Source organism: Balearica regulorum, chromosome 2 (assembly GCF_011004875.1).
Source record: "Balearica regulorum gibbericeps isolate bBalReg1 chromosome 2, bBalReg1.pri, whole genome shotgun sequence".
Classification (NCBI taxonomy): Eukaryota; Metazoa; Chordata; class Aves; order Gruiformes; family Gruidae; genus Balearica; species Balearica regulorum.
In genome coordinates this window covers 126402306-126474045 of record NC_046185.1, presented here as the reverse complement: position 1 = coordinate 126474045, position 71740 = coordinate 126402306, and the positions used below count along the sequence as shown (strand labels likewise).

The following is a 71740-nucleotide window of genomic DNA, read 5'->3' as shown; positions in this document are numbered from 1 at the left end:
ATTTGCTAAGCAAATGAAGCAAATCATCTGGAGGTTCCTATTATTATCTGTGATAAATAGTTAATACTAAGCCCCATCCAAAGACCATTGGAATTAAAGGGAGCCTCCACAGAGTTTTCCCAGTGGAAGTTTTATCAGGGTCACTGACATTCAGACAGTCATTATGCAGTTTTCTGGTATCCACATCCAGTTAGTAGAATAGACTTCAGCTGCAGTGGCACAGATCTGGATGCACACCTGGCGAGTCCATCTGCATTGGTTCAAACTTTACACTCTGTAGGCTGGGGTTTTTTATAACCCAGCTAAAAGCTTCTTAAAATGACATCTATGATTCTGTTACCCATTTCTGGAGCAAATTATGTTTTGCCAAGATTCAGGTTATTCTGTAGATATAATATCTTTCCCACAACTAGGAGACTATTGACTTCCATCATAAGGTTCATTTTCACAATAACAGTACCAAATAATTTGGTTTTTGAACTTCCCTGTTTCCCCCAAAAGCAAGAGACAATATTCTAGAAGACCTGAAGGGAATTCATCCCAATAGTTTTGATTTAGCTCCTACAATAAAACTACCCTTTTCTGAAATGTTCATTTTTGTCTGTCATACCTGCCTCTTTGTTTCATCAAACCTCCTTGAAAATTTGGCCTTTAGGTGTACTTGAAAAAAGTGTGTTTAAACAAAGATCTTGGATGTAGAAGGTTAGAGCTGGGTCTACTTCTGCTGATTTCACTAGGAAGTCTAAGTCACATTTTCTCACTATTAATAAAAGGATTTTTTAAAATGTAAGTAGCAGCAATATTGAATATTATACATTAAATGAGTTAGAAAACATATAGCAAGGGCCCTATTCTTCAGCAGTTGTTTTCTATTACCTGACGGTTTTTATTCTAACGTTCTTGCCTATAGCTGATGTGTAAAAAAATGTCTCTACTGTTCTGTGTACATTACTCCAGCACAGTGCTGGTCCATACTCACCTCTCCTAGCCAGCACAGCATTATTATTATTATTATTATTATTATTATTATTATTATTATTATTAAAGATAATCACATTAATAATACTTTATATGCTGCTCAGTCAGAAGAATACATACCAGTGACACATGTATGAAGATGAAGAAAGGATTTACCTAACAGGAGGTTAACCTGGTGACAAGAGAAGAGAATAGGATCGGAACAGGTGGATCCAAGGTACTTGGAGACTGTATATTATAATAACGTCTCTAGATAAAAATGTTTTATATATTTAACTGGTTTATGAAATTATACATACCTATATATAAGTTTAATACACATGGAAACTTTGCCCATTCAGAATGCACGACACATTTTATTCTGCAATTAAGAAAACCCTGTAACTTTGCCATGTTCAAGTCCATTCTAAGTAGACCAGCTGTGCTTTTGTTCTCTCTCTCTCTCTCTCTCAAAAAAAAAAAAAAAAAAAAAAAAAAAGACCTGTAGAAATGCATCACTGATGCACTAATTCCTACTGGGAATATTTTCTCAGCTGGGAATGACAATCTCTCAGTAGAGAGTAGATACTTTGGGGGAGTAGAAAGGAAGGAGAGTCTGCAAAGTGGGAAGCTCATCATGAATTAGAAAACCTGCGATGAGTTCCCTGTCCTGCCACTGATACCTCTGTGCCTTGAGGCCACCCAGAGAATGTCTCCTCAGTGTCTCTGGTCCCCCTCCAGTGGTTCTTCACCGCACAGCCATGTTGTGAGTCTCTCAGATATGACTGTAATGAGGAACCACATTGAGAGCCAGCTGAGTTAGATATAAGAGGTGGGAGGATAATATCTGCCTTTACTAGGGGACAGATACTGCCTTGAAAAGCCAGGACATGGATCCCTGCCGTTAGGATATGAACACAAGGATTATTAAATGGATGGGTGTCATAACAGAAATAATAACACTGACCTCTAGTTTTCATCAGTCTTAATGTTGTTCCCTCATTATAACAAACTATTTACCCTTTGGCCTCATTTTATGCACATGGGAATCAGATTATTGCCTCATAAAACAAAGGAGCAGTGAGATTATCGCTTAAGTAATGGCCCCAAACATACTGTTAGCACAGTGTCACGGACCGTTGCCGTACAGCAGAGTAGTTTAACTCCTTTCATTAGGGCACGGTCCCAGCAACACGGGCAGTGGAGCAGGTAGAAATGTCACGGAGCGAGCGAGCACAGCTTCCCGTTCAAACCCTCGGAGCAGTCAATCCCCAGAATTTTATCCCTGCAACTTGTTAAACCTCAGAAAGCTCGTACCCATTTAGAAGTGATAGCTGCTGCCTCCGTGCCAAATTGCTTTATCAGTTTTAGATAGCCGATTTCAAACCCACCCCACCCCCCCCCCCCCGCCCCCCAGCCCTCGCGGTATTTGCTGATAAAATGTTTGCACAGTGTTACATGGAGAAATACAGAGCACTCGGGGAAAAAAAAGAGGGAAAAAAAAGAGGCCTTGATAATTTAAGAGCTGGCATTTCAGAACGAGAATGTCAAGCAGTTTAGATCTTGTTGATGTTGAACCCTGGGGCTCTTCCTCCCTCCTTTTTCTCAATGTTTAAAGCAGGCAGAGTGATCCCATGTTAAGGGCACATGGCCAGATACCTCTGCTGGGGATTCTTCTGACCTGCTTCAAGCACACAGCGGAGACTGAAGTCCGGGGAGACAAGGATCTGTGGATATAATGCCGGCATTGTCTACACTTTCATTTCTGCCGTACGCTGGCCCCTCTCCTCCTCTGCATTCATTGCCGCTGTTACATTTATCTTGGGAGAGAGGCCATTGTAGGCTGCATATTTATTAATCATTCTTACCTGCTTCTCTTTTTGTTCTTTGCTCCCATCCTTTTCAGTACAGGGAGACAGAAATGCGGTAGCATATCATAGCAGAAGTACTTACACAGCACTTTTTTTATCCACAGATCTCAAAGTGCTCTACAAAGGTGAGTGCTAATATAACAATTATTATCCCTGTTCGCCAAATTGGAGAAGCGAAGCTAGGAGAGACACCCAAGGGCACGCAGCAGGCCAGTGACACAGGGTGGAAGAGACCTCACAGCTTCCATACAGCATGTTGGGTTTTATGCTATGGGCTTCTTCAGCCAAGTAGCCTGGTGGAAAGTCTTGTTCTTAATCAAAAACATGTTGACCAGCAGAAGACATCCTTTTAAACAGCAATTCTGAGAGCTGCAGCACTGCATGTTTTAGTGGACAAGCCAGTGCAGAGTAATATTATTTGCGCTGCAGCAATCGTTGGTTTTGTCTCAGGACTCTGCGAAACTCCTTCCCAGCCACCGCTTCCTGTAGGGATTACTAGGCTGGCTGGGTAAGCGGGCTGCAAAGGGTGCACAGGGATCAGGAAATGAATATATGCATCAGGAGATTTAGAAGAGGTGACCAAACCCCTGATTATTAGCAACTACCTCTAAACACTCCTCCCTCCCAGAGCCAGGGTCCGACCACCCTGGGTAGGCAGAGCTTTCCCCGATCACACAGACACAGCAGCAAAATTTTGATTTCCCTGAAAGTAGTGGTGTCTGCATAATATCACACTGCTGATTTTTATATCTTGATTTCAGCTTTGTTTATCTTCTGAGAACAGTTATAAAAATAAAATCCAGATTTATTTTTTTTAAGTGCTGATGAGGATGGGAGTCTGGATGTCTCAGGGATTAGGTAATGGGAGAGAGAGTCTTTGGCTTGAAGTCACCCGTTCAACTGTGGTCAGGTCAGCCGTGTGTTAGCATTTATATTGTCCGCTATCCCATGTACTGAGAAGTTGGTGGTCTTATTCTGATGTGCAGCTCAAAAGGAACATTTTACTTGCAATGTGAAGAGGATTTATTAGCAACAAGGCTGAGGAGTACACGAGCATGGAAAATTAAGCAGACCAGAAACTTCTGGGCTGTGCCAGGATTTCAGCACATTGGAAGATGCTGTGGATAATGCTGACCATGCTGCACATCTCTTGCAGGCAATGGATCTAGGGAAAAGCCTTCATTGCAGTCAATCCAGCACCTTCTCAAAGGCGGTATCACCACTTTAAGAGAGGCTGAACATTAGCATTGTTTTCCTTTGATAATTGAAAGCTTCAGCAGATCCAAGATTTAACCGACCTCTTTTTGGCTCATACCAGCGTATGAACTCCATGTAATTTTGTATATTATTATCTCCACTGAAAATATTCTGTGGTTTCTTTTTCCCTCGTGGTGTAAGTACAATATCTATAAGGCAGTACTTGCAGCCACTGCCAAGGCCTTGGACAGTTGTGGGGGGAAATGTGAATTAAAAGTGGATTTGAAAAAAAAAAAATCCCTTCCTTAATGGTACCTTTGTAACTGATTAGATTTGGTAATGGACTTGCAAATGAAGTTTAAACATTAATCTAAGAGCTCAATTAGGTAAGGTATTATGGTGCAGCAGAGATTTCCTCCATTCCCCAAGCAAGTGAAAAAAACCTTGGAGATGAAGACAAAATCACCTTCTTTTCTTTCTTGTCTTTTGAGAGGTTTAGCAGAGGTTGTTACTGAATTAATGAAACCCTATTGATTCATATAGCCTTTCTAATAAGTGAAATGGAAGGGGATATCACTTATGTTTCCTGCAGCAGTTTCATACCGCAACTGGCGACACCACTGAATCCCCATAGGCCTGAAAATCCCGAAGCAAATCAGACCTCTCCGGAGGTCGCCTGCTGACTGGAGATACATTAGCAAGCCGTCTGACTTTTTTGAATAAACTCTTAAAATTTCACTTTGCACCGGGAGTCATAAAGTACACTTCTCAGTATGACCAAGTTACTGGACCCCATAGCGTTTGCTAACAAAGGTTCAGACTCAGTCACACTTAACCACATGTTTAAATGGGAATTAAGCATATTATTAAAGTTAAGTGTGTGCTTAAGTACTGCTCTAAATAGAAATGCTTTCCTGAATCCGGAATAGCAGTGAAGAGCAATTCCTTCCACTGCAGGCCTTGCAGGGTGGAATGCCATAACCTACATTATGCAGGAGGTCAGACGGGATGGTTGGCTGTAGTCATCTTGTTTGGACCTCCAGCCTGTGAATAGGACACATCGTTGATCAAATACCAGTTTTCCAACTGGACTATGTCCAGCACAAGCGAACAGTGTTTAGAATTATAAGAAGGAAATAAAGACAGGCTGGGGTAATTAAACACAGGGGAGATTTTTTCCATTCACAAGTCCCAGCCATCAGTGTTTTGGATAACTTGTTCTATTAAAAAGCTATCTTGCTACAATGTATTTGAACAATCCTTTATTCTGCTCATTCTATTACGGTTGCTCTAAAATTATTCCACTGAGTATTGCCAGCAGCTTTGAGACCTCTAGCACACAGCATTAAGTAGAAATGAATAAAGACTTGGCTAAAATAACACATGGCGACTCACTTAAAAGGCACTGTCAAGACATTTTATACACCTTTCCTTTTACTCTGCTTTGTTTATAATCCTCTGAGAAGCCTGAAAATACTCAATTCTTCCCACTGGCATTTGGTCCTTTACACTGTGCAAATAGATGTTGTCTTCAACGGCAGCGTGAGCGAGCCCGGCTCTGGCTCTTTGAAGAGTCTCAGCTTGCAGAGTCCCCTGCCCTGCTCGCCCATCTTCGCTGTGGATCAGCAGTGGAGGTGTCCCCACAATTGCTCCTATGCAGCCATGTGATGAAAGGAGCATCTGAAATGCAGAACTGGTCGTCCGTATAAACTAATGACTCTGAGACTTTTAAATATAAACTCTTGGAAAATAATACATAATATTTGCATTCAGGCATTAAAATGCCCACACAGTACACAAACCCAGGAGGTGCTGAGTTTGTTAAAGAATGCAGCTGTCCACTGCGGTTTCCCACCACGAGAGCCATGTTCAGCGAGAGACGCTCGCTCCACATGTACCTAGTGATGCCTTACAACAAAAGATGTCCTTCAGCTGCTGCAGGGAGGACAACCTGAGCAGGAGGACCATTTTGCTGGCTGTGACAGTCCATCCGTGGGATGACAGCACTAATGCCGCCTCAGATATACAAGCCTCACAGCATTAGCTGGGCGCATGGAGTGGGGTGAGTACTGAGAAACTCAGTGTAGCCATCCAAACCGTCTCCTTCAGATGTGGGCTGACAGCCTCAGCTGCACCGCTTTGTGCGAGCTAGAAGTCTTCCCTGGGTAGTGCACTGAAGCAGGGAATTGCTTGCCTCGTCCCCCATCTTCTTGCACTCTGGTGCTTTTGCAACACATTCATCACAGCTCCTCCTTCCCCCTCTCGCTGTCATTTGGCTGCCTCAGGAGAAGCAGGAATGCGGAGCCAAGTGACTATGTTGCTGATTCAGTTCTCTCTGAGGTAGCACCAGTGCTCTGCCAGCTTTAATTACATGAAAAAAAAAAATTGTTTAGAAATGTGGGGGCTTTTTATAAGCCCTGAGGTCAGATCCTCTTCTCACCTATTCTGGCGTCAATCAGGAGGATGTCAACAAGAGCCAGTGAGATCTGGTTTAAAGTACAGCCTTAATTCCTTTCCAAGTCTCCTAACAGAGTGTAGATGCCACTGCAGAACAGTTGCCTGTCAGCAGCCAAATAAAACCGTGCTGGAAGTTGTTGCTAAGACCAGCTATTAAAAAACTGCTTCCATTAGTCCAAGGGCTATCTCTTATCCCACCTGTTTCTCCACTGCCTCCTCACCCAGACCTGGAACCATGCAAAGTGACAATTGTTGGTGACAGCACCCATCTCTGTGAGAAAAATATTAAAATCCAGCCCAGGAACAACCCAGGGAACAAAACTGGAATTTCTTGAATTCAGGAAGAAAAGCCACCCAGGGCAACTAAGATTTCACAGTATTGTGAGGTGGGATTAGGGGGCTTTCCATCACACTTCACAGAGCTACTGAGAGCAAAGCTCTCTACTAGCATGACTTCATCCATCTTTAAGGAGAAAGGCAACAGTTGTTTAATAGTGCTGTGTAACACCTCCTGACGGCTTATGACAAAATGGAAAGTGGAAACTGGAGGTTTTTTCCCAAAGATCATTGCCACTACTTAACCCACCAATTATCTCTAATGAATTGTGTGATACAGCCCCACGAGACCTTGCCTGAAGAACAGTTCTCCCAAAGTAAGCTACTGTGAAAGCTCTTTATGACAGTTTTTTCCAGATTTGACAATCTCCTTGGTGCCCCTCCCCAGCCCTCTCGCAAACCAGGCACGAGTATTGCTCACTCTCTGCTCTCCTTTCACCTGCTTTCCATGGGAAGGACTAGACTCCTTTCTATAAAGACCCCTCTGGAAGTTTTCTACCTCAAACACAGCCATACTAAGATGAATATTCAAGAGAAGCCTTTGCCTGAAGTACTTTTGCAATCTTTGTCCCTCAGCTGCACTTTGACTAATTGAATCTGACCTGTTACAGGTAACAGATATTTAAAGAGAAAAGACCTTGTATTTTGCAAAGGATTTGGGTTCTCGAAGTACATTGGCCCTCATCTTGAGCTACTGCAAATCTGTGCATTTCCACCAGCTTTGATATACTTACAATGACTTGGCCCCACCAGGGTTTCATCCTTTATATTTCCTTTGAATTAGCCTTGTGTCAGCTCTTTCCCTCAGAAACAGAGCTCAGACTCCTGCCTGCGTTATGGGTCCCAACAAATAGCCACCCATGAGATGGGAGATTGTACCCATGCCTTGGCCCATTGTAAAAGGGAGGTAGCGTGACTGACAAGTCAGATACTTCAAGGGAGGTGTTACAGAGCAGCTGATGCATGGTACCTTGCTAGTGGGGTCAGATGTCTCTGAGCACTTTTCTATTTACGGGGCACTTTTCAGACAATGTAGTTGAGATTTATTTTACAGTATTTGATTCAGGGCACACTTACAGAGTTGAATTTTGTCTCCATACCTGTATTGTTTATGTGTGTATGGGTGCATGTATTTATATACGTGTGTGTATATATACATCAGGCATGTTGCTTTGGTTGGCTGCTCTTTGGATTCAGGACACAAAAAATCAACAGTTTCATAATTCACTATTAACAATCACAGACCTTTCCAGCCTTCCAAACCATAACTGCTCTCTATGTTTTGTAAGATCAGACAACAAGGACCACTGCCTCATAACAGTACCTCATAACGGTGAGTATTGAAGTTGGACATCACATCAGATTGCAAAATTGCAGCCAATAATCACGGCTCAAAGCATATCTCCAACATAAGCATAAATATTGCTCATTAAATGTTATGGGAGAGGAATATAAAAATCTTACTTGGTCTCTCATTGAAGCAGTAAACAGCACAGCCAAAGCACCTGCTACAAACAGCTCTGTAAATCTTTCTATAAAGTATGGCATCCAGCATTGAAGAATTAATTTGTCATCACGTTCATCTACATTTTAAGGAAAGCAAGAGGTTCCTAGGGAACCAACTCTAAACCTTTCTGGTGGTGCTCAGCAATGGGAACCTCAGCACTCTGGTTGACACCTCAGTAATTCTCCACATGACTGGAAAGCAGAGCTGCTTCTGATAGTCAATGCAGTGATACAAAATATGATACAAAATATGACACCTCCATCCTTTCTGAGGCAGATCTCCTGCTAAAGTAAATGAAAATTTGGCACCTGCATCAGTTTGGCCCTTCAAAATAAGCTATTGGTATGCGGTTTTCATGTCAGTTGCCAGCAGGGATTTGTTTCTGTGGGAGGTGTCCCCGGATAAAAAAATAAATAAATCATGCTAGCACTTTTGTTAGTTAGATCAGTACAAAATCTGTGTATAGACCAAGCCAAAGGTTTAGGATTTAAAATATTCCTAGTGAATGGTGTTAGTTCGCTGGAAACTAATATATTCAAAACTCTAGTCCAGGCAAGATAAACCACACTTTAGCACTCACTAAGCTGATGAAACTGAAGCCTTGCAGGCACAGCCAGGCTTCGGTTCAGCGTTCGTCTCCACGAAGGAGGGCAGACAGTCATGTGCTGCTCTGCCTGCGCTCCCAGCCAGCCAGATGTGAAGCAGCCAAGAAGTCCTAGTGAAGCATGTGTATTGGATCCAGTGTGTCATATGTACTCTTGATTAGTTTTCCATTTCCAGGCTTGGAAGACGTCCTTATCCGTATGTGGATTAATTATGCATCACACGCTCCTTTTGCAATCAAGAAGTAACATCAGCATTTTCCTGCAGCTAGGGAAACACCATTACATTGAAACGGTCCTGTAGGTCAGCATCTTTTCCTATGGCTAAGTTGGAAAGGTGGGGGGAAGGGAGAGGAGAAATTAACTTACTAGAAATTTTTCTGAGATTTAATTTTCTTCCTGTGACCTATGGACTTACATTTTAAAAAATTAAACCAAAAATATCACATAGGTAGCTTACATAGCGTTCCTAAATCTATACTGACCATGTAAAAATGACCAGGTAGTGAGAGATGTTAAGTATCTACTATAGCTTCAGTACTCAGCACTTTTGAAAATCAGGCCACTTGATTTAGGCAGCTAACCAGGCACATTGTTTGCCTTAATTAGTTCCCCAAAGTTACATAGATTATTAGAAAAATAACTAAAGAAGCATTTTTATTCAGGAGGCAAAATATAATGCAGTGTTAAACTATTAAGCGTAATTTGCATGAAACGTGGTCTGCACACACAACTCCCTCTGTTCGAACTTTACAGCCTTTCTATGTAATATTCTAGTAATAATTTCCCCTTTGTAATACTCTGTAGGTTTCTCTTGCTTTGGGGGATATTAGGTGAACTCCTTTGTAGGTAAAATGACAACTGCAAATGAATGGTAGGATTGTGTAGCTGAGTGGATAAAATACTTTAAATTATGGCACTATGATAAAGACACCACTGCAAAGGTTGCAAATCATTTTTCATTTTAAGGTCACTGTTGATGATTCCACTAACATTTTTAGATAGGTTTAAGAACGAGGTTCATTCTGTTTAAATGTATCACAGGGCTGTATCTATAGAAAGCTTTCTGTGCCTGCAGAGAACCCTGCTCCTATTCGATAGCAAGGGAAGATACAACCCTCTGTCTGGGAGAGCTCCCCGGGAAATTCTGTACTTTGGCATTAAGTATTTTGAAATCAATCTAAATTCTTTCTTCTCCAGCTCAAGTGGTAGACTTTCTCTAATCACAGGACCAGCTTGCACTAGTAATGAGGCTCACAAGCTTACGCATAAGGAGGAGGCTATTTTTTGCCTTAGAAAGCTACCTTGTGCAAGATTGCTGGATTTCAAATTTGGGATTTTGCATTGAATTTATACAGGAGAATTATGCAAGCACTTAGGGAACTGTAAAATAAATCTCGCTCAAATGGATCACTACAATATTTGGAGATAAGTGTTCTATACGGCTGTCTGCGCTAAGAAAAATAATGTCCATTTTAAAGACAAGCTCAGCTGCAGTACTGCACTGGTAGGCTGTGCACAAGGGTAGACACAACTTGGTCTGAATCATTCTGTCATGAAAACCCGCTCTCACTACTGCTGTGAAACCATACAAGTTTTCCTTGTGGCTTAGCTCCATAGAAGCTGATGTTAGTTTTGTCTTGACAAATGCAATCGGAAAGCTGCGATTTCCTCTGTATCCTTAGGGAGAAATGACTTCAGGAAGGTGCTTCGACAGGCTGGGAATTTTTCCCAGATTCTGCCCTCAGTTGACTTCTCAGGGAAAAGAATAAAAAAAGCAAAAGAAAAAAAAAAAAAAAAGCAGCATGGTGCCTCCAAGTTCAAGAGGAATTTTTCAGGAAAGCATCCTAACTTCATGATTGTTGATGCTACCTTGGGCTGAGCCTTGCACTGGGCATAAAGGTGTGGCAGCAAGTTTGTGCCCGAGGCTGAATTCTGTCCCTACTGCTCCATGTAACAGCACAGATTTGAATATCCTTCTCCCGAACTTACACCAAAGAAGAGAGCTCGATCCATTGGTCTTGTGATTTTATGATGAGCTGGTAGTTGATGCTTTTCTGTCTCACTTTTGGAAATAAAGACTTTTCCTCTGGCATGCCATTGCTCCCACCACAGGTGTCCTAGCAGATATACAGCTAAATTCAGTGCTAGTGTAAGCAGGCACAACCCTTTATACCTCAGCTAGATTGAGGAGCCTACACCAGCAGTGAGAAGCAAAGGTGTTATTTATTACTGCAAGCACCGTATTCATCGCTCCTAGCGCTGTAAATACATATTAAGATCCACCCGCTCCATCACTTCCCGGCAGCCGCATCGCCTCTCAACTCTCCTTTAATTCAGTTTAATTTTCCGTCCTAACCTCAACTCCAAAATAAAACCTCCCTTTTCCCTTTGCGGGGGAGGGGGGGAGGGGACCTGAGAAGGGTCCAAGGTGCACTTAAGCCGCAAGGGTGATTTTGTAGGGTTGTTAAATTAAGTTTCCGATTAAAGCCGGCGGGCTGCGAGCTCCCCCTCCTGTCGTCGAGCCGGAGCCGAGTCGCGCCGAGCCGAGCCGTACGGCTCGGCTCGGCGCGGCTCGGCTCCGGCTCGGCACCGGTGGTACCTGTAGGAGGGCAGAAGGATGCTGGAGGAAGGAAGGAGGGGGGGTGTTTAATTTTAAAGGAAGAAAACTCCGGAGAGGAATAGGGCATTGCCAAGGGAGGTGTGGCATTGAAAAACTGGCATGTCGGAAAGCAAAGCAGCTTTATGTTGTACACTGGAGCCTTCATGGGCTGGGATGATAAAATTGTCTGGCACGGTGTAACGCTAGCTTTTGCCAGGACATCACTTATTTTAAACAATTGCATCTTTAAGAAGGAAATATACAGTAAAATTACAAGAAAATCCCTTGTTCCTTTGCTATCTCTGTATCTGCCCTTGTAATGGTTTAACTCAAAGGGCTTGGGATCTAAGAAGGAGAAAACAGAATTTTTCAGAGACTTGTAAGCCTGCCCCTGAGGCACAGAGGAAAAGTGAATACAGAGTAGTGTTGAGAGAGGGCACCACATGCATTGTAGTCAGAACAATTTTGTTCAGGCTCTCCCCATCTATGTTTTATAGATGCAGTGAGTATTTATACAGCAGGAGGATGCACAGAAGCCTGCATAGTATAACTCCAGGCATGAAGAACAGAGGAGCCAGATCCAGAAGCGCATTTGCTGCGGGTGCTACTGAAGCTCATCTTCACGCACAGCGTCTTGAGAGCATTTTAAGAAGGAATGAGATTTTCCAAGTGAAAGCTCTGCTGAGAAATCATCACCAGCCAGTGTTGCCAGACAACAGGCAATCACTGTAGGTCTACCCTTGGGTCTGATGTGGTTTGGAGCCCAATCGCACGGTGAAGCTGAGCAGAACAAGTCCAGGAGTTTCCTTTCTCTTTCTCAAAGGCAGGGTGTACTCTGGAGCAACTGTGAACCAGCTGCTCAAGGAGTGTAGCTGTTCCCTTGTTTACAAACCAGAGCCAACACTCATTTGGAGGGAGGGGGGAAAGGGAGAAATTGGATTCAGGCCCCTCTTGAATGTGAGCTGGGAGCTGTAGCTGACATGGAACAAGAGGAGCATCGTTTGGGGTGAAAGTGCACCCAGGCACAGGACAATTTCATCTGTGTCCTTCTGCCATTTCCCAATCCTGGCAGGCCCTGGAAGTGCCTGGAGGATGGTCTAAGCCATTGGGCTAGTGTGGGGAGGAGACAGGGGTGTTGACATGCAGGGAAGCAGGCTGGGGAGAGAGAGAGAGGCTCACCCCTGGAGCTGAAGTCATTCATTAAAGCTGTGCATGGGGTACAATGAGTCAAGAAGCTATTCATTTAAGACTGGAGGTGGGAGTAAAGAATTTAGTACATTGCTTGTGGGCTTTCACCAAAGCAGAAGTGCAAGTTGGGAGTAAAGAATTTAGTACATTACTTGTGGGCTTTCACCAAAGCATAAGTGCAAGTCTGAGAGAGAGCAATGTGTGTTTGCACAGTTTGCAGCCCAGCCAGGGAAATCTGGCACAGCTCAGGTACCACAGGGTGGAAGTTTTCGAAAAGTTCCTACCTCCATCCTCCCCCCTCCCATCTCTAAAATCCATCAAGGCCGTTCATAGGGCCCTATAGACTGTGGAGCACCGTTAGACCATAGGACAAAATATATTTGTTCTTCTGAGCAGAGCCAGTGTATGTGTGTCTGGATGCAAAGTATTGTGGGCTGTGGCTGTGAGCTGAGTTACGCATATATGAAACAGGGCAGAACATGACCACCACAGGGGCAGAGAGGAACAGAGCTTTACACCTGGTGTAAAGGCTTTAACCCTTCCCGGATCAGGGGACTGGGTGGCACAGTTTAGAACAGCCATAACCTCCATTGGGCAGTTGTTGTGGGTGGAGGTGCTTGTGAGTACATCTTCTCCCCTCCTGCCCCCCAATCTTTCCACCCACGCTGCAAGTGCATCCCCTATGCCAGGGACCAGAAGGGAGTTACAGATTAAAATCTCAGCCCTGTGAGGTGCTTCAAAACATCTTTATGCCACAAGGCGATTGAGAATATTCATAGTGAGAGCCAGACCCTTCCTCTGAGTCAGAACTCTACACCAGGTGACTTTGTTGGTTTCAGCCGGACGCTCGTGTTACTTATTATGGTTTCTAAAAGTCAATTGGAGTTTTAATCTTAGAAATAAGTGATGGGGAAACCTTCCAGCTGTCAAAGCGAGGTTTGACTCAAAAGGGAAGAAAGAACCCGGTTGTTCATAGGCAACCTCAGAAATCAAAGAAGCCAGAATCTCCACTTCCCCAGTCACCACCTTCGCCAGCACTGCCTTGGCACCAGGCTCCGCTCCTGAAAATGTGAGTGGGTGGAGTTGTATTTGCAGGCTGGAGGGAGTTCCTGCGCTGACACGCTGCCAGATTCAGTCTTTGTTAACTGTTGCTTTTGCTGTCAGCTGCTGAGATTATAACGGGAGCATTTTTAATAATGTGGGGGCCAAAAATTAAAAAAAGGCCGTTAGATTAAGCAGTAACCCTGGGACAATTTGTAAGTCACAGTTAAGAGAGAGATATCTGGAAGATTTGCCAAGTTCAAAGGTCTTCATTATTAATGTTCCAGTAGCTGACTTGATGGATTGTCTCTAGTCTGTGTCCTCTTATTCCTTCCACCTTCTCTCCTAAAGATAAATACTTAAGACAAATCTCTAGATGGAGGGATAGACTTTGTAATAGATTATTTCTTATTACTTACAAATTGGTTAATAATTTACTAATTCAATTTCAGTGTTTCATCCCACACTTCAATTAATCTTTAGAATATAAAGTAAATGCTGTTCTTTGTTCTTCTAATGCTAATGAAGAAAGAAACTGGCCTGGATACCTTTCTAAAGATGATTTAGCTGCATAAGAGTTAATTTTCTTTTTTTCTTTTCTTTTATTTACTTCTACTTCTTAAACACAAAATCCACCCATAAAACTGAAAGCTGTACAAGCTGGTTGTGAGCCCAATTTCAAGTGTGTTACACAAGTCTTACTCCAGTAAAATTCCATTTCTTGGCAGAGTGTTACAAAAATCTTGCATACCTCTTCCATGCTGTAGATAAATATTTTAGATACTTTATAGATACTTTATACATAGTCAAATAAAACAACATATAGGAACTTTTGTGCAGTGATTCAAACTGCTGCCTACCACTCTGGAATGGTGCTTTAAGATTTAGCAGATATGTAGAGAGTGATTTGTTTCTAACAATGCCTTTCAAAGAGATTTTTTTTAATCGCATCTGTCAGGAATTACATGAGTATAGTCAATCCAGCCTCCTGACATCCCTTCCAGCCCTGTTTCCTGTAATTCTATTGCCTTTTGTTTTTTACTTTTCTCCTATTGTTTTTTACTTTTCTTCTATTGTTTCTTCTTACCCTATCCCTCCCATCAACACTCTATGTTTTCAGCCCTGCCTATAGCACTGTATCCAGGATGCACGGGAGTCTGGGATTGATGGCTGCTGGGCTGCCAATGCACAGGTGCAAATTAGGAAACCAGTTCAGATTCCAGCCAAAAGACTTTTGTTTTTGCAGCATGTTGTGTCATCAGTGGCAGGGGTTTGGACGTAAACACTTAGGGCACTAAATGACACGTTCTAGTGTTCGGATGCTTTTCGCCAAGTGTGATTTCACACCTTGGGGATCACAAAAAAAAATCTGTCAACAAACCTCCAAACAGCAACATTTCTCCGTTTTTACTTACCACAGAGTCCTTTTTTCTTAAAAGAAAAATTATGGTAGTAGCATGTGGTCAAAGTTGATATGCTTACTTCATGTAATTGCCACGGACACAGGAAGAAAACAGTCTTTCCCCCCACACCTACAAGCTTGCCTAAGCCTGTCTCATTACAGAACAAGGGCAGTACACGAAGCCATTTAATAGTGGGCCCAGAAATCTGTCCGTGCAACAAAGAGGAGCGAAGGTGCTGTGCAGCATGGGCTCTGCTATGAGAAATTCTATCAGCCAGGACAGGATTCCTCACAGCAGGCTGTTGGCATGCTTTTCCCGGCGAACAAGAGCAGTCAGATCTGTGTCTAGCTAGACTTTGCTTCTGAGGGCTGCGTGAGCGATCGCTGGCTGGAAGGCTGTATCCAGGTCTGCTGCAGGCCAGCACTCAGGAGCTTTTTGTCTTTGTACAGGGGCAGGAAATTCCCAGTGCGTCTTATTTTCTACTTTGCCCTCAAGCACAAGAGAGGGCAGGGCTTGCTGCATAACGTTTACTTTACGGATTCCCAATTCTATTAAGCAAATGCATCTACACACCACAGAGCAGACCCCCAAATATATTAGAACTGTGAATTGTCCGGGATCTTTGGCAGTAGGGGAGTAAGATTTTCCAAGTGACTGAGTAAACTGATGCCTCCAAAAGCATTGTAAACTGATCCATTGGGCTTGACTCTGAACTCCCTTTATTCCACTGTAAATCTGGAGTAAGCCTGCTGAACTCAATAGAGTTATGCCAAGGCAAAATCAGAATCCTCCTCTTTGCTTTCCTCTCTTTTACTGTGCTAGCTAATCCCATAGCTGCAACGAAACTGAAAAATCTATATATACAAACTCCATTGGCCAGGCTATCTTATTGTGAAACCTACAGTATATACCAACCTTATGAAAAATCATTCAAGTGTGACACTGTCCTCTCTCTTGCTTTTCTGATAAGCAGAGAGGAATGGCTGCCAATAGCACAGAAACTAGAAGACAGGAAAATAATATTTCACAGCAGGGGAAAAAAACATAACTGAATGGAGATCACGGCAACTAAATTAAAGAAATTCACAATACCTGGGTAACATGGCCACAACACAACACACGGCTGCAGCGGAGACATTAAGGCAACTAAAGGATTCTCCCGATGGCAATCTTGGAATTGCAGAAAGCAGCATCTCCACTAATGAGTTCCTTCCAAAAATCTGCTCCTGACCATTGACTTGGTTTGAAACAGATTAAACTAGTGAAAAGAATCTTATTGACTTCATCAGGCAGTGCATGAGGCCTGGATGAGTTTAAATAAAAGGTAAACTGGTGAAATACCGTCACGATGAATGAACCCACAGTTTCCCAGGCTGCAGATGATTGTACTGCATTTGTTGCCCTGTGTGACACTGTATATTTAGAAGGGTGAGTGTCATCTTTCTATGACACCAACAAAAAATAAATGGGCATCTTTTGAGGTTAGCAGATGTTTAAACCAAAATAATGGCAGAATTTAGAAGTGGCATCGGAAAGGTGTTAGTCTTGTCTCTGCTATTTGAAATATCTCCAATTTCCTTGCCAACAAATTCCTAGAAAAAATGGCAATATTCCATGTCATTATTTAGAAAATCTTATGAATATGCCTTTCATATCAGCCCACCCTGTAAAGACTGCCTGTAGTTTGTAGTTTCAATACATAAATTCTGAGATTTGCATTTCAAATCTCACTTTTGAGGACACAGCAATTTGTGTGCAAATCTTCAAAGAGTAACTGAAAAGATTTTTCTCTGTCCTCCTGACTATATCTAGTAGAGGAAGTACTCTTGACATCTGTTTTTAAGTGTCCTATTTTTTCAACTTCAGTTTTGCAAACAAACTCTTCCAGGGTGTGGTATGATTGCCACCCAAAGTGCCATAGTGCTGTGCAGTTTTACTGACACCTTGAACATTTTATTCAGTATAGAAGGCATATCCTTCTGATTTGCTTTAAGAATATACATATGACTGGATTCTTACCAGCCACATCTCTCTAGACTGGTAGACGTTCTATAAAAATATTTTTTGACTTGGGGTATTGTTCAGAAAAAGAAATGAAAACTCTCAAAACAGGAATTAAATTTTTGCTGTTATGTTATTGTGTCCTGTTCATATTGTGGTAATGCCTCAAGCCCAGTTATGCCATAAGAAGGAAAAGGACATGTCCAGAGGGCATCTATTTTTATCATGCAATAGGTAGTGGCTCTCAAGCTACAGGCCACCGCAGACCAGTGAGGCTGTACAGCATTTGCCATGTCACTGGTCTGTTGAGAGAAAGCTGCTTCCATGGCCACTTGCAAAGCACTTCAAGGGGCAGCCTGTAAGCCTGGAAGAAGAAGGAAATAAGGAGAAGGAACTAATGTAGTAGCATTTGTAGAGAAGTAGCCACCATACCACCTGGAAGGAAGGGGAAGAAGGAACTAGTTATCCATTTTGTATGCTTGCAGAAGATGGGAGAAAAAAACTTGGCTTACACACCAGCCAAAATTCAGGGAATCACTTGCAGGAGGTGAAGAAAAGCCAGAAACAAGGAAGCGGGTAAAACAGAAAAAGTGGAAAAGGTAAAAAAGAAGTAGTGAATCATGGCCAGAGAAATATGGAGAAAGACAGTGATTCAGGCTATGGGGAGAGAGAAAGAAAAGAAAAAGCCAAAGGTGGAGAAAAGGTGCAATGAATTCTTTGAGAAAGGATCCCAAACACAGCATCAAAGCAAGGTCCTCCTGTTTCAGTCCTAACTCAATGTCAATGTTGAATGAAAAGATTGGCAGAGCAGCTTCGTTACACCATGGATAAAGTTTCCCAAAGCGTGTCTGTGCAACAAAAGAGGTTATTGTATTATGTAATGTTATATAATTATACTGGTATAGTTCCTCATGTGAACACTCTAGAAGAGAGTCTTTTTCCAATTTTGACTTATATTGCCCTGGAAAGGGTTTTAGTTGAACTGGAGACAGTATTTTTACATTGGGACAGAAGGAGTTCACAGGTAGGGTTATGCTTGTTTAACTATATCTATGTAGTTGTATTGATGTGAAGGGTGAAATGTGCCTGTGTGGACAAAGCTTTAAATATCTAGCTGTCCTTCAGGCCATAGACATGACATTCTTTAGCGTAGCAAGAAGCTACATTTCAAAGACACCTTTTATGATTGCATGGGAACAGAGCAGAACAACACAAGGTTATTTAACAAAAAAAAAAAAAAAAAAAGTCTTTTACGGGTATTCAGAAATGTTTAGGTTTCCTAAGATTATACTTCCGTGTAAGCAATTGTTGAAGATGCCACATAGAAGTTTTGTGATCATGAATGTGAGGAGGGATAATGAGAAAATATTATGTGTGAAGTTTTATTCCATGCTGTGAACACTTCTATAACCTTTGGCATAATCTGAGAGTTACCACATGGCCTATATCAGGAAGAAAAAAATAGACAATGGTGTTTAAGAAGTCTTGAAATGAAGGGCACTCTAATGCTGGAGCTTTAAATACCATACATCTTTTTTTTTTTTTAAACTATGGACTTCACATGGGAAATGAAGAATGCTTTATCCCTCAATAAATAGGAAAAATATATGATTCAAGTGTTAAATATAAGTAATGGTTAACAATCATCAGATGCATGTTCTATTCTTTGCTTCCATGTGCTGGTCAGACAAAAAAAGAAGAAAAGAAGTGCTATACACTGGTTTCTCAAGAATGCAGCATCAGGGATCTGTAAAAGTCTGAGTGATTCTATTGCTTCCTTTTGAAGGGCTCTAATAATAAGGAGGCCTAGGGAGAAAAATTGCAGTTGAAGACCATTGAAGTTTTGAACTGTAGTCAAACCACAGAGTGAAATTACTGAGCCCTGGACACCTCTCCTGATCCTTCTCTGTTGAGAAGAACCTTTGTTAGATGAGGAGGCAGAGGTTGAAAGACTCAATTGAAATCCTCACTAAATACATTTTCTGAGAAGTTAGGACATGTGGATTTTTTCCCCACATGGATTTACAAATCCACAGAATTGGAGCAGACGGGGAATCACTCATTTTTTAGTAGAAAGAATAAACTAGAATAAGAATATTACCAATTCAGCGTATGAGCAAGGAAAGGAGATTTTCTTCTACTAACCCATCTGAGCCAGGGTGACACATACTGTGACACTGAGAAATATTTGAAAGGGCAGAAAGAAAGGACTGTAGGCGTTAGTATTACTTATGTGGTGAGAACCCCTTTTGTCTCGGATACTAGGAAAATTACTTTGTCCATTTATTGCTGAGTTCTGCGATAGCCCATTCAGCACAATTGACTGACATTTTGTATGCCTTATTGCAGATCTGCATCTCCACAATGAGTGATTTTCCAGGGTACGTCTTCTGAGTTTCTGGTCAACCTGTAACATTCTGGTGACTGTATGAAAAATACTGTCCTTTTCATCTGAATTTATCAAAGCACCCTACCAAGGCAGAGGCATAAACCATGAGCGTACACTATTAATATGCCATCCCCAGTGGTTCTCCTCTCTGACTGTTCTGTTGCAAGACAGAGATGCTCTGAGGTTAAGCTTACACCAGAAAAAGATCTCTTGGGATAGCTGTGCAGGCAGGACAGTTGTACAGGCAAAACACAACATCAGGAAGTGCAGTTTGTGCTGGCAAAACAGTCTTTTAGACTGGCTGTTCCAGGGCTATACCTGGCATTATGCCAACATAGGAATGTCACAACCTAACCATTTAAAGCTTCAACTACAGATTTGGCCCAGCAGTGGCCATTATCATTGGCCGTTCAGCGGTGACAAATAAAAAGCAAACACAGGTTTAAATATCCAGTTGGAATTTCCTGCAAGAAGCTGGAGAAAGTGGCAAAAATAGTGCATTTGCTGCTGTTTGACCCATTGTCTCCAGGTGTCCCCTTGTCTGGGTCATGTTGGCCAACACCCTTCACCTCTCCCAGGGCTCTTGCCAACAGGAATGCCATTGCCCTGGGAGCTTTCCTAGGGCAGGACTGATTGATGATAGTCTATCTAATGCTTAATCTAGTATAATCACTCCACTTTCTGAGTTTCTTCAGGATCTGCATACTGCTGCCAAGGAAAAGTGGTATGTAGAAATGGAGATGTGATGACAATCAATAAAGCAGCAGTTTCTGTAAATTGGAAAAAGAGGCAGAAAAAGGAAAAATGTCTGAAGTAGGGGAGCATGCAGTGGCAGAAGAGAAAAAGTCAAGGAGTCTGGTATACAGCAATCCAGGAAGCCTGTGCGCTGCAGAGACAGAGAAGAAAAGCAGAGGCAGCTATTGCAAAGCCCAAAGGAAGCAGAGACCACTGGGGAGGCAGCATTCTGCAGAAAAGCAGATCCATCAGGCACAAAAAGGAAGTGACAGAAAAGTCTAATGAGTGGCTAGGGGTGAAGTCTGTACGTGCACCTCTATTTACATTTTCAATCTAACTCCTGATTAACATCATTCTCTTCTTTTACAGGAGGGAAAATGAGGATCAGAAATATGGAGTGACTGCTACAGACATAGACTGGGAAAGCACCATGTATCTCTCAGTCCTGATCACTAAGTACTAGCTATAGATCGGGCAAAGTGAGAAAGCAGTGAATCATTGCATCTTCAAGGTAAAGCAATTGTAAGGCTCAATCTCATCACCTGGAAGCAAGGCAGAAAACCCTGGAAATATATCTCACGAAACTTTTCATGATGCTGTGAAACTGAATTGATCTAAGCATCTTCAGTTTTTCAGTTACGAAAATCAACCAGACCATATACCAGGAGAGGCATAAAAGCAGCACGGTAGAGGTAGAAGATATGTATAGTTATATGCAGCTATACTTCTCTGTGTAAGCTTTTGCAATTAATTGCCAGCCACTCTTCAAGTCTGTGGGAGTTTGGCCAGGACTTTAATAACACCAAGACATGTAACAGGTCTCAAGTCTTGCTGCCCACATGACGGTCTCTCGGCAAGGCCTTCAGAGACCTCCGAGGACCAGTCTCAAATAAAACCAAGTTGCAAATAGCAAGGGTCTGACAATGAGACCTAAACTTTTCCTTCCACAACTAAGTCCTCTTTGGCACCAGAATAAAAGGAGAGGAAACAAGTCTTTTTCTGCTTGTGGACCCTTTAATTCTTCTGTAAGGAATTGAAAAAGATGTAACTCTAAGGACTAAGAGCTGTATTGTGTAAGAAAATTACAACAAGGGAAGTTGGACTGCATCATTAAGTTATGGCAAGATAGTTGTGAGCAGGAAACCAAAGGTTGAGCCTGTAAATTCACTACCCTTATGTCACATAAGTGAGCCACTTGTGTTTTCTCTGTTACATTTTCTTTCATTTGAATGCAGTTCCTTCCTCTTTCGGCCCAATTCAGAGTTTCTGCCTAGCTTTATTCAAACAGCTGTTTCATAAGTCCTGAGCTTATCGTAGCTTTTCCTTGCTACCGCACCTTGTATCACAGGGTCACGCAAAAAGGACAAAGTGTGTCATCACAGGACTGTGTGAGGTATCAGCATGTTTCTGCCTTTGCCGCTGACACTTGCAAGCGTGACATTAGCGGCGAGCTGACATTAGGAGAGTCAAACAGATGATCATTTCTTTTCTGCTCCCCACAAAAGGCCTGATGCAAAACTCACTGGAATTGGTGGAAATATAAGGGGCTTTGGCTCAGACCCAAACAGACCAGCCAGGAATAATGCTGAAAATGTATCTGAAGCTGAGATGGTACAAAGGGACTAATCCCAGTCACCTTCATTTAGCAGGAGGCTCAGAGTGATTTGAATTGGCTAGCTTCTGTTGTGAATTAAGCTCAAAGCCCCAAAGGCAACTCGGTTCTAGTCATCTAGCTTTGCAGCCTCCTCCAAACTCAATTCAGAGGGAAAAGTGACTAATCCGATTCAGTTGCTAGTGCCATCGATTAAAAAAGCTTGGGGCACAGGGAAAATGAATAATCTGGGTCAGTATCCCTCTGCAAGTTCTTTGCTCAACTTGGCCAAAAAAACCCAAACCACCAAACAAACAAAGGTAAGGAGACAGAGGAAGCACTGGTAAGAAGGAAAGCTCACCCAATAAAGTACACACACTTTACAGAAAAGAAATAGAAGCAGATAAGTGAGGTCTTGTCAAAATTCCCAAGATGAGAAAGGATTGGATTAGAGGACCTAGAGGACCTGTTTGCTGAGAAGTGAATCATGTTGTATATTCTTTTCCAGTCCTCCGGTGTCCATGCAGGGCTGAGAGGACAATCACGGGTGGGAGCAAGGCAAGCTGCAAAAATGTTTCTGGGCATAGAAGTCAGCTTCTTGGCTCCCTCTCGCTCCAGGGCTATGGGTATGGCATGGCTAGCACAGGAGAACAGACCGTTGCCTGATCCTGGCCATGACCTAGGTGGTGAGTCATAAAATGGGAGTTGCCACTGTAACAGCTGCTCAAGCAATGACATTAGTAGGTGCTTTCAGCAAATGCATTTTTGGGTAGGCTTCAAAGTAAATAACCACTGCTGGTGGTTGTCATATTATTACTTTGAACAAGGTTAGCAAGGATTGTGTGCTGCAGAAAAGGTTAGTCTACAGATAACCCCCTACCAAGGTCATTAACATAATAAAGGAAAACCGCGTGTGCGATTTTGTAACAATCTTTACGTTTTCCCTGCCCCCTATTACAGAAGTGGAGGGCTTTCATTATTAATATCAGTTGTCTCATTTGACTTTGGTGCAGATTTCCTGTGATGACAGGAAAGGGCTGGAGGTTTGTTTGTGGTGAAAGTGAAGATTTTCTGTTTTTAAAACGTTGTTCCATAAGCAGTGAAATTTGTGAAGCCTGGTCACCTTCCTCTGTGTCCTATCATCTCCTGTATTTGTCGCCTGGCACGTAGCACCATACTGCCAGCCCCATCCTCCACACCCCCCAGGGGTTGGTTTGGAGAATGCGGACAGAGCAGCCGGGTTGATGTTGAGGATACAGGAGCTGAATTCTGCCCCCCTTTCATCACTGAAGGGCACTAAGTGATCAGATAACCCACCATTATCTAAATGCCAGTTTTCATGACATTTATTATGTGCCTTTGAGGCCATTGTCAATGGTGGAGAAGCCAAAGCTCTGCAGCTGCTGGAGGCAAGGATGAAGATGACTTCTTGGGTGTCATTCCCGTAGGTCACACTAGATAGGTTGGCTATGCTAGCAACCTGCTTTTGGAGGACAATTCACCAAGGCCTAATACGTGCTATGGCAGGTAATAGACTGAAGAGGAGCGTTAGGAAAAAACCAAACCAAAACAAAAAATTCCCCCAAAGACCAGGAAGTGGAATTCCTTCTTTTGTGAGGGTGACTCTCACAATGTCACTGGTGTACCTATCTAACACACTCACCCACGCGGAGACTGGGCAGCAAGTCTGTGGGGAGTGTAGGTACTTTTGGGATTAATCCAGGTGAAATGAGGTGCTGCTGAGATATGTGCAGAAAATCGAGGGGGTGAAGGAGGGAGGATGAGGAGGGAGAAGCAGCAGATGCAGAGGTGAAAGGGAACGGAGGGGAGGGTGACAAAGGGAAAGGCTGTCCCTGCTCTGGTGTCCCCTCCGTGGGTACCTCTGGCTCAAGGATCACTGGCTATAAATGGTGAAAGGTCAGTGCCACGGCCAGGTCCTTGTGGTGAGTCACAGAAGCACGAAGCCGCTGTCCCACAGAGGCTCGGCTCAGCATCCCCAGGCAGTCCTGCTTCCAGCTGGCACAAATACCCCTTTTCTTCAGGTCCCAAGTGCCCCAAAAAGAAGCCATGGGCATCCATTACCCGACCCAACCTTTAGGTTTTTGTCCCCACTCAAGTCTGCACCCATGCTAAGGGACAGGGTCCTCCCGGAGAGGTTCAGCTCAGGGGCTAGCTTCACACCACCTGGCCCACCGGTGGGCAGAGAGCCCTGTCCCACGGGAGCCCGACAGCAGTACCCGGGCAAGGCCGCTCGCCGCGGGAACTCGGCAAGGCTTCCTCCGGCGGGACCCGGACCCTCAGCCCGCCGAGCCCCTCAGGGCGCCCAACCGCCGCCGCCCGCTGGGGCCATCTTGGCGCGCGGGGCCGGGCGCAGCGCCGGCCCCGGCCCCCGCGGCGGCTCCCGGGAACGGGCAGCGCGAGACGCGAAGCCTGGGCTTCAAGAGGAGCCAGGCTCGGGTGCCCCCCCTTCCCCCCCAGTCGTTATGAAGCGGAGATGTCCAGCCCCGGGACGTCCCCTGGGCGCGGGGCCGTGTCATCCCCCAGTCCCCCGCCACTCCGGCGGCGTCGGTTTTGTAATTGAGCCCCCGGGACGCCAAAGGCGTCATGTCGTAACAGCGCTCTGTCGAGGCAGCAACCGTGTGTGCTTGCGGATCACTTCGAGGTCCTCCCGCGGGAGGAAGGGTGAAAATACAAACTCCTATTCATTGTCGTGATGCGCGGTGGTGACAGTCATTGTATTTTCGGCCACCGAAGATACCCAGTAATTCGATAGGCGATCCCTCCATAGGCTGTGGAAACTGGCGGCACCGAGCCAAATTTGCCCCGGCTGAGGTCGGTGGGAATGCTGGTCCCTATTGTCCCTTCACGAGTGGGTCCGACACCTCCAGGAAGAGCCGCGGCAGCCCACCGGGGCGGCCCGCGGGGGCGACGGGCTGCTCCCTGCGCCCACGCGTGGGCTGGGGGGGGCAGGTCGCTCCAGCCAAATCACTTTTCTTCGCTGGGTGGACAGGGAACGAGAGATGGACAGCAAAAATTTTGGGGAGAGGAGTAAAACGCATCGCAAATACAATACGCTAGCAGCCCAGGCGGCTAAACGCCGCTGCGCCTTTCCTGCAGACGGGCTCCCCGTCAGGGGACTTGGGGAAAAAAAAGGAAAAAAAAAAAAAATCCCTAATACTTTTACCTTTGGAAAATTGAAGGGGGGTTTCGTGCTGTCGCTGCCAAGCCCCAAGCCCAGGATTTTGTTTTCTCTCCCAGCATGCGTTGATGACATCACGAAGTGCCCCTTCTTTGTGTGTCAGTGATGTCACCAAGTGCAGTGTGGGGGACAATGGAATCCTGAACTCCGGGCGAAGGCGAGTGGGAAGCGGCTGCTCCTGCTGCTGGTTCAGGGTTAAGCCGGGGGAGGGAAGGGAGAACACAGCTGCTGCTTTAGGGCTGAAACAGGTGAGAGACGGGAAAGCTGCCGGGGGATCCCTTTTGACTTGCTTGGAGGGGTGGGGGGATGTTGGGCTGGGCTCTTCCCCCCCCTCCCTTTTTTTTTTTCCTTATTGCTTTCCAACTGAGACAGGTGAGAAGTTGCTGCTGCTGCCAGAGGGACAAAGCAGGTGAGAAGCTTTGGGGTTGAAACAGTTGTAAGAATAGGAGGAAAGCAAGCAGCCCCCCCGCCAAGCGTAATAATCCCCCTCTCAGTCTTAAAAAAGCAGCCCTGGGAGCTTGCCCCTTCTCCCAGCCACCTGCCTCAACCACGTCCCTGTAGGGCTCTTGCACGGAAGCAGAAGAGGAGCCGGGGAGGGCGTTTATCCCTTCCCCTCTTGACACCCCTGCAGATTACTTTCCAGAGGGTCTCCATTAAAAACTCACGTTCCCCTCTAAGCGCCCCTTTCTTCCTTCCCCAGCACCCGCCGGAGGTTGGGGGGGAGGACACCACACTGGGGACTGTGGCTGCCGGGATCCCCCCTCCAGCCCTGGAGCGGGGGCTCCACCGCCTGCCCCCCCCCTTCTCCGTCCCCGGGCCCCGCTCCACGCGAGGCGGCGGCGGGTGGCGCCCCGGCCCCGCCGCCCCCCAGCCCCGCTCGGCGGTGGGGGAGGCAGCCAGGGAAGCCATTGCCTGTTTAATAGTTGCTGTTGCAGCACTTCCGCTTCTCTCCCAGCGAGAGAGACACGAGTGGCCAGGCCCAGCCGCACCGAGGAGGAGCAGCCAGACACAAAGGGAGAGGTAGGGGGACGGGGCACCCCCCGCCGACCCTCTCCGCCGGCCCCGGGAGCAGGGGCGAGGGGCAGGGCCGGCCGCGGCCCGGCGATGGGGCGGGAGGCGGTGGAACCGGCGGGGCAGGGGGATCGCGCCCGGGGCTGTCAGGTACCGCTGTACCCCCACGGCTCCTCGCCGCCCGGCCCTGAGGGCCCGCGGCCGGGGGAGCTCGGCCGGGTCCCCCTGCCCCCGGCTCTCGCCCAGCGGAGGGGCGGCAGCGGGGGCGGCCCGGTGAGGGCAGGGGAGCTCCCTGGGGGGCCGGTAGCCCTGGGAGGGAGGCGGCCGGGTGCCGGCCCCCCGGCCCGCTCTTGCTCCGCCGCCGCTCGCCCCGGGCCCGCGGCTGCCCCCCTCGCTCCCACCCTAACTCTCCCGGGGTGCCCTGCCAGCCCCCCTCATCCGTCCCGACGGCTTTTCGCCCCTCTCGGATGCGGACCTGCCCTCGGTAGCCCACCGTCCTCGCGTTCCTCCCCTGTGCCCCCGAGGTGCCCGCACGAAGCCGGGCTGCCTCCCCCCAGCACCCCGCTGCCCCTCTTGCTGCCCCCGGCCTCCTCGGGCCCTCTGCTCTCACCCCTTGTAGGCCCTGGCCCTTCTTTTGCTCTCCCTACCTCTCGCACCCCCCCTAGCACAGATCCTCTGTTCCCTGCCCCTTTGCTGGCTTGCCCCTCGGTGGAGTGGGCCTCAGTGGGTGCCCTCTGTGCACCCCACTCCCAGCTTAGCTGTTCCCCTTCACCCCCTCCCCCCCGCCCCCCCTGCTGCCAACACCCGACCCAGCAGGCAGGGATTTCCCCACCACAGGTCACAGATCCTCCTTCGGGGTCTCCCCCCTGTTGCCAGTGATGCCCCACTTCCATTTTAGTGCTGGCGATGGTAAACCCCCCCCCAGCCCTGTCCCTTCCCGCCTCCCCCACGTGCCTCCCGGGAACCCAAGGGACCGGAGCTGTTCCATTTTTATCTCCTACACCCCTAGGCTGGATAGTGGTGGGTGGTGATGGCTCCTCTTCTGTGTGCAGTTTGGGGGAGATTAGAAGGAATTGCTTTGAGCTTCCCTGATCCTCACAGTCGTCCTCATTCCAGTCTCCTCTCGTTTCGTGCTTGTTTTCTGAGAGGAAGATTTAAAAGTCCCTTTCCCCCTGCTCCTCCGTGTTACTAGTGCCGGGGAGGCTACCGCTCCCCCTGCTTCAACTGTGGGGCCTGAGAAGGAGAGGGAGACACGAGGACCCTTTAAAAGGAGCATGACCCAAACACAGAGTGAGATTGTCATCAGCCTTTCTCTGTGTGTGTTTGTGTTCACTGTTTGTTCCCCATGCCCCATGGTGTCTCCTCTCCAGGTTGGGGTGTGTGGTGGGGGGGTCGCTATGTCGGATGACGATTCGAGGGCCAGCACCAGCTCCTCCTCATCTTCATCCTCCAACCAACAGACAGAGAAAGAGACAAGCACGCCTAAGAAGAAGGAAAGCAAAGTCAGCATGAGTAAAAACTCTAAGCTGCTATCTACCAGTGCCAAGAGGTGAGGCTGCAGTCAGTTTTCTCACTGATTCACTGCATCTTTGCTCCTTCCTCATTTTATTTCGCTCCATTCCCCCGCTGCTCCCCTGTTGCTCCCATTCCTCATCTGTAGCTCTTACGCTCAGCCTTTCCACACGAAGCTGCCATTGTCTCACGTTTTTCAGCGTCTCTGTGCAGCGAGTGTCTGCCCAACTTTGCTGCGCTCTGGTCTCTCTTCTTGCTTCTTCCTGTGTTCCATCCCAAATATTTTCCTGTCTTTTCTTCCTCTGGGCTGTTATTCTGTCCTTCAATTACTTCCGCTGTCTTTTCCTTTTTCCTTATTAGCATCATTTTTAAGGATGGTGTAGGATTGGCATGTAGAACCTTAATTCCTTCTCTGCTACTGGAAGCTATGTGGTCCTGAGTAAGGCATTGCATTTCAACATCAATTTCCCTCTCTGTAGGTTGGGATTGATGTAGAGTGGCTTTTTTCTTTCCAGGGCTGCTTTGGGGATTAATTGATGTTTGTGAAGAGTTTTGCGTTTGCTTGCACTGGATGAGTGCAAGTGGTGTAAAACAGCCCCAAATCTTTTCCACCAAATGTACTACTGTTTTTCTGTCTGCTCATCACTTATATTGAATTTTCTGTGTATGATTGGATGTTGACTAGAATAAATAATCCTCAACAGGTCCACTTGTGGACATTCTGCACAGGGTGGTTTGGGGTTTTTTTTTGAGAATGAAATAATTTTTATTCCAGAATAATGTCTACATAGGGGAGAGATGCCTGTATAGAATAGTAGTTCCAGAACAGCTATGTCAGTTTTCTTCACCTGGACAGACTCTTGGAGCCACTCAGTTTTTTTTAAAAAAATAAATTGTTACCCTTTCCTATTTATTCCGTGTTTCACCTGAATTCAGCACCATCCTGCTCCAGGGAGCTAAGCTGACAAATGGAAGTTTTCAAGCAAACTTGCAGTACTTCAGTAAGAATAATAAACCATCTCACTGAACAGCTTTGCCAAGCAGCACAGAGAGGTTGTATCTGTAGGTGTCAAAAGTGAATGGGGTTTTATGCAAATGCCCTGTCCTCGCAACTAAGTTCTCTGTGGCTTTGTAGAATTTAGGCAGTTTGGTTATTCCAGATCTCCACTCAGCAGGTTTCCATGGCAAACTGACATAGATAGTGGCAAGCGGTGTTTATGTGTTGTGCCCTTAACTATTTTAAAAAACAAGATTGTAAACTGCCTAATACGAAAAGGCTGTTGTTCTCATGTATGACAAGTGGAAGAAAGGCAGAAGATGCTGGCTGAGCTTAAAGGAGAAGGGAGGCAGACTGAGTGCTGGGTGGGGAAATCCGGAGGGGAAGCCTGAGTGACAGTAATGGGACTCCAGGGAAGGGGATGATGGCTGGTTGGGCATTTTGTGGCAAAAGCTGTGTGAGCCCAGAATAGTTTGGGCAGGGAGGACAGGGTGTTGTCTGAACGCGGTGAAGAGAGGGAGCGTCTGGAGTCCTGAGGGAGGGGACGTGAGGATGTTGTGTGGCTCTTGAGGGTGAAGAAAAGGGAGAATTGAAGGTGGCAGGAATGTGCAGGAGCCTCGGAAATAGATATTCACCTTCCTTTAAGTGTCCTTGGGAATGGCGCAGTTATTCACTCCCTTGGGACTGGTGTTTTTTCTCAGGATGGTGATGGGAAGCTGTGGGGGAGAGGGGGGGAGCCAATTTGGCAATGACTGTTTCTCTCAATCCAGCAAGACAAAATTCCTTTTCAGACTGCAGTTTCCTCCTAGCACTTGGTGCATCACATTTGCAGAGGTTTTCCCTCATTTACAGGCTGGTTGGCAAAGCAAAGCAGGCAGTCTTTTCCAGTGCCCCTGTGCAGTTGGCATCTTTATGGGAGCATACAACAGTGCACCTGTCTGGCTTCAGTGCGCGGTGCCTGTCTGCTTTTCTGACCATCTCTGTAACAGGGTGCCTGTCCTGCTTAGTGTGTTTGGACTGGTGGGAGGTTGCAGCTGAGAACACCTCTCTCTTATGTAGTGTTGCAAACTCACGGTGACAGTATGTATGTAAGGCGTATGTGTTAACTGCTATCCCACACAGTGACTTACCTTTGTTCCTTCTCGCTTTTATTGCCACAGGATTCAGAAGGAATTGGCTGACATCACCTTAGATCCACCTCCCAACTGCAGGTTGGTGTCGATTCCTTCTCTGAGGAGGGTGGGGGAAGGTGAGGGGCTGACATGTGCCTGTGTGCATTGTAGCTGTCCTCGGAGGCTCTGGGTAGAGCAGAGGCACGGCTGTTCAGGTGGCCGACAGTACTTTTGTGAGTGCTTGGATGACCTTAAATAGTTTCCAAGTAGAGGGGGCCTCCAGAGATTATATATGTTTTGATACGAGTTTTCTGTTTGTTTTGGGGGTTGTTTTGGTTTTGTTTTGTGGTGGTTTTTCTGTTTTTTGGTTTGGTTTTTTAACAATTGCGTTTCAATCTGTTATGCTGCGTTGTGTGTATGTTTCCAAAACTGGCCTATAAAGAAGAGTGTGAAAACTTTCTCTTTGTTTGTTTTTTTCTGGTTTATAAATCTAATGCCTGACTGCACTAATCTTTTATATAAATAAGAATCCTGCCAAGGAAGCAGAGAATAGTAAAATGCTACAAGCTTTTTAGCTCGGAGAGTTCTGTTGTGAGCAGTAACAGTGGAAGAGAAGCACAAATTCGTCACTCAGTGGGTGCCCTACAGGAGCGCATGTGTTAGCTGATGAAATAACAAGCAGGGATATTTTGTTGCCCTTTATAAAGCAGCTTATTTTTAAGGGTGTTTTAGAACTTGTACCATTTGTTTAAAACATCTAACAGGTTGATTTGGTTCATTGCATGGTGGCCCGAACCTCTTTGCTTTTGCAGAAGAGGAGACAGTAGTAGTGTAACATCTTTGGTTGTGCGTGCTCATTTGAGAGGAAAGTTGCTTTCAGTCTGGTCTGTGTTCACCGTAGTTGCAAAAGCACAACTCTGTTCCTATCGTCTTGCTGTGGCTGAGGTTTGAGGCCTTTTGATGTTGATAATGGCAGAAATCAGAGAAAATTCTGTTTATTTATGTTGATCTTTTTAGTATCGAGTTGTCACCCGCAAGCACACATGAACCTTTTTATCGAAGTTTTTTGCCGCTGATAATCTGCAGGGAGGCATTAGCACAAGAGTTAGCCTGACAGGTCCAGAGCCATTCTTTCGGTACCAGTCTGAAGGATCATAATTAATGAAAGGAAGGATGGGATGAGTCATGTGAGTAGAGGTCTAGGTTGATACTAAGATTTTTGTGCTGTTTGGAAGATAACTGATGAGCTCTGAAATCTTTAGCCATGACAGTATTGTTTTAGTGATAATAATGACTACCTGAATATTACAAGAGCTTCCTGCTCTTGGGGTGGAGATGTCTGTCCTGTCTGCGTCCTGCCTTGGTGTCAGGATGAAGTCCACATGCTTTTCTCTCCTCCTCCCACCATACTCTGATTTTCATGGGAAGGAAACCCAGAAGCACAGCTCAGAAGGGCACTGCGTCTTGCTTTGTAGATAACAGAGTCTGAATGATCGAGGTGCTGGGACTGCAGTCTGAACTTTGCAAATCTATCCAAAAGTTGTGATAGTATACGAGTATGTCAGATTGCAGGCTTCATCTGACGGTTTATGTAAATAATAATAGAACCCTAGTTTGTCCTTGTTTCAACTGGCATCATTCACAGGTGACGATGAGCTAGCAGACTACCTGTCAAAATAGAATATGATTATGATTTTATTTTTTTTAATTACATAGACCACTGAGAATAATACACTTCAAGGCCCACATAGTACGTTTGTGGTCTTTCAGCCTTTATAAATACTTCTAATGGTAAAATTTATTTCACAGTACAAGCAGTGATGATTAATCTTCGCTTATAATGCAATTGCAAGTATTCTGTGTTCCTTCCAACCTTCAAATGAGTGACAGTGAAGGGTGGCAACTCTTGCAAATAATACATGAAACTGGTGTAATTCTTACTGTCTCTTAATATGTTGATAGGTTGGAAAATGTGAATGGATGGGTTTCTGTGTGTGTGACCGAAGGAGTTTTGGTATTGCTCATCTTGGGGTGAAGTCATCCTATTTCAGTAAAGATAGCGCTGAGCGCGAAGGAGAATAGCTCTGCTTATGGCTAACGAGGTTCCAGTTGCATGGTCAAGCACCAGGAGTTTGCTTCTCTAGCAGGTGGTTTGTACAAGGGTGGGCAGATGCTAATTGCCACAACAGTGAGAAGAGTTTCAGCTGTCGCAGCTACGGGGAAAGTTCACCTCTTGTGGAAAAAGAAATAGAAATAGTCAATTTGTGAGTGTGAGGAGATTAAGCAAGTGAGAGACTCTGGTTGCTGTGTGATGTTTAAGGTTGCCAAAATTTGCTCTGGGGAAGCCTGCTAACAGTGTCACTGCTTTCTATGCTGTGAGTGATGTATTAAATATATAGTTCCATAACTTAGTTTCAATTTCCTTCCTTCGTGACTTTGCTTATTCTCACCTTTCCTCTGACGTCCAGCCCCTCATCTCTTTGCTGCCTTTGTGTCTCTACACACTTTTTTCAGGTGTCACTGGGAGGGAGGGCAGTCCTTTTCTTTTAGGTATATCTCTCTCTCCTGCAAGACTAATCTCTAAACTTACATAGTCAGGGAGCTATATACGATGCTAGGTACTACCTGTTGTGCTGTCAACTTTAGGGGTGTCAAAGTCTCAGGAGTCACGTTTGAAAATGTGCATCCAAAACCATATCCTGTGTTATGTTGGAAATGTCATTCTTTTTTTTTCTACTGGACGTTTGTTCTTACACCCCTTGCCACCATCTTTGTATTTTCCCTTGTTCTGCGCCATGCCTGGTGTTTGATAGCAGTTCATTGTTGGCCATGCTTTAATTTTTGGCCTCGTTGCAAAGTGCTGTTCTTCTTCCAGTCTTACAGCAGTAGTGGGAGTTCAAGATATTTAACACATCCCAGAGCAGCTCTGCATATTGAAAGAAAAAGCTTTAGGTTGTAAATGATTTTTAGTAAGAACTGTTTTATTTTTCTTCTTATAAAACACCACATATAAGATGCAATTACAAATAATGAAAACCATTTGATATTTCAAACAAAATAGCTTAAAAACAAATTAGTTTCATTTTTATTTTTGTAGCTTGCAGTGACCGTATTTTCATGTGCGTAACCCACAGATCATCTGTTTAAAAAAAACCCAAAACAAAAAACAACACAACAAAACCCAAACCCCAAGCACACTCAACACCCTGTGATTGAGCAGCTGTGTGGGTTTTCCACATATGTGGGTAATACGAGAGGAAGTTTATCCCAGAAGTTCCTCTCCCCTCAGTAGTTTCCTTGCTTCTGGTTTTCCATAGCTTGCCTGCATCCCCCCAAGTGCTTACCTGTGCTCATCTTTCATTGCCTGCTTCATCATCTCTTGTATTCTCTTTGCCCAGTTACTTGTACAGAGGTGCAGAATATGTGCGTGGAAGCACAGTATATGTTTAGCCTGCATTCAAAAAACAGATTTTATTTTTTTTTACTTGAAGACTTTTTCTAAAAAGATATATTTTTTAATATACTTTACAAATTTGTGGATTCCTGATGGAGGCAATGCTGTCGTCGTAAGTGTCCTAGTGTAGTGTATGAGTAGTGTGGCTACTTCTGAGTTGTTCTTACCTTCTTCATTGTTTTGGTTGGCTGGTGCTCTAGAGGTCTTTAATTTTCTGTTATCTGCAAGATGATTTGACTTCTGATATTAACACTGAGTTATGAAAGTTAAATGTAGCTTTCAAGTTCAAAAGGTGGTTAGTGATTAATACAGATAGGAGAATAATTGTTTGGACCTGAAGTATTTCAAAGCTTTTAAGAGAGTACCTGGTGATTTCTTTTACTTTGTATTATATCAGAAAATTATAACTCTTGTTTTAAAACTCAAAGAAGGTACCTAGAGACTTCAGACTTTTGGTCTTCTCTACATGTTGGTGATCGAGGAGTATGTCGTGTCAGTGTGTTGGGTTGCGGAAGTCTGTGTCTGCGACTGTCTGCAGATGTCAAAATAAAATTCCATCTTGCTACATAGGCAGACCTGATCTTTGTTTGTAGATAACACTTGTATTGTGCCAGAGCTTTTCTTCTGTCACAGTGACAAGGTTTCTAAAGCTTTAACAGAAGTTAATTAAAGCTTTAAGTACTGTTTATTCTCTTTATGTCATTTATTTGACCTCTGTATCTAAGCATCTCCTGATAGTAAATCTGCTAATTGCTGTGAGGTTATGAAATAAATGTTTTTCCTCATTTTAGGGACGGGGAGTTGCAGCACGTAAAAACCAAGTGACTTGTCCAAGGTCACACAGGAAGTCTGTGGCAAAGTGGAGAAATGAATGTAAATCTCCTTTGTTTCAGGCTAACTTGCGGCTGAGCTGTTCTGCTGGAACTGTGTGCATTGGTTGCGTTATGAGCAGGGCTTTGAATTTGTGCTTTATTGGGTGTCTGGTATTGACTGTATGTAAGCATGGTAATTTAATGTTATTCTTCCCATCTGTGTAGAGGGACCAAAATGGATATTAACTAGAATTAATGTTTTTTAATCTTTCTTACCTAAACTGAAACAAGTTTGTCTCCACATGGCTCATTTAAGTCCATATAGGCAAGACCAGCTGTTATTTAAAAAAAAATAATTTTGAAATCTTTACTGAATGAGGCATTTGCCTGCAAGGCTTACCACTGCTGCAGAGTAAAATGCTATCACAAATTGATTATTTAAATAATAATAAAATACAGTTGTGTGTCCTGGCTCCTTCAGCCTAGTTTTTGTAAATGCACAGAATAAGGACCAGATCTCCCTGAGAGTCGTGTGAAAGTTAACTGTCAGCACTTAATAAATATATGTCTCAGTATAGATGGTGGGGAGAAGTACTCTTTGCTGTAATGTGTGGAATAGTCATAGTTTTCAAAACTTTGCAATGTGGAATTAAGATTTCTTGGCTAGAGACTAGTCTGCAGAAAATGTGTGGCTCAAAGGCTGTTTTGAACTCAATGGTTTCATATTATAATTAATATATTTCATCTACATACCATGAAAGTCTGGCATTTGTTTTGATTACGTTTGTTTTCATGGTGCTTGTATTTTTTTGCAAAGGTATTTTTCTCAATACCTCCAACTCCAATAATGCTTTAAGTGCTTTTGCTTTTAAGTCCAGTGTATTATCTAAGGATGGACTGTCACTGTTAAACTATAATATTGGTGTTGGTTTTATTATTTTCATGCTTGGAATAGTCCTTCCTGAACATAACCATTTTCTAGCATAAACTTTCAGCTATTAGTTTTTATAATTAAAAATCTTAATTTCAGTAATATCTTTTTTTTTAATGTGCACACTCAAATTATTAGAGCAAGCATGATGCAAATGCTGGAGTTTACTTCATTGCAGAAATAAAAAATGCAGATTATGTTTAATGAAAATGATCAGCTTCAAAAAGTAGGTTTTGCACTGCCCCCCCCCCCCCCCCATGTTCTTTCTCTGAAATGGGAGTGTTTTCTGTGAGAAGTTTCCAGCCGTAGGATAGGAAGGACCTTCATAATTAGTGCTGCGTGTAGTTGAAAAATATCTTTTGTCACATAAACTACCAGTGGTTCAGCATTCCCTCCCCCCTTTTGTTTGGCACATGATCCCTGGAGAAATAACTCTTCCTTTTGAAATGGTGTATTAACTAATTTAGAGATCCTCTGCAGCTGTGTATGGTCTGGCTTGCAAACCATAAAAATAAAACCATTTCTACACTTGGTGGATTCAAAGTATGTGTAGGTAACAGCTCCTGCAGGCAAAGTCCTCTGCCTGACGTACTCAGACAATAGCTGCACAGGAGCAGCTTCTTTACTGTGGATTGATTAGTTAATATTACAGGAGTTCACCTTTCTGAAGATATTCCTGGTTTTATTTATTGGCTCCCTTTAAAAATCAGAAAGGTTTTGATGGCCAAGCTGCTCGGACGCGGTGGCAGGAGCCGGCTGATGCTGTGGTAGATTTTGTTTGGCACATCCTGGCTCAGTAATTCCCAGATGAACTGCATTCTGTGCTCTTGCATGCCAAACATTGGAACGATGAATCTTGAGAGCGGCTGTGAAATTGTATCATGGCTAAGAACAAAGAGGATTGAAATCCCTTCTGTGCACACACTCTTGTATACCACTTAATTTTATTATTTGACTTTCAGCTTTGCTGCCCTTGGAGGGCACTGTGCAACTGTGTTTATGATGCTGCGTATATGTTTTATCTGACAAATTCTAATAGTTCCTCTTGATTATGCAGTCTTTAATTTGGTTTCGTTTCGGTTGTATTCCAGCTCTGTCTGTCTAGATTTTTATATTGGATATGTGTATAGCAGCAGGTTATATGTCTGGTTTTGTTTTAAGAAATATTCATGAGATATATGTATGGTATTTTATAGACATAAATGAGAAATGCTGCATGGAGTATTTATACTTTAAGGGCTTGAATCTATCTTGTCTTTTTATATGAAGACAAAATTATCCACAGAGAGCTGGCTAGTCAAGGGGATTGAGAAAGTGATAGGGGATGGTTTTGTGTTTGAGGATTTCAACAAGGGCAGGTTGCTAGTGACAGGGAGCTTTGTGGTTCCTGAAGAATGGGTTGGTCTTGAGAGCTGGTAAGATGCCACCTGGTAAGATGTTAAGTTTGTCCCCGCTGTCAAAGGGAGGTGTGCTGGGAATGGAGACAGAGCTCACCTGCACTGGTACAAGTTATGTCGGTGGATTAAGGTTATTGATGAGTTAGTACATAGCGAAACTTCTGCAGCCTCTGCCTGCGCTTTTCTGTAATTGTACATGACAGACCAGCCTTCCATACAGCGCGTCTTAAAAGTATTTAATGTACTAAACAAAAGGAAGATACCTTTTTATGTGAATGGGTTAAGAGATTATTGCACATCTGTGCAGACTTGCTCATCACGTATAAAGTCAAAGGCTATGATTTCTCCACCAAAGAAAGTGTTTTAAACTAAGTTAAATTAATGATGTAATTTAGTCATTATAGTAGAATCTTGCCAATCTGTACATTTATTTGAATGAAATAAGTTTGTACTTATTTTTCCCTCTGAGGCTTAACAGTGGAGGTCTAAATACCAGCTTCATTATTTTACAAGATGAACTAGAGAACGTGTATTGTCAAGTACTATAAATAAACTACAACTGTCAAAACAAACACTGTACACTCTGGAATTCAGAGGGGTTTTCTTGTTTCCCTTGCCAGTTTGCAAATTTCAGCAACATGCAATTGGTCTTTCAAAGTATTTGTGGAAAGCGTAATGGTTACTACAGTGCATTTAATACATATTTTCTGTGCAGGGGGTGGCTAATTGACATTACCAGGAGAATATATCACAGATCTGTATGCTTAACTTGCAAGATCCAATACGCAATGTTCCTTATTAACCTGGATTCCCTGGGATGGGAGGTGGGAGAGAAAAGGAGAGTGGGGCGTGCAGATTGTAGCTCAGGGCAGATGCAGTGTTTGCTTCCCCACACTCCCTCCAGTCTCTTCTGTGATTTCACAACTGAAAATACAGATCAGGTAAGATGAAGCTGAGCTGTTCTGAGAACTGGGTCCAGGCCAAGTTTTGGCAGTTCATTTGTTTAAGAGAAAATACAAAGTAATTGGATTAAGGAGGCTGTACGATTAATGATGTAGAGACCTGTTAAATTTCTTTGCTTCTGTGTTTCTGTGAATCAGTGCAGAATTGAGGGCTTGATTCCTCCGAAGGTTTCACTTTACGGAGTCAAAAGTGAGTGTAAACCAAATCAACGTGTTACTTATACAAAGAAAGTGCAAAATAAATCTCAGTGTAATGATTATTTAAGAGATTAGAGAATCGCATTTCTCATCTTTCCCTGTGGAACTGCTGGACTTGCTGGAAGCACAGAGAATCTCGAACTGGTATGGAGAATTGTAAAGGCAGTAGTAAATGCTGTGGGCTAGAGGGGGGGATGCTTCCTGAGGCAGCTGGACTGCTAATACTTAATGCTATTTCTGCTATGGGTATCTGCGCAGTAGGTTTTTGCCGTTGAAGCCAATTCCAGTGTCTATTAAGGAGAAATCAGGAAAGGAGTCGGGGTCTTTTTCTCTTTCTTTCTTTTGATGGCTAGAATCCTGGAGACTTGCACACAGGGGTGGAAAGACCCACAACATTAAAAATTAATTCTGAAGTCTAAGGTATCTTTTCACGATAAATGAATTGATGAAAAGAAGAAAAATGCTTATGGTATTAACTCAGGACTTTGTCGGAGTTTTTGAAGACAACAGCAAAGCTTCAGGGCAGTAGTGATTAGTATATAAGGAATCTGTCAGGGTAACTGTCTCAAAGGTTTTGCATACAGTTTGAGTATCTTCACTGAAATTTTAAGGTGCTAATTTAGGTGATAACTGTTATGGATGTGTCATTTGTTTGAAATTTTCAAGTGGACAACTTCTAGAAAGTTTCAGTGTGTTATTTGGAATTGTGAACAAGTGTATATCGCTCTGACAAGTGGCCTATAAATGGTGGAGGAAGTGCAATATATTTAATTAAAGGAGTGTTTAACTGTTGCAGATGGTTTTGAAAGATTGCTAAAAGGCACACTGTTGTAGTAACATAGTTTGAAAGCAATTATATCAATACTGTAGTATACCACAAAAGGTCATTTCATCAGACGTTTCTGATCAATCAAACTGATTGTTGTAATACTGTATTTGCACATTATTTCCTGTATGTCTTGGTAACCTTTTTAAAGGAGATAAATGAGGTGATGCATGCAAGCATTTATAGTTGGTGTCCTTGACTTCCTTGTCAGCAGTTTATTAATAAGAATTGTGTAGTTTTGGTTTTGATGGGTTAATTCTCAATTTGAGAATCTCATCATATTTTGTAGCGCTTTGGGTTCTGATGAAAGTATTTATGCCTACTTATACTTGGAGGTCTGTGGGAGAGAGGGAAAAGACTGAAGGCTTTAAATAGCTGTACCAAATAAAATCTCAAAATATCGTGAATCTGACTGGAGTTCTCCATTGCATTAAAACTGTGGCTGTACTTTCATTCCTACTTCAAATTGACCTTCAAGAGCACTCCTGTGATCTAGGAGATTGGGCAAGACAACATCTAGTAGCGAGAAGAATTACCTAGGAGATCTAGAGTTTAAATGTAACTAGCATCAGGCCTTCAGCTGCCCTGCTGCTTGTCTTTTAGTTGCATCCCAGGATTGAAGTCTTTTGTGAAATTTTAATACTTTTTTTTTAGAATAGCATTTTTCTGTTTTTTTTTTTCCATCCCCTCCCATTATGAGGTTAATCAGATTGCAGGCATTGGTAAGACTGAGAGAATGAATGAGTGGCAGGTAAGGAATGGAAAAGGATGTAAAACCACTCGAGGCAGAAGGGTGTTATGTTCCTATGGTCAGCAAGATTGTGCAAGGCGTTAACAGTGGCTGTAGGGGACAGCAGAGAGAGATGGCCCATCATGGTGGCTGAGGCAATTTTGCACTGGTTGCTGAAACAGTTGTGGCAAAGGTGGAAGCGGAGACAGACGGATTCTTTGTCTGCTCCAGCAATTTAGCTCTTCTGCTCCTTATAGGAGGCAGTAAGAAAACAGAGACAGGGCATCCTCCTCTTGAATGAATGGGGAGGGCCATCCATGGGCCAACCTCTTCTTGGGCATGAGTGAATTTTTAAAACAGGCAAGCTTGCAAGCTGCAGCAATAGTTTTTGCTGTGCTGCTTGCATTACACCCCACCTGGGAGGCAAAATATTCATACAGCAATAAAGTCAACGCATTTATATAGTCTTACACTGTTTACAATACCCTGTAAATCAAGAAGGTACAACATACTATACCTTGAAGAATACATGTAACAGGTGCCCAACTGTATCTTTGCAGGCCTTCTTGAACCACTGCATGAGCCATGTGTGGCTCTGAAGCCATGGACTGTCCTCCTATATCTTTAAAAGAGCATATGCAAAATGTGGAGAAACAGCAGAGAGGAATGGAAGAAGAGAATTAAGGGAGTGATAGGAAGAAAAGAGCAGAGGGAAAGGCAGACAGAGAAATAGAGAGAGGGAGCAAAAGGGGAGAGAGAAATAAGTGAGCAAGCAAGAAAAGATAAGAAAGTTAAAAAAAATCACTTGAAACTCAGTCAATCCCAATCAAGTAGACTAGTGTGAAAGATAAGAAGTTGCAAATTTAATTTGTTGAAGGGCCTGTGAACCTGCATCTCCCAAAGGAGCATACCTTGCTTTTGTAGCAACTGGAAGAGAAGCATGACAAGAAATGTTATTCAGTAAATTCCATAATACTGGAAACAGAGATATTCACTGAAACTGTGAAGAGATAATTTTAGAACAGATTAAGTCCTTCTACCCAGTAGGCAATGGAATTCTGGAAGCTGTTCCTGCAGGAGGTCATGGAGGCAGATAGTACACTCAAAAATGGGCTGAACAGATTCATGGGCAACAGGTCCGTAAACAGATTGAAAAAGTCAGGGATGCACCCTTTAGCGTTCTTACTCCAGTGGCTGTGGATGCTGCGGGAGTGCAAGGGGAATGGATTGTTTCCTTGTTCCGCTCAATGTCGCTTTTAGCCACGGAAAAACTTCTGCCCTTTATGGAACAGGTCTTGCCTTTCTTTATGCTTTGCCGTTTAAAGCAAGCCCTTTTTTCCTGTCACTCAGCCACTTCTCCTTGCTTTTGTGAAGGGTTAACCTTCATGTGTTTGTCTTGCTGAATTTAGACTGTAAAATTTTCAGGGCAAAGGACTTCTTTCATTTTTTGTCTGTGTTTGCAAAGTGGTATGTAAATCTCCAGCTATGTTTAAATGTTCTTTAATAATAAAGTAGGTTTAGTCCTTGGGCTTGTAGATGTTTCTCTAGCCCCTCTTCCCAAAAAAAAATGAAGTTCTGCTTATGTTGTGACATTGCATAATTTTTCCCCCTTATCTGATTGAGGTAAATAAGCAAGTTGTTTCATTCAGCAGCTATTGTATTATCTTGAATATGTGATTTGGTTATTTTCTGGGTTTATGCACATTGAGGTTATCACAGCTGTTACTTTGTGATACTACTACATCGTAATAGGATAATGTGTTTTGAGATATATTGGTGTTGGTTGGGTTTTTTTTTTCCTGGATAGTGGCAGAGAAATAATAAAGGTGTCCAACAGCTAATCTCTTTCTTTGCTGTCTTTATGCTCCTACTTCACCTTCCACCTCAATAACTAGGCAGACTGTAACTATTTGTTAGGGAAATATTAGTTAAATTGCAGAGCTATTACGTGTGCTGAGACATTCCAATTTAAAGTACTTAGTATTCAGTGTGTGTACTTAACTCCTAATGACTATAAATATTATGTTACATTTGAGGTTTTGTAATGTTTCGGGTATGTCTTGCACATTGTTTTTTCCACAGAAAATGCAGATTTTCTAACTCATGGATGGTGCAGGCTGTATTTTCTACATTGCTATACAAGGATTTTTGCTTTGCTTTTTGTAATAGAGTCTTATGTACAAGTAGATGTAAAGTTCAGACAAATAATTTAGCATTGAGATTGCTCGGGTGCATGTTTCACTGCAGTGCTAAGTAGCATGGAAGTAGCTATTTAGGGCACCTTTAATAGCTAGCACTGGATTTTGTCAGGAAAGACTGAAGAACAGGGATTGGATAGTGAAGCCTTTGTACCACTTTGCAGCTGGGATGTGATGAACTGGCGGGGTCCAGCTGTAAGCTGTAGCAGCAGGGTGAAGGGCCGAGGGTAAGTGGGGATGTGCCGTTGCCTCTCTCATGGCTGGCTGAACAGCTAGATGGGATTTGTTAGTGATTCACAGCTTGGCTTAAAGAGAGATAAGGAAGGAGTGCTGATTGGGGTCTGGATCTGGGAAGGAGCCTTGTCTGTTACCTGGTGAAGTCTGTTCGATTTGCAGCAGTCTTCATTGATTCAGAATGAATGGGAAAAAAAAGGATGGCGCTCGAGTTGATGGCTGAACTATGACACACTAGGAAAGAAGGAAAATATAGGGTGGAGTTAGATGTGACCCTTAAAAGCAGAGAGCAACAGGGGAATAATGTGTTTTGCCAGATCCCTTTCTGGTAGTAAACCTGTCAGTCTCTTGCATGGCTTCTCAGCTCTCTTTGTACTTCTTTCCCAGGCTCTCTTTTTATGAAAATCTAATGTGTCCCAAGTCACTAGTATGGTGTAAGTTCTGCAAAAGAAAGCTAGTGTGCCTGTTCCGGCCCTTGGAGCTGGGCCTCTTTCTCCAAACCATCACAGGCTTGTAAGGAATGGTGCTAGTGTCTTCTGCCTCCTTATCCTGCTGAGCTGAGCAGGTTCTCGCCCCTTCTCTTTCCTGATGACTGCATTGATCCTTCAGCCATAAGCCATTACATCTGTCAGAGTCTGAAGCCCATACCTGCAGGGAACTAAAGAGGCAAGGTTGTCCTCTTGACAGAAAGGAAACGTTTATGAGGAATTAAAAAATAAACAGACAAACTGTTCTTATTTTATTAGTTCACTTGCAAATTAAGTAGTAGTGATCAGTTAAACTACTGAATGTGTATATAGATTATTTTTTTTAAAATTGCTTAAGTATTTGGATCAGGAATCAGAGGAGCTTGATGAAAGGGAAAGAGGAAAATTGGCTTTAAAGTACTTAAATAGGCAATCAGGATGATCCTGAGTGCAAGGTATACATAAGAATTGACATTTGTCATCTTTCTTTATGTGGTACTCTTTGGTCATTGGAAAAGTGTATTTTATTATCTTGAAAGGTTTCTAGTCAAGAGGATGCATCTAAACTTCACTTTGGGGTTATGAGGACATTTGACATGTGCAGTAGGTACGAGTGTTTACACAGACAGCTGTACACCAGGCAAATGCAAGATTCTTTGGTCAGTATTTTTACTAATCTTTGTCATGTACACATTGAATGACACATCTGTAAAGTCATCTTTACAGTTGCTATTTTAGCAGATGGTCTCTTTTCAGAGGGAGAATCTTGTTTTCTGGGTATTAAAATAGTGATGGAACTGTGATGTTTGCTTAGATTGGCTTTCCTGGAAGATAATGTGTGATATCCTAATGACACACTAGGTCAAGTGCTAAATTTCAGTCCTTGCTGAAGACAGTGAAGGAACTGTGTCCAGAAATAAGTGTGTTTGTATGTCTCCATATTACTAGAGTTGAAGATCACTAGAAGAGTTGTGGGTTTTAATGTACAATATGTAATATTGACCCAGTCTTTCTTAAAAAGTGCCGAACTCTTTACTGAACTATGTGTTGTAAGTGTAGCCAGTGATTTTCTTTTTATCAGCTGATTATACACTAAGAGGCTCAGCATATTTTTTTTTCTTCCTTTTTTATTTATTAATTATGCTGAGACAGCTGGATGGAAAAGTGCATCTTGCTTTTGTCTTCTGAAGGAAAGATATCTTTTGTTTGTTTGTTTGTTCTGTTTAGTGTGCTGGGTTTTATATAGGGTTGTTCTCTAGTAGGGATTATATAATAGGATTATGAAGTTATCCTCCCCTCCAAAGGGTCGTATACGTGATCTCTGTTCAGTAGGGAGAAACTCACATTTTTGACCTTTCTGTCTCTTTGCACCCATTAGTTGTTGGACATAGCGGTGCTTCTACAATTGCTTAATTGTTCCAAAGAGATCATTTGTGCTTACTCCGTTATTGCCATTTGATGCTGTCTCTCTACACGCTGCCAAAAACCCCGGGTATATTACATTTTTATTGTTATGTAAAGCAGCTGTAAAACAAATGCTGTGGTTGTGTAAGTGTATTTGAAATCTTTGCTATTGGCTACTTCATTTTTTCCCTTTATGTCTAACTTTTACATTTATAGTTTTGCCACCACAGGGAGCTAATGAAAAGCAAACATATAGACTGTTTCTTTAATAATAATAATAGTAATAATAATGCCATGCACAGATTCATGTTGCTTCGTTATTCATATTTATTGTCCTCTTTCACAGTATAAGAAAGGCTAGGGCATGCTGTGCTGAATTTTTTGTTTGTCTGGGGTTTTTTTTGTTGGTTGGGTTGGGTTTTTTTTGTGTGGGAGGACTTTTTGTCTTCTCTGTGCATTGGTTTGACTGTTACAGTCCTCTGATTTTAGGAAACTTCAACAATTGTAGAGCAAGTGAGCATATAGCAAACGAAGAAAGCAAAAAGATAAATGCGTATGCAGTAAGACATTTGACCTAGATGAGAGGAGGTCTGTTGAACCATTTTGTTGGGTTTTTTTTAATACTTGCATGCCTGTAGGGAATCAGTCCTGTGTGCATCCTTAGCACACTCACAGGATTATGGAAGGTGATTTATTTTATGTGTTCAAGTTTCTCTTTACAAGTAGTACTGAAGAAAACAGGGGCTTAAATTTTTAATGCTGTATTTTTGATTCTTTCTGTACCTCTTCTGGCATGTAGTAGAACTGCATGTCTCAGGAGTAAAATTATTAAATGCATATATTTATTAAGGGTCTGGCTTTCAACACTAGCTGTTTACAGTAAGAGTACTTGGAGATGATGAGTCTCTTGATCATTCTTTGCCCTAGTGGGAAAAATAGCACAACAGCCACTGGGCATTCTCTCTCACAACTTTCCATCCATGTTGGTCTCAGCTGCTAAGACGTTTTTAATGGATTTTTCTTAGTTTAAGCCATTTTTCTGCTTTAATTTGAGCTAGTATAGCTGAGATCCTGCTTTCCACTCTGTTCAGAAAGATACCTGAACTCAGTTGCCACTGAGCCAGAGCTGCCTTCCTTCTGCAGCCTTTGCTGGAGAGGCACCCATACTTGTTGGGCTCTGCTCTACTTGGATTAAAGGAACAGAAACAAACTATAAAGATGAAAAAGGAGGGAATGTGTACTTGGATTTTGCCAGCAGTTAAAGGTAAATCCTTTACAGTAAGGAAGGCACTAAATAGCACCTCTCTGTGTGTTTTGCAGTGGGTGGATTATTCAAGAAGAATGAGAATATAATACAGCTGCCAGACTTCAAGTTTGAAATAAACGAAGTAGATTTTAGCTTGGTTTTTATTTTCCACACTATTTCATTTTGCAAATTATAAGCTAATTAATAATAATTTACAAAATTTAAAACCGCTAGATATTATCTGTACAACAGCTCTAAGGGAACAGTGTTGCATCAGATCTGCTTTTTGTTAGTGCTGTGTATAGAGCATGCGTGTGTGCACAAACACCCCTTTTACATTCACTTACCAGAGTGCAGTTGTTTTCCTGAGAAAGTAAAGGATTATTTTCTTCTGGCTTTTCTCATCCCAAATACACAAAAATAGCTGTATGGAAAAGAATTATTGTAAGATCAACTTTCCTTTTCTTTATCATTTAACTTGACTTGCAAAAGTTGTCAGAATACATATTTTCCTAAACTCTGAACACTGCCTTGCCCAGGAGAAGTACACATGGGAAAATCTCTTCAGTGCAGGCAAAACAGACTCCAGGGATAATGCTAACTTGCCACAGTTAATCCCAATGGTATAAAGAGTAATGCCAAACTTTTTGTCCTGTCTGAGAGCAAAAAGTGTTAGCTGGGATCAGTGCTGCAATATTGTATATTCTTGTCATCATCTTGTAGCAAAAATAATTTGCTACAAAATGATAATATAATTCTAGGTCTGCCACTATGGAAGACTATATAAGAGTGTGTGTGATCTGAACAAATGTCTAAGCAAAGGGGCTGAAGTAGGCTAATTCTCTTCTGTCAATCCTAGGTCTTTCTGCATTTCTACAGTGTTGTTATGGTAGCAGTAGCTGCTCATTTAATTGCTGCTGAACTGAGTGAGTACACCTATGGAGGTGTACAGATTTTGTCTGTGTATACACATTTGCATGTTTATATGCACATGTGTATATAGTCAGATTTTACATATGAAATAGTGTGCGTGTGATCAGAACTAGATATAACTGTACCTTTATCACCCAAGTTTGTTAAAAGATGCATGACATTTTTCAAAAACTCAATCTCGATGTCATTACACTCAATTAGAACACCTCATTTTGTACTTCACCCACCTGGGTTTCCTTTTTCCATCCAATCCTTCTGCCAGCAAGTGAGGGCTAATTGTTCTCTTGTGCCCTTGGCTAATCATAACAGACTGGTGCCTTTCCACCAGTCTTTGCAGAGCTTTGACTTGGAAAAATGAACAGCTTAACTGTGTAAGAACACTTTGTTACATAAACTGTTACATTGTTGAAAATATAGCTTTAAAAAAACAAACAAACAACACAACCCAAAACTGATCCAAATGATGTGTATTGTCAACAAGAGTTTCTCTGCTCCAGAAATTTGTTTTCAAGTCCTGAAAGCTGGTCACGTATAGCTGGTGCCTTTTCACATGTAACTAGTGTGTATTAATGATGCGGGTGTAAAGATCAAGGATCCCATGATACTGCAAAATGAAGCATTGCGATGTAAGAGTATTTTTCCTTAAGTACAGTGTCATTTTCCTTAAACATAAGAACACTGAATTATTCAAAATGAAGAGGCTATAGTCCTCATGTAAGTAGCATAATGAAAGGACTGTTATCTTGGACTTCTCAGATCTGTTGGGTTTGTATTTGTCCTTCTGAATTACTATCTCATCATGATTTTCAGTACCTAGCCTGGGAGAGAGGTTCAGCCAAAGTCACGCAAATATCTTTCAAGTATGCTCTTTGCATACTTGACAGGTGGCTAAGATTTCATGCAGAAACTGCTAGACTTCTGAAGTCAATTTTTTTCCTGCATTCTGTGGTTTTATTTGGATGATTTGATGCTAGTTTGGATGCAGCTAACTGCAGCAAGGGTCTCTAGTCATTGGAAGGTGAAGGAAGTTGGAGTTGTGCTCAGTAAGCCACCGCACAGGCTGGTATTGGATCTGAGGGTACATAACCTTTGTATTTAGCGATCAGTCCTATAGCTGAGGTAATACAAAAGCTCTGTAGTTTCTCTGAGTTGTCCTTTTTTTGTCCTGCAGTAACTACATCAAGCAAGGTTTCCACTGAAATTGTAACACCAATGTCATCAGTCTGTAATCCAGTGAAGTCCCTTTGAAATCTGCTTCTGCTGCTTTTATAAATTTAATGTCTCTACATAGAGATCCCTATTTTATGAAATGTTTTGATTGAAGTCTTGCTTGCATTTGGTGCAGCTTTCACCCAGACAGTGGTAGTTATATACAAATACAGAGGTATACCCTTCTTCCAAGCGCCCAGAAATGTCACTGCAAACCTGTGGCATCGATCCCTTTTAAGCTGTGACCCTGATGATGGCACCTGAGAACTTGCTTATGCTCACAAAGTAAGCTGGAACTGTTGACTGTAACTGCTTCTACAGTGAGGTTTAAAATAGCATGCTGAGCATGTATCAGAGATTCGGGTGACATTACATGATAGGTTCTCTTTTGCTTTTTTTATCATCCTTCTCGCACTAACATCTTCAGTCATATGTGCTGTATTTCATTTGGTTAGAGTTTGTGGTTTGTTTGGCTTGGTTTTTTAATTCTTCAAATATAGGTGTACGAGCATTGAATAGGGGACCATTTTTTAACACTCATAGCATTTGTTTCTCATGTTCTTTCAGAAGTCTCTTGCTCAGAGCTCTTAAATTTGAGTTTCTTTACTTCCTTTACTTGTTCATCTTTCTCTGGTTCTCCTAGTAGACAGGCAAGTTTACTCTGTCTGGAAGAACACAGTCAGGATTAAATATATCAGTCAGTTATTTAACTCTTAGCTTCATCGTGCACTGAATACTAGTGTAAAAGAAAATAATTTTTCTCATAACAGAAAAACAAAGATATATGTTCTATTGAAATCAAAGGTGGCAAATAGAAAACTAATAGAAGGGAGGTATTATATTGTCTTTCACACACATAATTAGTCTATTGAACTTAATGTCACAGGAAATTATTGAGGCCCGGAACATAACAGGATTTGAAATGGAATTGGGCAGGCATGTGGCTATCATGAATGTTCAAAGTCAATCTTATTAATTGTGGTGATTTTGAAGCAATATTAAACCCATGCTCCTAGACTTAAGCAAGTTTATCTTGAGATGCTGTATCAAGAAAGCATGCTTTTTTTGTGTTGCTTTGAATTAAACTTGCCTATAGACTAAAATTTGCTTGAATTCTGAGCGTTGCATGGAAATCCTTTTGTGCGATCCTGGCTTGCACATATGCAAGCGATTTTCTCCATTTCTTCTTCTGCATGCACGTGTGCATGTCTTGTATCTCTTTGGGACTGGATGTCCTCCTCACATATTTTCTTTGTCCCTTTCTGTACCCCTTTTCCATGTCCCTTTCCATATCAGCTCATCCCCATTAGGCATCATATCTGATCAGGTTGCACGGGAATGACTACGGAAATGACCTACAAAGTGAGCAATAGAATCCGAGGACTTATGAATGATTAATACCTACACAGAGCAAGAGCCACAATGTTGATTAAACTTGAGTATGCTGTGATGAGTGAAATCACTATATTTCTGTACAGGAAGTGATGATGGTAGCAGGCTCTTTACCATGTCTTGGCTTTTTAATAAGTGGCACTTCAAGTTATGGAATTAATTTCACAGAGTGGAAAAATATCAGGAGTGAAGTAATAAATATGTTAAAAGGTTTGACTATTGTAGTTGACATTTATGCCTGCAAATCTCAGCAGGGCTTTAAACCATACAGTTCCTACACACTGGGGACAGGGAGGAGAAATATCTTCTTGATGTGCTAAAGCTTTTTTTAAAAAACAAGCAAACAAACAAAAGCAAACAAAAAACCAACAAGCCCATATATGGAGTATCAGAAAGAAAAAAGAGGTGGAGCAGAAGTGTAATAGAAACAACAGTTAGAAATCCTTGGGCCAAATTATTCCTTGTCTTCAGATTCTCTTACTGGGAGTTTAGGAAAGGCAACTTGAATAAATCATGTGGTTTTGAAGGAAAGAACCTTAAAATCTCTCCTGTAGAGGAGTTCAGCTCTCTGCAGAGCTCTGTGCATTCCTTTGTAAGGTTCCGCTCTTCTCTAGTTATCTGAAAACTACAAGCGGATTAATGACAGAAGCAAAGCTTGTTGCTTGTTTGAAAGATGCTCAGCAACAGCATTGGTTAATAACAAACTCCTAAAGTTTATTCTTCCATAAAGAATACAATATTCTGTCTTTTTACAGGATGCAGAAGCAACAAGGATGCTTTCAAAAATGTTCTTTCCTGACAGTAAGCATGAGAATGAGGAATGCCATAATTACTAACTGGGCTAAGTGTGATGAAGCAAACCCCCAATCAAAGTGCTTTGCAGCAATCTGGCTTTTGCAGTCACTGCTGGTTTTTTTCCAGGTTCCCCAAAGAGATTTCTCTGTTCTGCATTGTATTTGAATTTGTTCTGCTGAATTTGATGGCAGTTTTGTCATTGACTTAACTACCCCAGACTGATACAGAAGTACTGGCTTCTAGAAGGACTCTTGACAAAGGTATTTGCTACCGAGTCAGATCTTTAACAACATATCATCTGCTGCAGACTTCTTACTTTTAAAGCAGGGAAGAAACTTATTCTTTACTCACCTAGTGCTCATCAAGGGTGTACCTATAGTGATAAGTCTTCCCATTTTGAAAAAGGAAGGGCAGTAGGGTTTTCTGGCATGTGAATGACAAAAAGGCTTAACATAGATACATACGAAGTAATGTCTTGTCCGTCAACTTTTGTGTTATGCTGTCCACTTTATCTCAAAAAGAATACTGGAGAAGTAGGTGGATTTTGGAGAGAGAGATGGAAATGATTAAAAAGGAAACTAGAGGAATTCTCATGTGGACATGCAGGGATTGTTTCCTTCAGAAAATAGACTGAATATTTATTTTCCTTATTTTTATTCTCTAGAGAAAATAGATGGGAAGCTTATTTTTCTCTGTCTTCTAATACAAGAACAAAGGCATATGAAATGAGATGAAAAGATAAATTTATTTAATTTTTACAGAATGAAATTAAACACAGGGATTCCATGCTGTATTACATTGCTGAAGCCAGAAATTTAGGAAGCTTCAAAAAGACTCAGACTTCTATGGAAGGCCAAACCAGACAGAATTACTGCAGCTTATTCATAATACTGGTTTCAGAAGAGAAACATGGATGCTTGGTTTTGAGGCTCGATCAGTTACTGCTGAGGATGTTGCTAATGTAGGGGAAAGCCAAAGACCTGGCAGGAACCTTCCAGTGCTCATCTCTGCCCCATTTGACACTGGAAACCAGTCAGAGACACGGTGTTGGAATAGGTGCACTTCAGAGCAGATCCAGCCTGGTGATTTCTTATACTACTTTTGATAAGCTACTAGAGGAACAAAGTTCCGTGACAAAATTTGCATTTGACCTGTGATCAAAGTTTTTGCATTAATACTACTACTATTATAATAATGGGTGGAGTGAGCTTTATTTTAATGTTGTTTTATAGGGGAAAACTGTGTTTAGAAAGAAATCTTTAAGTCACGTTGTAAAAGGTTTTGTGCGTTTTGAAACACACACACATAGATATGTGTGACAAAAGCACCTTTAAGAGTAATTTCCAAAAGTATTTCCCATAATGTTTTTGTCAAATTAATATCTGTCTCGGAGAATCGAGTCTTAAATCTGAAGAGGAGTGGTGCATACATACTTTGGTGTCTTACACCAGTACTTAATCTTAAGGTTGACTTTGACTCATCAAAATTCATGTACGTGATATCATTAACTCATGGCTTGAAAGTTACATGTGTGACATGTAGTTTTAAATATATTTATACAGAGTGAATTAAAAAAATCATGTTAGTATCGGTTAGTTTGCTACTCTGTCAATGATACTACTGTTGAGATGATTTTTGTGTGTGTGATGTTTTACTCTTCTGTGACAGGCACAAGTGCAGCAGAAGAGATCTATTTACAGTTAGTTTGCCTTAATTGGAAGGAGAGAGCTATCTCATCAAAACTTTTAATTACATTTGATTAAGAACCCAATATAAAATAAAAAAATTATTAAACGTTTGTTTTAATGATGAGAGTGTCAGCTGCCTTTGGAATTTGTCTATTCATACTGATTTATGAAGAAAACTCTTCTCTGGGGGTTTTATTTACTGACCTTTCTGAATTGAGATCTTGGCATAGAAACTTAAATGAAGAAATATCTCTTCATTATTTTATCTTGAAAGTTCAGCTAGGATTGCCTAGACTGGCTGAGGAATTTTCTAGCATCGTGTAAATAATGTAAATATATTTACATTGTAAATGTATTGCTGTGTGAACATCTTTATTTCACTAAAAGGAATATTTGAAATGCCTTTTAGTGAGAAAATCAAAGTGAATGAAGCTGTAGTGGAAACAAATCATTTTTCTTTGTTCTTACAGTGCTTTTCCCTACCTTCATACCCCAAATCCCTGTGATTTGTAGCTAGTGATAGATTTATTTCTGCTCTTATGTTGATGTATGTAAAATTACATCAAGCATGGGTATTAAGGTTGTCAGTTCTTCCAGGTGTTTTGCCATACTACTGTAAGCTATTATGCTGATTTCATATTTGTGCCTAATTAAAGTAACATACTCAGTTTTTCTTCAGAAAACTAATAGTCTAAAATTAGGTGCAAACTGTACATGTATCTCTGTGTGTCAGTTTTAAAGTTTTGTAGGCGTGCTTCTTAATTTCTGTTGTTGTCTGTATGGAAATGGTTACAGCATAGCAAAACCAATGCACAACTCTCAAAACATACCCAGGAACTCCCTCCTTATCTTGTCACTCTTGCTTTAAGGTGTTACTTTTAACAATGCTCAGGTTAAATGGTTAGAAAACGTAAACTGCTGTCTCTGAAAGAGTGCGTGTGTCTGTGAGGTGTGCTTTCCTCCTTCTGTCTCTATGAAATGTAACAGAAAATCTCATGTGAGCATTACTAGACATTAAATTAACACCATCCAATAAAGACATGCTAAATTTTACTAAATGCCACTAAAGGTCCTTCTCTGTGAACTTTGGGTTGCGCAGGAAGTGGGGAAAACGTTTGGTCTTTTTTTAATGACTAGGAAATCCTCCAGATCATGGGAACATACCTGCAGTATTATTTGACATCAGTGTTTTCAGCTAATCACAGTGTAAACTTAGCATGAATTTTTAATTTTTTTTTCATGACAGCAAAAGTTTGAAACTTAGCTTAAACTAAAAGCATCAGTGATCAGCTGAAGGAGCAAAGTTTCAAGCTGCGTGGGACCAGGAGTGATGTTGAGGAGGATGCCTGGGCTACTTGTCCTCCCTGGCCGTTCCCTTTTACCTGGCCTGCTGCAGACCACTGTCAGCAGAACTTAACTGCTGCCCATGAGTGTTCTCTTTCCAGTTTATTAAATTGTTACTAAGTCTTCTCTCTTTGGTGGAAATGAGGGAGGAGCAGACATCCCTCCTGGCTTTTATGTGTGTGAACGTGGCATGCTTTTTATAAAAGGTGTAGGTGATGTAATGCCCAAAGTTGAAACTCTTATTGCCTGGTACTTCATTGTCTTCAATGTTTCCTGACGTTCGGGAGATACTTCCAGACAAAAATGCCATGAAGTGAAGGCGTTGGGAAGTTTGAAAGTCAATGATGTGTTGGTTTGGTTTTTTTTTTGCTTTGGGGGCAAGTTACTTAATGTCTGTTGCCAAATGGGGTTGTGGAGAAAAGAGATAATTTGTGAAGGACTGTATCTGCTTCTTCAAGTTAAGGCATGCAAGTTGGCCCCAACACTGTATACATTATTTAAGAGAACTGCTTAGTCCTCTTGTGGCTCCTAATGTGGATTAAATTTAATGCTCCTAATACTTTGAAAACAAAAAAACCCAAACAAAACTTTAGAAGGCCACCACAAATTCCTATTCAGGCTACCCTTGTGTGTGTGAAAATGCTATCAAGAAATCAAAAGCATATTTTTGGTTTTAAATCCCTTGATTATTGTTGGTTTTGTTTCAGGGTTGGTTTGTTTTTTGGGTTTGTGTTTTGTTTTTTTTCCCATTCAAGCTTTTGCTCTCATGTCAGCTTCAGAAAAATATTTACATTTTAAAAAAATGCTGCAATAAGTGCTGATTAACTATTGTGACTGGCCCATGTTTGCAACTGTTATTAATGAGAACAACTTGCAGTGGTGTATAAACAATTTTTAGTGACTGCTATGTAGTTGGCTGGCAGCTGTGCTATATTAAAGTGTAGGTAATCTCGTTTTAATTAAAAAATAGTAAACTCACATCTTGGATCTTTCAGATAAAATTTCTAGTCTGTGCATGTTCAAGTTTCAAAACTCAAAGGCAGTGTTTTCAAATGACTTTTCTGCTAGGCAGCTTTGATAGTTTAGAATTGTGAAAATCAGTAAAGAGATGCTCCGGGTAGTGCAGCATAACTGATAATGTTTTGTTGTTGTTTTGAGTAATAAATTTTGTTTTGGTGTTGGGTGGTTTGTTCAATTTTGCTGTTACCACCCGCAGTGAAATAGGTTAATCCAAATGCGGTGATCTTTGTTTAGTGAACGGCAGGGAAAGGAAGTTAATGTAAAGAGTTTAATGTAGATAAAGGAGAAGGGAAAGACATCTGGATTAGATTTTTTCTTCTTCTTCTTCTTTCTAGGTTTCATGTATTGTTAAGATACATCCTTCAAAACATAATATGTTTTGATTAACAACACAATGTTATCAGTATCAGCGTTAGTATGCTGATGGGAAGCAATAGAATGATGTGAAGCCAAGATTATGGAATAACCTGGTTCTCTGGTTAAGTAACGTAGACTCTACCTATCCTTGGTCTGATGGGGAAGAGATTCTGGTGGTGGTGTTTGGCTGATGGATTTGTTTTAATTTGTAGCATGTTTTTAGGGTGAGTTGGCTGGTAGGTAGGTGGTGGGACAGGAAGATCAGTTTTGGAGCATGTGGGACATGGTGCAGATTTTTTTCCCCTTAGGTTATGTTCTCTTAATAACTTAAAGTTGCATATAAACTGGCAGTCTTAAAATACTGCATCATCTGTTCTGAGTACAGGCTTTAAACAGAATTCCTGTAGTTCAGTACAAGAGAGATGGTAGTGTATTTCTAGTCTGGCAGTGCATTGTCTGCCCTCTTCAAAATAGCCCTTTTCCTGCCCATGGAAATAAGGAAGCTACGTGAGGAGGCAGTTGGGTGAAGCCACAAGAACCGTGTCCTTATTAGTTTCAGTAAGTTTGAGAACCTTGTCTGCTTTCAATTTTCAGCATAGCAGGGGCTTCTTGCCAAGTGTTACACATCATCTTTAACTTTCTGGGGCCAGTTTTTCCAAGCTGGTTTGTAGCTGCTGTTGCGCTTTCGATCTAAGTTATTTAGCATATGCATTTCGTGATTTACAGAATTACTAGTTATAATGAAATCAGTAGGGAAACTGATGATAATAAAGTCTAAGATAACCAGGCCGCTACGTTATCTCAATGCTGGTTAGGTAGTCTTACGAAATAGGTGGGATCCTTTTTTTTTTCCTTCTCTCTTTTTTTTTTTTTTTTTTGCCTAAACAGGACAAGTGACTTTTGAAGAGACAGAAGCCTCCAAATTACATTGGTCCATACTTAGCAGTCTTACAATTGATGTACTACAGGCCGTCTAGACATTTATGATGTGCTGGGCTTTTTTATCCATTCATTGAGACCATCTTTTGTATTCCCACACTGATACGGACAGGACAGGAGATGCACTTGGAGAACAGAAACACAGATGTAGGTCCCAGCTTGTTTCTGGAATGGCAGGTTAATTGTGGTGGATTTCCATGTTCTCTAGTGGGTAAAACATGGTATTTAGGGGAGAGCCCTCTGATCATTTTAATGTAGCGCAGTTAGGGCTGCTTATGAGGGGGAATGGGGCATTATTGAACTGTTTTGTTGTCAGAGGGGGTAGTTTCTTTTCCATGTGTGAAGAACCTACTATATCCCAGTGAGTACGAGGAGGAAGTTTGTTTCCTCTTGAGAGGTATGCCACATTTGAGATTAGTAACACAAGAACGTTCATATTTATTAATAGTATTGATTCTCTTTTATTGTCTTTAAATACAGGACTGCAAATTTGATGTTGAGCAACCACTTTAAAAGTGTGTTTGCTTTACAAAAGCATTAAAAAATATAGAAACAAAGAGGTTTACTAGTTATTTCTATACCAACTTTGAAAAACAGATGGAATATGAGGAGGCCCAGACCAAACAGTGTAGCTGCAAAAATACAGCATTTGTGAAACTGCCTAGTTTTGCTTAGCAATTGTAAATTAGAGGTGTGTGCCATAAATATTAAATTTGGAAATGAGGTATGATGATGTGAAGGAATTTCTGTCCCTATGTTAGCGACTAATAGTCCAGTTGACAAATGGCAGGAAGGAAACAGATGTAAAAATAACACAAGGTTAAGTTGGCAGAGCACAGTTTCTACCATCACATCTTGTCATTTTAAGTAAGCCATTGCTAATTGTTAGGCGAGTCAGATTCTCTTCTACTCTTCCCTAATTTGTTTTATTGTTTCTTGTGCAGGGTATTACTTAATAGGAGCTGCAAGGTCAAATATAAGCCAGTACATTTTAATTTATTTAATTTTTTGTCATGGTGTCAAGCTATAACTATGAGAAGGAAAACAGATTTGCATACAATGAAAATATTTTCATTGACTACTTAGTCTGGCATTTTCTGTATTTGCATACTGTATGTACTAAAGCCGCAAACTTGCAGAAACAGTCAACCTCTCTGTAGTCATGTTGGACACTGGAAATGTTCCTACATGTAGCGGGATAAACTTCCAGTGCTTCGATGTGGAGAAGGCTGGGAAGAGGCCACTGCAAAGAAAAATGGAAGCCCTCGAGAGCTGAGCCAGCTGGATTTATTTTTGATTTTGGAACCAATGCTGAATGGATTAATTTCTCTTGAACCTTTTTATGAGGACTTGCTCCTAAATTGAAGTGATTATTGTTAAACTAAATAGAGCTGCAGCACACTCCTGAGAATATCGTAAGTCTCTTTCTGACCTCCCCGTTAACTGAGATTTTGTTTTAAATCTTTGAAGCCTGGTTTAAAAATCAAACTCTGCAGTGAAATTATTCAAGAGAGTCGGCCTTTTCACCAGGTAGTTTAGTAGTAACTTCACAGTAATATTTTGCAGAGACTGAAATATTTCAGGTGAAGGTCCTAAATTTGCAAGTACTCCTGGGCATTTCTCTTCCTGTTGTAATTGAAAAGAGTGAGATCTTGGCAGCGATAAGGCTCTTGGTTGGTCTGTGATCTTGTTGCCAAGTATTTTTTACATAAACTGGAAAACCTGGATTTTTTTTTTCTTCCCACAAAAATCCCCCTGAAACAGTTTTCCTTGAAGTATAAATCCCTGCATAACACCTTATCAGCGCCATTATCAGAGCTATTTAGTTATTTATTTCCTTTTTTAACCTTGTAAGAATGTAATTAACTGCACTGTTTATCCTCCAGTTTAAGCTTTACGCAGTTTATATGTGATTTTTCAAACCTCCCCTCCCCAATTTTACATTAGTCTGGTACTTAAAGAAAAGCTTTCCCAAATGCTAAAACAGAAATTTTGTGCATACTCTTCTCTGTTTGAAATGTAGTGGCATTTGTAAGGTACTTGCCCTTGTGCAATAATATTGTGACTGCCATTTTAAATTTAAGACAGAAAATATAGTTACAAGAAAAGTAATAATATTTACTGCTTTGTACTTGAAAACCATGCCCCTGAACATGCATTAGAAGGAGAATTAAGTTCTGTTTTCACAATTTTATAGTTTGGATTGCTATAGCAATATAATGTTCCGTCTTTACTTGCTTACCTCTCCTTTCCCTCCTTTGCTCCCTTCTTATGTTTTAATTAAAGCCAGCTGCAACTTCTTCTCTTGCTGTCTTTTCCCTGTGTGTCTCATTGAGCTTGCAGGCATTTCACCTATGCCCGATCCATCATTTTTAGCTAATGTTAACACACAGGAGCAGCTTGGCTGTGTATAATGGTAGTGGGCAAAAAATATCACACTGATTCACATAGTCATGTGGTAATTCAGTGTATTACCTTCAACTTTCCACAGTTGCCCAGGAGGGGTTTTGTTGTGTTGTGATTTATTTTTTCTTTCTTTTCCTTTCATTTCCATTCTTTGACTAAAAATGGGAGGCAAAAAAATTACATCCCACTTTTAAACTATCTGACCGAAAAATGGCAATTAAATGGATGGCCTAGGTATCCTTTTAACTACTTCTCTCTTGTCTGGTTGAATTTCTTCCTAATAACTGTGTAATGTTTTAATGCTTCTTTTATAATTGAAAAACCTGTGTAAGTTGTGTATGTGACTATTTGGATTGCATTGTAGCATGCTTAGCATAGTGGGGTCCTGTCTATGAATGGAGTGTCTCAGTCCTATAGTAATAAAAATAGTAATAATACATTTTGGTAGCTAAAGCATGTGCAGGTGACAATTTATTTCTAAAGAAAGAGCCATGCATTAATACGAAGGTTTTGAAGTGACATTTAGGCCAAAAGATTAGCTGCTTTTTTGTTTGGTTGGTTTTAAGTCTGTTCTTTGACATTTCCGTTTTTAACACAGCTTGCTTAAAGGTCTGTAGAGCAAAATTTGAGGGATTTTGTAAGTGCGTGTTTTTCAGTGGCTAATCTAGATGAGCTATCCTGCTGCTTTGTAAACCCTGTACCTGTCTCCCCCAGCGATCTAGGACTTCTGGGGTATTTTTACAACCTCTGCACCTGATTCAGCCTAACAATGTAGGTGAGCAAGCTCAGGACTACCAGCAAAGAAAGCATATTTACTCTGAGGTCAGGAATGAGGTGGATTAGGAGGGAAAATCAAGGTGCGCCAGAACTTCATGTGAGAATGATATGCTCCCTCCCTGCCAGTCAAAATTTCTAATGCATTTTGGGCTTGCATCTTTATAAAAAAGAAAGAAAAGAAAAGAAAAAAGGGTGAAAAAATAAAGGAAAAAGAGACCTTCTAACAGTCAACTAAATATTTCCTAAAGTGGCCTAGTAAGGTGATGTGTACATGACCAAGATGCAATTCCATGTTCAGTCATTCACTGTTTCTTACTACAAAACAAAACAACAAAAAAAAAAAGATGTTGCTATCGGTTTGTAACGACACAGCTTTACATTGGAGATCACTAGATTCTCTGCCACCTTGGAATTCCCATGTGCTGTTAGTATGTTGTTTGCTTTCTGATTTGAGCTATGTCCCTTGAAAAAGGTAGTGTCTGCAGTGTTTTTGGAAATTATATTTATTTTCCACAAGTGTGCAACTTCAAAACAGCTTAGCTACTTGCATCAGACGCTTCCTATTCAGAGCAAAATGGCCTCAAAAATAGCATCTAGGGATATAGAATTGTTGGAGTACAAGTTCATGGTTTCATTACTGGCAGTTTTAACGGAAACATATTGTAGTTTTTCATTAGCTGTTATTTACTTGAGCATATGATGAAATTGCCCTTCTTCTCATTACCCTGACAGATAGCCATCTCTGGCATTTTTAAACTACTCTGCTAAATTAGTTAGCTTTTAAAAGGCAGGCATTGCTTTGGTATATTATGGTATTAACCTAGTGTCTGTAGCATTGATTTTGATTCCTTTATCATTACAGTGATCTGCTGTTGTGTGTTTTCAATATCTTAAAGAGGAGGAACTAAAGTATTCACCAGGCTGTATTTTTAGTAGATTAAAAGCTTATGTTATCATTTGGTGAACTCCTAGAAAGGACCAGGTAGTTTCCAAAAAGTACTAGTGAGTTGACACAAACAGCGGGCTCTTTCTGAGTCATTCTCCTGGAAAGTACCAGCAGTGTGTTCCCAGGGATTTTCATACGTTAGCTATATGTGGTGAACACCAAAAAATCCTGCCTTCCCTCCATAGCATGGGCATACTTTGAGTGATTTGCTCAGGGATGCCCAGACAGAAGTGGGAGCAAAATATCAGGGTGGTTATCATGTAATGCAGGTCTGTGGTGGAGGTTGTATCTGGCTGGCTTAATATGAAAAACCCACAGGTTGGCTGTTCTCACAGACTGTCTGTCATTTCAGCTTTTTCAATACATGAAAAAGTGTGAGAGTGTGTGTGTGTCTTCTCCATGAACACTTAATCTCTGAGACAGAGTTTTGTGTTTACAATTGCTCAGTATTGCAAGGCACCTGAGCCTGCAGCCACTTTATCTAGGCACCCTTCTGCTCCCCAGCCTCTGCTGCAGGCATTTCTAATTTACCTGTTTGGTTTTTAAGTTGAAAAAGAACATGATGCCTGCCAGCAAAGGGAGGCAGAGCAAGATGAGGTTTTTCCAAAGCAACGCAAGGCTGGTTGGAACTTGGCCCGGGCAGAACTTTGAGCTTGGTCTCACCTGTGCCGAGACTTTCTCTCTGCCTTGCATTTACTAGGAGGATTCAGACTGCTGCTTCTAGACTTGTAAAGTTAGTCCTTGAACAAAAACTACTTTGGCACTGAGCAGTTTCCTAAGGGCGTTACTGTCATAATGTCTGTCCAGAGGATAAGCCAGCAGCAACTTGGGAACAATCAGGAAGAGTTGTTGCAGTGGGCGCAGCACATCTTCACGGAGTATATCACTGTTTTTCCAGGGAAGAGAGATCTCAGTTACACTGCTGTGTAACACATGCTGCCTGATAAGATAATGATGGGCTGGGTTTTTTTCATTTTTCTTTCAGATGTCATCTTTCGCTCTGCATTACTGGTCTTTGTCTCGTTTCTTTGGAAGTGAAGAGGTTGTGGGCTGTTGAGTTCAATACAGAAAGTTGTTGCTCTCATACTCCTGTCTTGCAGTGGAAACAATTTCTATTTAATTGGTTAAAATTGTCTTCCCGGTGGTCATATGTTGGACAGCTTCAAAATGTTGCATTAGTAGATCTAGACACTTAATTTGAGCAGTGGTGACACACATCAGGCAAGGTGGCAGCTGTGCCTGTGAGCCCTGTATCTATGCATCAGTGAATTTCTTTTTGAAGCAGATAATTGCAAGGATTTTAAACAAAGCATGTAATCTTTAACCTTTGACAGTTTTTATATCTCCACTAAAAGTTAATGCTGCTGCACTTGTGCTGTGGTCCAGTATCATCACTTTTCTATTAAGCAAGAGGTCTTCTTGAGCTGCTTGATATTACCTAATCCTAATTTAAATCCGAGCAATACTGCACTCTGAAGCTGACTTGCATCTTCCTCTTTCAGTCTTTCCTTTATAAGAAATCAATGTTAATATGTAAAAATTGGTCATCTCCAGCTATTTCACTCTGTTAATTGAATTATAAAAAGCTTAAAAGGTAAGCTTAGTACATCACTATTAAAGCCTACTGATGTCTTACAAAGACGTTGCACTCTTAATATGGAGATTTAGCAGTATATTACTTGCAGTGATAGCTCTAATTGGAAACCTAACAGGATACAAGAGATTTCTAAGACTATTACAAATAATAATATATTATTTTTCAAATCTGTGGGATTTTTTTATTGGCAGTCCTTTGGGTTGAAACTGGAAATAAAATGCAAAATGTTGAAATATCTCTTGTTGGTTCAGAGGGCTGTATTCAGTGCTAATCGCACATCACATTTCTTGAGTGCTGAAGTGCTCCCAGTTGGCAGTTCTCGTGATATAAATTCCAACAGTAAATCGGTGCTAACAAAGCCCAAGTACTTGTTCCATTCAATAGCTCCATCTTTAGGGGAGAGAGGGAGGGAGGGCAGGATGATCGCCAGTGCAACTTGCGGTAATGACAGCGCGTCAGTGGGTTGCTAATATGTACATAAAGAGGTGATTCCTTGGAGTGGTGGCTAAGGGTGCCCCAGAGAGTTCTTTTCAGTAAGTTTGCACAGTTAAGCTGGTGTCTTTCAAGAGGCAGAGCTTCCCGTTAAAATACAACGCTCTTCCAGTCTAATGCACAAGTGGTAGCTGGAGAGTACTGAGTGCCCAAATATATAGACCTGCACAGGACAGGGACAAGTCATTAAGGTGGAGCGGGATGCCAGGAGTGTTCAGGATAGAATGGCTTTTACTTTAATTTAGTACCGATCTTGAGCTGCGTGGGGTTTTGTGTTCTGAGGAGAGAAATCTTTCCCTAGTGACTGGTGCGTCACTTTGCAGAGAACCTGTCTCCCTTTACTGCTTTCTTGCGTGCTTTCCTTCCCCTGGAAGCAGGCTTTTTGTCATAGCTTTGCTATCATTGAACTATTTAGCACCAACATATTGTGAACTTTTAGTTTAATCTGAAAATAAAATTTTAGGTTTGATAACAGAATTAACTCCCTTTCTCTCCCCTGATTCCCCTGCTGTCAAGAACATGTTCACCAGTACTGCAAAGAGCAGGGGGAAAAAGCAGGTCTCTGATCACTGTTGTTACATTGAGAATTTATGGGTTTGTAATTGTATGTCTATTTGTAACACTGTTACTAACACCTAGCAATTACTCTGCTTCCCTTCACATTAATGAAATGCATGTTGTCATGTATATATTGAATTTATTGGATTGCCTTCCCTCTCAACTAATACTGCTCTGTGAATGTTGTAGTATGGAGACCCTCTTTTGTTTTTTTAATCCTTCTGTCTTATATTAGCCTTGTTAAAAGAACAGGGAACGAAGAGTAAGGCTGGTTTTCATTGTATTAGGAATGTTAAAATCTAGCCCTTTACTTGAACAACGGTAGAAGAGATTTCCGAAGTCATAGCACATCCATGATGGAAAATGCTGTGTCAGCACCTCCCTTTATGCAAAGGGAGTTTTCAGCTCTGGCATCTTACAGATAAAATACTACCATAGCAGCACAGAAAGAAAGAGGTAGCAATGGAGTCCTAAACCGTTAATGGCTTTCTAGCCGTTACCGTACTTAGAAATGCTCAGTGACATATGGCACGCTACAGAATATAAGTGTCTGAGGATCTCAGTAAAACTAATTTTCAACAAGCAGACATTCTTGTTCTTCAACACCTTTAGTTTGTACTGCTCTTGGTGAGCTGCTGGCACGTTAGGGAGAATCTAGAATTAGACAAAGCTGATTTGAGAAAGCACTGGTTTAATTTGACACAGTGATTTTAATTCCCCTTACAAAAGTAGTACCACAATACAAACAATATCAAAGGGATGAGTTCATGTGGCCTCATTTTAGAAATCAGTGTAGCAAATTTATAGAAGTGTAGAAAATTTTGACATTTAAGAGTATCATCATGTCTTTGACTTCCTTCAATTATACCATAAGCCTTGGTTTAACAATAATACAGGAATATATTTTAATTTTAAAGAACACATAAGATTAATAAAATCAGCATAAAGCCTTAATTTATTTAGTGTGATCTTTGATGAGGTACAGTTTTATTAAGGCTGAGCTGGAAGAGCCGTTTCTGAAATACAGTAGGAAAATGTTCTTTGAAACTTAACTTTTCTGTTGTGTTGAGATTGTGTAGCATGTTTAGGAGTAGTTCTGGGCAACGCTGCTCTTATAAATGACAGGAGAGAGAAGCTGAAAACCATACCCCACTTCTGGTTTCTCAGCTTTGCTAAGCAGTCTGGAACACTGATAAGTTCAGGTAAGATCTCTGAGATTTTTTGGAAGCATTCAATCTACTTTTAATCCCTGTCTTTACTTCAGGTGGTGTATGAAGTGTAACACTGAAAACTTTCTTCCATATCCTACTTGGAAGAATGTAAGAGGTCATATTTATTTAAATTGTGGTAATATTCCAAAACCATTTGTTTTTTTTATCTCTTAGCGCTGGCCCCAAAGGTGATAACATCTACGAATGGAGATCAACCATTCTAGGACCTCCAGGTTCAGTCTATGAGGGAGGTGTTTTCTTCCTTGACATCACATTTACACCAGAATATCCTTTCAAGCCTCCAAAGGTAAGAGGACTGTAGCAGATGTATTAAGTCATGAATGCTCAATGGGCCATTGAGTAGCAAGCAGTGTTAATGGAATGCAGCCCATTTGAAAGGCACTCTCTCTAAGAACAGGCTTAAGCTCATTTCAGACATTACATTGGTTTCTATTAGCTAATGTTAACAGCTTTTCCAATCCTCTTCATCACTATTTTAAAGCTTGCTTGCTTTTTCCCTGCTTCTGTTTATAAGAGGTCCTAAGCAATTAGTGCAAGCATAGGGACAGGACCGAGAAACTGAAAAGTAAATAAACTTGGGGAGAGGAGAAATGATACAGATACTTGTTTCTCAAACCACTTGGTTACCGTAAGCATGACAGTTATGTGTGTTCTGGCCACTGTAGTAGTACTTAATTTTTCAGTTTTGCTGGGTACTTGTGTTGTTCACCTGCTTGTAGAGTAACAAGCTTTTTCTGTAGGTGTGTTATATTTGTGAAACTCTTATACTCCAGTGTTGTTGTGTTCCAATGCTACAAGGCAAACACCAGTGCAAGTGAATGTTATCTTGTGGTTCACATACTTGGCCAGAGGAAGAGTGTTGGGTTACAAGAGGTGGTTGTGTATATACTTCATGTTTGCCTTGTATCAGAAAGCATTTATGTGCATGTTTACCTTTCTACTTTAAAAGTCATTGCCTTGATGAGATAAATGCCAGTGACTGGCCCATCTTCAGACCTTGGTCTAGTCTGCAGTAGAGAGGACTTGCCATAGTTCAGGCTATCAGTCTATCTCAGCGGAGACAATGCTTATTGGTTGTATGAGACAAATTAATACAAGCTTCCCAGATGAAGGAAACTGTTTACTGTTCTTGCTAGCATAACTGCAGGGTGGTAGTATCAACAGGGCCTTAAATTCCATCCCTAAGCTAGGGCTCTGATTCATAAGCAGCATAGTCTACCTTGGAACATCTCTAGTGATTTCCTGCTGACACCTGCCCATCCCTCTTTGGAGGTTCTCTGGCAGCACAGGTGGTTCTCTTGTGTCCTGTGTTAAGAGTTTAATTCAGTTCAGAATAGTTTTTCATTTTGGTTTAATTGGTTCGTATTGGATAATTTATTGTCCAACCAACTATATGCAATATCTTATGTCATGAACCCAGTAAGCATTTAAAGAGGGAGTTTTACCTTCCCACATGTGCTTTGCTACACCTTTGCTTTCTGTGCTACAGGTCACAAGCACTTATCGTCCCAAGCTTATCCAGCCTGATGCCTTACAAGACCATATTATAACTACCAGTGGTATTGAGACAGCCCTATATGCCAAGTTCCCTGATGCGGAACCACAGATACAGTTTTGTTGTTCCAGCTCAGCCCTGGTTTCTGCTCTGTGCTTCTGACAGGGATCTCCTTGCCTTTCCCTTTGGATCTAAACCCTCACCCAGGTGAAAAGAAGAGTGGGATAAAAAAACCAAAACAAAACAGGTGCCACTTATTGAGGCCTTTAAAGACTAGTTTAGTGGAGATTCACAGTATTGTAGCAGAATTGCATTTAAATGGAATCTTTCATCCAGCAGAGTCCAAGTTGGTTTACAGACCACATATATGTATGGAAATAAAATACATACAGCTTCAGTCACATTGAGATGGGATATAGGAGAAAGCATAGCAGTGCTCCAGTAGAACATACTTGGGCTACTTGGATACTTCATACGAAGAAACCAAAGACTTACAGCAGCTCCTATGTTAACACTTATGCTAGTGTTAATCAGTGATAATGTGGAAAATATAATTATCCTATTGCTCCTGCTTTATTCCCACTAATTTGTTGATTTCAGATTGCCCAACTGCTTGCAGTGACTGATAAGTATTGTATGTGGGTATTCTGGAAGTGGTAGGACTAATGTAATTACCATAGCCTTCCTATATTTGTCTTTTAGGGCAAGAAATAAAGAAACAGCTAGTTGAAACAAAACCCAGTGTGTGGTTTGATGATAAGCACTAGTAGAGCAGTGGAGTGGTTGAAGGTCATTTCAAAAGCCTTGACCTCTGAAAAGCTTAGGCTCTCTAGAATGAAAAGACTAGTTTCCCTTGAATCTTCCTTGGTAAGCCTTGCAAGACCAGTAGAAGAAAACCTCTACTGCCTCTTTGAGTCCTTAGTAATTCTTACAAGGACAGTCCCTGCCATGGGTTGCCCCGTGGTGAACTGCCTATAGTAGAATACATTTCATGAGGTGAAATGTCATTAAAGGATGTACCTTCTTAAATAAAGTGAGGTGAAACTGGTCATCGTGGCAGGCTTCCAAGCCCTTAGGAATATGCATGACAGCAGGTGTTGAGGCATAGCCACTATTGACAAATGCTTGATGAGCATCCTAAAGATGTGTGATGAAGGATATACAGGTGCAGCCTTTGAGGACTGGGTCTACCTCCAGCTGAGGGTTTGATTCAGTATGTCAGCGCAAACTTTTGGGGACAGGATGTTGCTATATGAGAGGCAGAGGACTGTGCTGGGAGTGATACTAACACATTCCTGGAAGGATATAAAGATGGATTGTACTTCTGTACTTGAGGCTGCAGAAATTAAAGGTCTTAAAATTTGGCTTGGAAATGCATTGCACAGTACAAGGAACTTCAGTGGGAGAAATCTGATGCAGGGACAGATACTCTCCTGTCCTAAATATGTGTAATGGAGTTGTTCTGCATTTGTTGAGCATTCTGTACAACACTTTGAAGATGTTAGCATTAATCTGTTCTCTGCTTTTATGTTTTCTCATTTTGTGTGGTATTCTGGTTTTGCCTTGGCTCCAGATAGCAATTGAGTCAGGCACGTGCTGAGTGGGCCTGGATTCAGGAGAATCCAATAAACAAGTATAATTGGAATTTAAGAGTTCAGTACTTAGTCCTTAAGATGATTGCTATTCTTTTGTACTATTACAATGGACATTTTCCCAAGAGTTACTTTATAGTTGGGTTAGATTTCACTTACTGAGGTGAAAACAGTAGCTTGTGTTGACCTGGTGTGTGCTTTGATCATTTGTATTAATAACCTCTAACCACTTCCTTCCCCCCTACTTCCATTTTGCTGCTTGTGTAAATTAACCTCTGCTATCACTTCAGGGTAAGGTTGAGATTAGCTTCTTTTATGTCTTTTCAAAAGCTGTGCTTAACTCCGTGTAGTTACTGCATTAATGTAATCTCAGGTGGGACATTTCCAAAGGATTGTTCAGTTACACGATATTTTTCTGCTATTCCACATGCTGTTCTCTTGACCCTAAATATATTGTACTACCTTCTAAGTAACTAAATGTCTCTTGGTTTTGGTCTGAATCTGCTAGGTTTATGTGATTCTGGTTTTTTGGGTTTTTTTTTTTCCCCTCTTTAAGGTGTAATGAACATTGACTTTAAATATTTTTGTTTGTTTTTAAGTGGGCCTCCAATTCCTCTCCCTCTCCCAGCTTCATTTGGGTTCCCTGCATGGCTGGCTCTTGTACCATCAGCAAAAACTGTAAATGGCAAACAGCTGGACTACATGTGTCTAACACCATCCCAGTTCTGACTTGGTGCTTAAGTCAAAACAAATTTAGATTTTTCCCACAGTGCTTTGGCTACGTAGAGCTCCTCTAACTGGAAAAAACTGCTTTTGGTGCCATGGATGTAGCCCTTAAGGATTATATCTTAAGGAACTAGGCTGTTCTGCAAATATATGGGAGTTGTCTTTTTTCTCTCTTTCCCCTCCTTCACAAATAATAATTAAAAAATAAGTCTTAAAGGCAAACAGGATTCATGCTTTGTTATCAGTTATTAGTCACCTGGACTGAGAGACTGCTTACAGAGTATTTAGCCTCTGTGCTCAGAATCAGGATTAACAACTTTCTGTCTTTACAAATTAGAACTCTTGACCTCTCTGTTAATTTGGTCCTTATTGTATCAACTTGGAAATACTCCACGCTTCCCCTTCTGGAAGTGTTTAATCTGTTAAAATTATTACCTCACCTACATTTAGAAGCCTTCTTGGAAGGAGACCAAAGCTGCAGGTCAAATAGAGAAATACTGAGCAAGCAGTGGGGCTGGGCTGAGGGCTGTTCTGGAATCCAAGGCAGAGCCACTGCCAGCAACTGCAAATGCCACCAACTTCTGTTTTGCCCTAAACCGTATGGGTTGGGGCAGGTACCACCGAGTCAGATCCACCTTCTGCTCAGCCTGATGTACGTGGACTTCCACGTGACCGTAGGGAGTCATTGCCACTTTTCCTCTGAGGATTAGGTGATCTGGGAAACAAAGGTCATTTTGGTTTCTTACCTGCTATACCTCTGAGGTTCCCAGGTAGAAAGCTGCAGGAACTCTTGGGTTTGGAGTTGCACCTTGTTGCAGAAGGTGTGGGAGGGGGACACATCTCCACTCTCTTGCAGACATTTTGCTATTCCCACCCATAACGGGCAAAAGAGTAGGGATTTGGGGTGGGTTTTTTTGTTGTTGTTTGCTTGCTTTGTGTTTTAATCTAAAATCCAAGCAGCTTACAAAGAACAAAGTAGAAAGTCCCTCCAAGTGTGCAGTGTGGGAGTGTCACGCTCCTGTGTGACAAGTAACTGCTTTTGCGAGTCTGAGACCAAAAATAGCCGGTGTGCTCTGCATTGGGAGCCTTCTTGGGAGCGCTGCATGGATGCCGTGCGTGGGGACATGCCAGGCACTGGGGTTTTGTAGCTGTGTCACCCCACCCCAAGCCTGTTCCCCAAGCCTGCCAGAGGGAGGATCATGGGCAAAATTTTTGCATCAGAAAGAAAGTAGAAAAAATGAGGGTTGGCTGGCAAGTTTTATGTGTGGGCTGGTCTCGTCTTGAGAGAAAGCACTAGTGTGTTCTTGTCATACCGCACACTTACCAAGCGTGTTTCGCGAATACCCCCGTGACCTATAAACAGACAATAAAGTTTGTGGGTGTGGATAGCTGACAAATTCGGAGGATTTAGGGCATGAATTCGCCAACCTTTATTCACACAGATAATCCTAATCCATGCAAGTTCCACCAAATTTGTTGCCATTCATCCCGTGAATTAGAGTAAGGCCTTTCTGCAGGTCACATCGTATTCTACTGAAAATGGCTCGTGGTACTTTTGTTTCCTTTCTGGATAACTTCTGTGGTGAGCTGCCCGGCTCTGCTATGTCTCCCAAACTTGAAAATAATAAAATCCAACCAACTGTCCCGATTGCTGAGCTCTTACAAGTGATGGGGGCTGCCATTCCAAGTGCCTGTCGTGTTTAACACTGCTCAGGTATGCTCGGAGGGGCTGGAAGTGGCACTGCCAGCCACCTCGTGGGACTTGTATTTATTTTTTATTTTAAATCAGGCTCTTTTTGATTTGCCTCTGGCATCGAAGATGTACTCGGGCTGTATATTTTAATTTATCCTGGAACTCCCGGTGGGAAATGTCATTTTAGTGCAAAGCGGCTGCGGTCGGCGGAGGAGGGGGTGTCGGGGAGCCCCTGGGGAGCCCGGCCGTTCCCTGCCCGCCGGAGAGCGGCCTGGCCCGGCCCGGCCCGGCGGCGGGGCCCGGGTGTGCTCCCGCCAACGGCCGCGAGAGGGCGGCGGCGGCCCGGAGAGCCCGCCCGGCCCGGCCCCAGCTGGGTCAGTCACCCGGAGGCCGGGCCGAAGGGCTGGCCTTCCTGCCCTCTTCTCCGCGGGTGTGCGTGGGCTCTTTTCCTTTCCCTTCAGTTTCTACTGCCCCTCCCTTTAGCACGTCGCGTGTGGTACCTCAGCACTGCAGCTAATACCCGTTTCTTGCAGGTAACATTTCGGACAAGAATCTACCACTGTAATATTAACAGCCAAGGTGTCATCTGCCTGGACATTTTAAAAGACAACTGGAGTCCAGCATTAACCATTTCTAAAGTTCTCCTCTCCATCTGTTCCCTCCTCACAGACTGCAACCCGGGTAAGTCTCCTGCCTGGCCACACGGGCCGCCTGCTGCCTTGCACCCCACCTGGCACCCAAATAACGTGGCCCTCATCTCATCTCATCCTGCTGGCTTCAGCCAGCGCGGCTCTGGCCTCCAGTGCAGCACGTTTCCCTCTCCAAGGCAGCCGGAGAGGGGCTAGAGGTGGTGGAGGTGATACACCTTACCTGCCTGCTGTTCACTGCTCCTCAGGCTGACCCGTGAGGAAAGCAGCCGGTCCTCCTCCTGCGCGTGAAAACTCCTTCCCCTTCCAAACCAGCTCTGGTTTTGGATGAGGGTTAAACACGCTTTGCTGGTCTGTAGGACTGTACTAACTCAGTAATGGAGCTAGAAGAGCCACACATGCAGTTCTGAAAACAAGGGGATTAGCCTTTTACTTTCCATCATCCATTTAAAACCAGTGACCAACTATGCCACAGGTAGTTGCCGCTTCTCTAACCCACCCATTATCCACACCAGTTAAGAGGAGTATGTCTTGGTTTCCAAAGTCAGTTTCACAGGTTGTATTCCTCTGTGTCTGAAGATGAGAGAAACACTAGATTTCACACTATATTGTACATAAGAATAAACTTGTTAGAAAAAAAAAACCTTTCCTTGAGATCTGATCTTTCCTAGAAGGCAGATTTATATTGGCACAAGTACACTTAGCAATGAGTATGTTCCAGGCACTTTTAGAAGGGGTAAAATAAACCTGAAATGCATCAATTAGTGAAAGTCCTGAGCAATGCAAAATATGACTATTGGATTGTTGCCTTTTAAACTCCTTAAAACTTTAATTGGCATTTCACTCTTTATTAAGTAATAGATTAGTATGTCACCATAAATACACACAAGTCAGTAAAGATACAGACCATCAATTTGTATTTAGTGTTGCAATGTACCTTACCTGTGTGATTCCATGGAATTAAATTCACACTTCAGCTTTATTTTTAAGTTTTTATTCAGTAACTTGTATGAAATAAGTGGTTTGTTTTCTTTTCTTTTCAGCTGACCCCTTGGTTGGAAGTATTGCCACTCAGTATATGACTAACAGAGCAGAGCATGACAGAATGGCCAGACAATGGACCAAAAGATACGCTACATAAATTGGATTTTCGTCAAACTCTTACATTATTCGTCTGTGATGGAAAGAGCTGCTTATGATTTTGAAGGGGTGGGAGGGAGGGTGCTGGTAAAGAATAGGGTATTTCTATAACAGATTTTATTCAGTCTTTTATTTCCTAAGATTTTGTTGTTGTAACTTAAGGTATCTTGCTACAGTAGACAGCTAGGATTGGGAATAGCATATTTTAAGACTGTAATTAGTTCAGCAATATTAGCTCACATATAGTACCGAGAAGAATGTAAACTTCTTAGACTTCTTTGGTTTTCAGTTTGCTTGCAATATGTAAAAGATGAAAACAGCTTAATTTTGTACAGGTACATATGTTGACATTTATGTAAAAGTCCTTTCAAGACTCTACACACTGTTTTTGCTATTTGTTTTGTTTTAGGTTTGGGGGGGGTTATTTTGTTCTGGGTTGGGTTTCTTTTTTTTGTAAAAAGATGTCGGGATTGTTTTCCCCTATGGAGGGCATATTGGTATTTAACAAATCCTTTTTAAAGACTGTCATCTCATGATCTGTGATATGGAGAGGTGGATATATGGCCTCATACATGAAATGAGAAGTAGTTAATGTATTATTTTATAAGCCAATCTATCTTTGTGAAAAGAATAAAGGGTTTAATCAGGACTTATGGTAACCTGTAGTGAAATACCTTAAGCTGTTTAACTGTAAGGCGTGGAATAGGAGTCACTCAGTGGATTGGTTGTATGTTGTGGGCTACTTAAGTCTGCATTTGTTACTGTGCTAATAAAAAGATGTTTAAAAAAAAAGAAGAAGAAAAGATTTCTGCTTGGTGCCTTGCTTTGTCATTTTGCCAGAAGAGCGTCTCCCAGAACGCTTTGAGGATTACAGTATGGGTAAGGACAAGGGAGATCTGCAGGTGAGTGCACTGACTGCAGCTATTTTGGGAAGACGCTTGTAGACGAGCATGCAATGAATGACAGCGCAAGACTTCTTCAGCTCTTTGCTGTGTAAGTGTTGCGCAGGCTGGCATGGCCCGTGAGGAGGTTACCTGCCAGAGAGTCTGCGCTAGTTACTCTTTAGCTTAAGTTTTCAGAGCATTGGCTTTGCAGGAGTGGTGCATTATTTGAAAGTACAACTGGAAAAGTGTGCGAGATCTGGAAGGGAAACAGGCAGGAGGTAAAAGGAAGAAGACAATATCTTCATGGTTTTCTGACAGAGTGGTCTGTTCCCACTTGGAAGAGGAGAAGGAATCATGTCCTGGTAAGCTAGCAGAAGACACCTTAAAGGAGAGTAAAGGAGACTTAATCTGTAGATCCTTTAACCACCTACAAAGATTATCTCCTAGAGACATGATGTTTACATTAAGGTATGTAGCAACAGGGCAGTTAGTTGTGGATATGGCATTTTTGACCGCTCCCTTAAGGTAAAGGCCGGAAGTACAGATTCATTTTCACACGGCAGGTACTTCACCTTGCGACATTCTTTGGAGTGCTATCTGGTCATCTGCACTCTTGGATTTGTTTTGGTACTTTAAAATAAATTCTTTATGTATTTTATTTATATACTTCTCTTCCTAACTATATATAGATCAAATCTAACTTGGTCCAAAGTAGCTTGTTAAGTAGAGGTAACCTTCCTTTGCTGGCTGGTTGTGGGCAGTGGTAGCTTGGCCTCATCTGCTGAACTGCCTTCTTTTGACACGGCGTATGTTTTGGTGGATGAGCTCCCTCAACTGTTGGGTTCGGCCTAGGAAAATTATTGGTATATAGCTACATCACACCAGGAGCATGTCTGGTAATTGTTTCCTCCTCTCCTTTACTGAGTGAGGAGGTAAATGGCTTCATCTCAGTAGGTTTTTGTCACCTCTTTGCTTTGTGCTACCAGGACGTGCCAAATTAACTGTTGTAGCTGGCAGTGGGGAGGGAGCTGATTTGGGGTGACTGATCTGCGCAGTGGTTATTCAGCAGGATAGAAGTTTAAGAGGAACAGAGAATGATGGTTCAATTTCCTAATTTGTTTTTCTTTTTAATACTAATGGAGAAAAATTATCTTGTGAAGGGATTGTCTAGCTTTGTAGTAGGTAAGTGATCCCAGTGACCTAGGACACGTTTTGAGTCAGTGGAATAGTAAGAACAAAATACGTGTTTTGCCCTTTAGCTACTAGATTGCACTCTGTACTTTTAACCCTATGCAAAACCGTACTACAGTG

General features: G+C 42.0%; 1 protein-coding gene across 4 annotated transcripts; it reads left to right on the top strand.

Annotated features, from left to right (window-relative positions):
• Positions 1-25129: 25129 nt before the first annotated feature.
• UBE2E1 (ubiquitin conjugating enzyme E2 E1) lies at positions 25130-70194 on the top strand. 4 transcript variants are annotated; one of them, XM_075745837.1, is made up of 8 exons: positions 25130-25324; positions 25449-25485; positions 26032-26096; positions 27458-27636; positions 29757-29807; positions 62406-62538; positions 68292-68439; positions 69449-70194. In XM_075745837.1, exons 1-8 carry the CDS (start codon positions 25145-25147, stop codon positions 69544-69546), a joined length of 891 nt encoding a protein of 296 aa, XP_075601952.1. In that variant the 5' UTR covers positions 25130-25144; the 3' UTR covers positions 69547-70194. The 4 variants fall into 4 exon arrangements, with proteins under 4 accessions (XP_075601952.1, XP_075601948.1, XP_075601951.1 ...); XM_075745833.1 differs by lacking the exons at positions 25449-25485; positions 26032-26096 and having other exon boundaries at positions 27548-27636; XM_075745836.1 differs by lacking the exons at positions 25130-25324; positions 25449-25485 and having other exon boundaries at positions 25969-26096; positions 27548-27636.
• Positions 70195-71740: the final 1546 nt, after the last annotated feature.

Coding starts and splice junctions, on each gene's coding strand:
- UBE2E1 (XM_075745837.1), top strand. CDS start 25,145: ATGACATCACGAAGTGCCCCTTCTTTGTGTGTCAGTGATGTCACCAAG. Junction 25,486..26,031: donor CTGCCAGAGGGACAAAGCAG/GTGAGAAGCTTT, acceptor CTTCTCTCCCAG/CGAGAGAGACACGAGTGGCC. Junction 62,539..68,291: donor ATCCTTTCAAGCCTCCAAAG/GTAAGAGGACTG, acceptor CGTTTCTTGCAG/GTAACATTTCGGACAAGAAT.